The sequence below is a fragment of the Lathyrus oleraceus genome, chromosome 3 (assembly GCF_024323335.1).
Source record: "Lathyrus oleraceus cultivar Zhongwan6 chromosome 3, CAAS_Psat_ZW6_1.0, whole genome shotgun sequence".
Taxonomy (NCBI): Eukaryota; Viridiplantae; Streptophyta; class Magnoliopsida; order Fabales; family Fabaceae; genus Lathyrus; species Lathyrus oleraceus.
Genome location: NC_066581.1, coordinates 156,623,538 through 156,695,626, shown reverse-complemented (window position 1 = coordinate 156,695,626; position 72,089 = coordinate 156,623,538).

Genomic DNA, 72,089 nt, shown 5'->3' with positions numbered 1-72,089 from the left:
GTTATATATTCCAGTTCTTCATTATAAAAATAAAAGTTTAATTACAATTTCAGTTCCCGTATTTTACTTATTCCTGAAATTAATCACCTATTTGAAATTTAAACAATTTTCGTCTTACTTGCATTTTTTGTACTAAAAAACAAGGTGGTGTCCCTTTTTTAACGTATATTCTTTATTTATAAAGTTTCATAAAAGATTTTTATATAATTTTATCAGATTTCACACGTGACACTTCATTTAAAAATGATCACATAATCAATTTTAAGTATAAAAATGTGTGTGAGAGAGAAATCAAAACTATTTAAATTTAAAATAGAGAGATTAATTTTTTGAATCAACTAAAATAAGGGGAATAAAATAGTAATTAAATCTTATAATTTTTTTATTAGAGTATGGTGAAAAACATTTAAATATTTATATTAAAGAGTGTGAGGATATCAGAGTTGTGCGAAATTTAACTGTAGTATTTACGTCGTAAAAGTTTTTAATTCTCTAAAAGCTAGATTTTTGGAATGAATTTGGAGGAGGATTTCATTACAACAACCTCATCTTTTTTGTCTTGTGGTATTGGTTCCCTTACTTTTATGTCTTTAGGAGTGGAAGTGGGAATAAATCCTAGGAAGATTTCAGCTTGGATGAAAACAGTTTGCAAGATTCAAAGTAAATTGACTTCTTGGAAAGGGAGGTTTTTGTCTCAAGGAGGAATAATCACAATAATCAACGCGGTTTTAACTAACATTGCGATTTATCCTTTTTCTTTTTACAGGGATCCCAAAGGTGATTATTCAGAAGATAATCAAGATTCAACAGTCTTTTCTTTGGGGGGAGAGGAAAGACAAAGAAAAGTTTGTTGGGTGAGTTAGGTTTCAATTTGTAGAAGCAAAATGAATGGTGGTTTAGGCATAAAACATTGTGGCTATTTCAACCAATCCCTTCACAGCAAGTGGTTGTGGAGGATTACGACTAATTCATTAGCAATTTGGAAGGATCTTTTGATTTATTGTTATGGTGATTTTCTATCTTCTATTTTTAACTAATCAATCTATTCTTGGAAGAAGAAAGATTTGATTTTGTAGAGGGACTTGATGGGCATTCAAATTATTCCTCCTTATTCTTGCAATTGGTTCGCACATAACGTTTGTTGCAAATTGGGAAATGGGAAATAAACCGGATTTTAAAATTTCATTTGGACGGGTCACAAATCTTTGTCTTCTGCTTTCCCTCTCATTCAAAACATAAGCGATGTCTTAGCATGCCACTACCATGTTTCTTCTTTAAACATATGTACAAAAAACAACAATAGAATCATCCTTTTTTTTGCACCAAAAGATCCTCTCTCTCATAAACCATACACCTTCTTGACATACTTCTAACCTGACTACAACCATAGCCTTCTCTCTACACAACATAAACACATCTTCTTACTACAACCTCCCACCTTCATAATACCTTTCTTATCCATATATTATCACCTTTTCACTTCAAAAAACTACATTACACCATCTTTATTCATTTCTCATAACCACTTTCATTTTCACTTTCCACCTTTCTCATTCTTCACATGTGACTAGAACAACCAATACCACCACCCTGCTTCACCTTGCAACAAGATCGACAAACTCACCCTCACTCACATTCATCAATCTCCAAACACATTCCCTGCATAAACCATATAACAATAACACAATAATCACAACATGGACAACAATTTTAAAGCAAACAAAGAAGAGACTTTCTTCTTCAGTGACGCTGATACCATCCAACAACATGCAACAACACCATCTCCAAACCATAAAGCATCATCCTTCAACACTTCATAAACCCGCGTGACACCTCCATCCGCCTGCTGCATTTTTTGTTTTTCAAACAACATACTCTTCCATGAACAATCTTTCACCATAGCAACAAAACCAAACCGTGCAACACCTTAACTCACCTTGCAACTGATTCGAACCTCCACGCATTTTCGTCACCATGCTACAAAAACCATAAACACCCACTGATCCACTTATCCTTCTGTTTGCAAGAACTACAACATCACAACAACACAACACTAGTGCGTACCGGACAACTACAACACCTTTAGCATAATAGCGATGTCAACCATCTCATCCACTGTCGATCCATCCAAGCTGACCGCCATCACCAATTCAGAGTGGATTTTTTTTCTCATTCTCTCAGTGTTGTTATTTTTATTATTTATACTTGTTTTGTTGGAAAAAAAACAAAGAGAAAGAGAGCATGAGTGAGACATGAGAGTGAGTGAGAGAGAGAGAAGTATCGTGAGAGAGAGGGTTTTGAAAGCGACAATTTTTTTTTGGTCCTCTACTTTTATGTGTTTCACTATGTCAAGCATGAAAGAGAGGAATGATATGATTATTTTTTTGTTTTTTCTTTCCCCTTCCATGTGTCTGCTTATGATTAGTTTTGTTTGAATTTGAAAAAGAAAAAAAAACATGTTGTTGTCTCTATACCAGCCGCCCTTTTTTCCTTTTTTCTTGTGTTTTTTTATTTTATTAATTTATTTAGGTTTTAGTTGGGTTAGACCCAAATGAAACTTGTTGATAACACCCGCATAATCATGCTTACACCCCTTTTCTAACTCATGTTTGTTTACTTATTTATTTCTAACTCATGTTTGTTTATTTATTTTTGTATCTTTTTTATTTTATTTTATTAAATTGATTAGTTTAATTAATTATTTTCTTTTATTTACTAAGTAGATTATTAAGTTAATTGTTGCATCAATTTAATTGCATTGTGAATTCGGAAGTTTAAATACAATTTAGCTTTCAAAAATTTTTTGGGATGTATATATTCAGTTGCTCGACTTCTTATAGAGTGATTCCCATATTAATCTACTTTAAGTTAGCCTTAGAGTTAAATTCGGTGCTTTTGATTTCAGTTGGTTTCTAGTCTCGTGGCTTACTCTTTGACCTTCTTACAATGAGATCTTTTTGGTTGCATTCACTTATTTGATGGGTTTGCGTTTTACTCACTTTCTTATTCCCCAAATAACAAATATATCCCCATTCCCTTTGTTTGTATTTTTCATTTATTTTGTTTGCTTTTATTTTCTTACCTTTAATTAGATTAATTGAACTAATTAAATAATAGACAAAAATAAAATCAACTTTTCAAACAATAAAAAAAAGACTTGGTTAACACGAAGTCTCCGTCATTCAATTTCAAATCCATTTCACCTTAAATTTTTTTAAACCATTTCCATTAATCAACATCATCAACTTTCCATATTCAATCATTTTCAAACTTTCAAACCATTCTTTTCAAACCTTTTTGCAAATGATAATCAAATGTTTGACCCAACGTCAATTCATTTCCCAATTAAAAAAACTTAACTATTACTTAATACTTTTTAATAAATAAGATGAAAAGGAACAAAGTGTAGTCCACAAGCTCCTGGGAGTTGAGATCCGAGATATAGTCCTCGCCAATCTAAACAATTATCATCTTCCAATCAATTCAATAACACTAATAAACCTCGATTATCATCGAGTTCATTTCCTAAATAAAACCAAAATCATCTAAAAATATAAAACTCTTTTCACAAATAAGATGAAAAAGGAATGTGGTGTAGTCCACGAGCTCCCGAGAGTTGCGAAACGAGATGTAGCTCTCTCCCGTGCGAGCTCTCGCCATCACCCAAAAATACATACAACCAATCAAACTTTTATTCTCGCCGTCGCATGATAACTTTCAAACCCTTTTCACAAACAAAAGGTATTTTGTCTCGAGACGATGCAAGAGAACGCTTTGTCCACTTATGTGTGTCAGTAAGCTAACGGCGTTTTCCTGCGAATGCGGATATGTCTATCCATTCGGTCGGATGAAAACATTCCCTTCTCCACTTGTTTTGGGTAGCAAGTATTATTTTTCCGTCAATTATGACAAAATAGATTTCACTAAAATTGACCAACAAAGATACATTTTTTACCCAAAACTACGTAGCCTTGAGTTATCCATCGCATTCGGAGATACATAGGAGCAAGATTCAAAGTTTTGTCAGGCACTCTAATAAAAAATAAACCTTTTTGTCATATTCTTTTCCCTTTTAATAACTTGAGAAACCTAAAAATTTTAAGCAAACACTAACATGCACAATTTACCAAGTGTAAGACCCCAATTTTGTCCCTAAGATCCCTCATGGCATCATATCATAACATTGCATTGCCTCAAGGATCATTGGACACCTTGCTTCCTTCCCTGTGGGTGGGGATCTTTCTTGAGAGTGATTCTTGATCACCAAGCATTCTTTTCATTTGTATATCATTGCTTTTCTTCTTATCACTAACCAAAAAGTACAAAAATATGTCATTAACCCTTTGTCTTGCAGATGAAGCATTAACAGGTCAAGGCAATCAAAGGCATTCATTAAGCAATAGATGGTGGTCATTCTTGAGATTTGGACCCCACAATCATTCACAAGAGTTCATATGAGTTATGATGTCATTTTGAAGCAAAATCCCAAGTGGTAGAGGCTTGAATCTCATCAGAACATTCCCAAGTCATCTGAAGACCTAGAAAGTCAACTGCAAAGTCAACTGTGGATTTGGAGGTGGGAAGTGATTAGAAATACTTCATTCATGTTCAAACAAGTCTCATTTGACATTTCAAACACTCACATTGAAGAATTTGAGGTCCAGTCAAGAATTGCCCAAAATAGCAAGTGACCTATAATTTGAAATTTCCAAAAATGGAAAGGTTTTGGACCAACTTCAACTCAATCTTACATCATCAAGAAAGCTTCAAATGAAATTTTGTCCAACATGAAAGTTGTAGATCTTTCTCTCCCATTTCCAAAAAGTCCAAGATCATGAATTTCTAATGTGTGGTTGAGGAGATATTATCCAATCATGGCAAAGTGTGCTTGAAAATTCAAATGGGCATAACTTTTGAACCAAAGCTCCAAAATGAGTGGTTCTTTTTGCATTTTGTTCATCATGACTTGTAGTTTCCAAACATCTCATTACATGGCATGAAATTCCCTTGCATGGTCATGTTCTCACTCATGAAGTTTTGTGAAGGAAAATTTCTAAAATCATTTTGGTGAATCATATGCATACAAAACCAATTCCAAAGGGTGCATGAACTTATTTTAAGTGATTTTGGGCCTTATTCTGGAACTGTTCACGCATGCATGAAGTGCATGAGGTGAAATTACCAATTGATACATACACCTCATAAGTTGCTAATCTCAATTGCATTTGGCTTAAACATGATTTCAGCATCATTAGCATGGCATATATAAGGATAATCTCAACTGTTTTCATCATGAGCATTCATTTTCAGATCTAGATTCAAGAATCACCAATTTTTTTTCTCTCAAAATATTTTTCAAATTCTTCACACAAGAGCCATTTCTACTGATTGATTCATGATCCTGAAGCATTTTTGAGTGGATTTGAACGTGGAATTGGAAGGAATCGTGCCATATTGAACCATACTCAAAGCTTGAAGCATCCATGGAGTTTGCAAATTGAGTTGGATTCGTGCATACTGGAGCATTCAATTCATCATCAATCACTTCAACAAGCATCATAGAGGAGATCTGAGGCATTGTTGAGCTTCATAGAACCCAATTCCACTTGCTGTTCTTCAAAGAGGTCAGGATTCGACCTCTCTAATTCTCAAATTCTTTGTTATATTTGTATAGATCGTTGATTGGTGAGCATACTGATATGAAATTTGAGTGAATTGGTGCATTGTACACGAAGTTATGCTTGATTCAAGTTTTGGTGTCAAATTTTATTTTCTTCGATCCGGGCTTGTTTTGATGTTTTTGCATGTTTTGATTGTTGATCTTGCATGTACATGAGCCAAGGAATCGATTGATACAGGTTTTGTTGATTTCTGGACACTTTTTGAATTTTCTGGAAATTCACATGAAGATCATCATGATCTTCATCTTCAACCTATGAAGTTCATAGCATTTCCAGAATTGCTATGAGTTTGCTGCAAATTTGCTACAAAACATTCATGCATTAGCTACGAAATCTGGAAACGCGTTGCCAGGCTTAGGGTTAGCCAAAACGCTGTCGTTTTGGTTGGGGCGCCAAATTCAAATGTGCGCCGGGTTCGATACTGAGCGAGCGAGATTTTTCAAAATGCCTTTCCATTTTTTCCTTTTCCCTCCCATTTTTTATGCTATGCTCATTTTTGACTTCATTTTTTTCATGAACTTAGAAAAATCATAACAATTTGAAAATTGATCCAATTTGATCCCAATTTTTTGCATAATGATCCTTATTCTGTCTAGTTTTTTATGAGCATGAATTTACAAGTTGTGCCTGGCTGGAAAAATATTTTGTTCTAGGATGATTGGATACATATGCATGTGTGATCTTGCCTTGCTTATCTCTTTGTGAAATGCTTGTTTCTTATCCAATGAACCTGAAATTTTGCATGCTAATTCTAGACACATTGCTGGACATTTTGGTTTTGGTTTGACATTTTTCTCAATTACCATTTCTGTTTTATGCTTGTGCTAACTTGGTGTGACAATTTGTGTCACACCTTTGAATGTTCAACTTGTACAATGTGATTTCCATGCCAAATGATGTCCAATGTTTCTGACTTTTTTGTATATGGATCATGTTAGATGTCTTGATTCATTTCTGTTTTGATTTGAATTTTTCATTCATGATGATCACATATGAGCTTTTAAATTGCCTTGAACTTCTTTTGATCATGAAATGCATTTGATGATTAATTTTGATGTGAGCCTTTTTAGGATATGTCAATATGTGTTTGAAGTTGCTTTGTGTTAAATTTCAGCTCCTGTTTTGAATTTTTTCTCCATCTTTGACCCTAGGCTTTGACCTAGTGGTTTTTTGCTTACATGTGAGCTTTGATTTCAGGTTGAGCATCCAAGTTCCATAGTTGATGATGCTTCATCATGTGAATGTTGATGTTTGCTTTTGATTACTAACACTTGTGTGTTTTGTAGGTTGATGCTAACTCATTTGAGTTTGCCTTTTGGCTTACACATTTTGTACATTGGGATTGTCTGTTGCTTATTGACTGTTGTCTGTTTGTCTGAGCATTGTACTGATTTGTTTAGTTGTTTCCACAGGTACCTAAGTTGCTTTAAGTTCATTTTGAACTTTGCTTTGCTTGGTTGCTTAACCACTTAGGTATAATCCCTAATCTTCATGTAGTCTGGAAGACCTATTGTTATTGGTAGGCACCTGTCTGAAGCCTTCCTTAAGAGGCAATGTTTGTGCTTGTTTAATTTTGTGCCAAGCAGGTAAAGTCCTCTTATGAGGCAATTGGCAGATAAAAGAGATGTGTAATCCATCTCCTGCTACTCAGTGTGTCATTCACCTTGCTCACACCATGTGTTGATGCATGGTGAATAATAACCCAAGATCTTATAGAGTCAACCATTTGTGGAGAAGAGTTCCAACTTTCTGAACTCCCACACTTTCCATTGATCAAAGCTCTCCCTGCCAATCAATGGACTTACAATTGACTCGATTCTTTGTATGCTTTGCTTTTGATTTAATCAATAAATCACAAAGTGACGAATACACCGCTACAGAAAACTGGCGACTCTGCTGGGGAGCATCTCCTTGGTGGTTTTGCTTACTTTTCACCCTTGTTGTATGATATTGTTTATTTGTTATATGACATATTTTTGTACAATTTGGGATAACTGTATTGATTGTAATGCTTGAATTGCTTGATATACAATTGCTGTTTGCTTGGTGATCTTTGTGAGATGAGTTCTATACCCGAACTCGAGTGCACCTTAGGATAGGAGAATGGCATAGTCTCGTCGACTTGTGTGGAGTATTCCTTAGCAAGTTGACTTGCGAGTCCATTCACTTGGTGGAGGTCATGTTGGATTAATAATGTCACACAAGTCATTTGTGGTTAGGCATTATTCTTTCAATCATGTGCCTTAGAAGCCAAGGACCTTAGTTTACCCAGCCCATCTTGGCCTATTTTTAGGACGTAGTGCGGAGGTCGTTCAGATGTAAGATCTGATGCGATTGTTACGCGATACTACACTCATAAGAGTCTCTCTTGAGAATATTTTTGGAATACGAGTATTCGTTCCTCCGATAATATTCGAAAGATGGGATGATGACTATGGGAACCTCTTGTAGAACATGTTCGACAGGTTTAAACCCTAGTACACTCCCTTTGGGTGGTTCTTAACCGAGACTCCATGCTCGTGACTCTCAACAAACCCGTGATTCATGGTTGAGTCGTTCAGACATCCTTAATATCAATGGAACCTGGGTGTTGATAAGGTGTAAACCATAATCCACCAAAATGGATGATTGATATTAAGGATGATTGAGCCAAGTCATGTATCGTTAATATCAATGGAACTTGGGTGATGATGAGGTGAAAACCATAATCCACCAAAATGGATGATTGATATTAAGGATGCTATGAGCTTTCCCATGACCTTTTTCTGGTGTGCTTTGTTTGATCCTTGAGTGTGATTGCTGCATTCATACATTCATGCATTCATCTGCATTCATGTCATCAGAAAAATGAGAAAATTTTCAAGGAACTTAAAGGGTTTATTTGCAAAATTTTCAGACATGGAAAGACCAAAAAGGCATACAAAGAAGTACAGCTTTCGACAACCCGATATGAAAGAGTTAAGGAATCTGACATCTTATGTATTAGATCCCTTGGGTTTCAAAGCTCGTTATGGGAAGCTTCTGCCTCTGTTGACTACTCAGGTTGATGAAGGGTTGATGAGTACTTTGGCGCAGTTCTATGATCCTCTGTATCATTGCTTCTCTTTTCCAGACTTTCAGTTGTTGCCTACGCTCGAGGAGTATGCTTATCTTGTGGGTATTCCTATTCTGGATCAGGTGCCACTCAGTGGCTTAGAGAGTATTCCGACTTCTCGAGAGATCGCAGACTTGTTGCACATAGATGAATCCCTTATTGAAGCGCATATGACCACCAAAGGTGGAATTCAGGGTCTTCCTTCTGATCTCCTCGTCGCTCAAGCTACCGTTTATGGGAAGGCCATGAGTGAGGATGCCTTTGAGGCCATATTCGTGCTGCTTATCTATGGTTTGGTATTGTTCCCCAACATCGACAAATTTGTGGATGTGAACGCCATTAGGATCTTTTCTGTTCTTAATCCCGTTCCTACTCTGTTGGGTGATACCTATTTCTCTTTGCATCTGAGGAATGCAAAGGGTGGAGGAGCTATTGTGTGCTGTTTTCCTCTGTTGTATAAGTGGTTTATTTCTCACTTACCGCAGACGGTCGCTTTCAAGGAGAACAGGGGATGTCTACGGTGGTCTACGAGACTTATGTCTCTCACTAATGACGATATCTCTTGGTATGATCGCGTGTATGATACAGTTCAGATCATTGATTATTGTGGTGAATTTCCTAATGTGCCTCTTCTTGGTACATGTGGTGGGATCAGCTACAACCCTATCTTAGCACGTCGTCAGCTTGGGTTCCCCCTAAAGGATAAACCTCATAACATTCTGTTAGAAGGCGTATTCTTTCAGGAGGGTAAAGATCCCCAAGGTCTGAAAGCCAGGATGGTCCGCGCTTGGCGCAAGATTCACAAGAAGGGTAGAAATGAGTTGGGTCTGAAGAACTGCATTGCTTTGGAGCCGTATACTTCTTGGGTCAGGCAGAGAGCATCAGAGTATCTTATGCCATATGATTATCCGAGACCTACACCGTTGGATATGGCTGGGCCTTCAACCCTCCCTAACCAAGGCGTAGAGGAGTTGAGAGAAGAAGACCTTTCACGTGCCTGGATCCGTGAAAGAGAAGAGTTGCTTCAACAGCTTAAGGAGAAAGATGATCTGATCGAATTCCTCGAGCATCAGGTGATAGATGATCCGAATGATACCTGGACTTCTCTGCTTCCTCAGTCTTCCAAATTCTGAAAGAGGAAGTATGATCGACTCGCTAAGGAGAAAGCGGATATGGAAGGAGCATATGAGAGAGAGATCAAGAGGCTTTGTATATCTCGTCTTCCAGCATCTCGAGCTTCTAGGGATCCATAGGATGTTTATTTTCCTTTTCCCTTGTAATGATCGACAATGCTGTACTTCTTTGTCTCAAATATATATTTGATGAGATATTTTCCATACGCGATTAAATGCTTTGAATTTCGAAAAATGTGCAAATAGAACCCTAAAAGTTCCTTGAAATAAAAAAAACAAAGCATATGCACGAGCATTGCATGCATCATTTCGCATAAGCAGGTGTTGTTCTGGTCTTCTTGTCTGTGATCTGACTCTGTGCTCTTCATTTATTTTGAAGACAAGCTGACTCATCGGTACTACACCCGAGCTAATTCTGCAAGAGTGATGGATCAACTTGAACAAGATAACCGAGAGCTGAAGGAAGAGGTCGCCAGACTGAGCGCTCTGATGGAGCAATTCTTGGCTGCTCAGAATCAACCGTCTCCACCGCCTGCAACTCCTCCCCAGAGGACTGTTATATTTGAAGTAGTTGCGTCAACTGTGCCAGCTGCCAGTGCCCATTTCATGCCAGCCATGCCAGCCGGGTTTCCGTGGGGTATGCCTCCAGGTTTTATGCCAGATATTCCAGCTCCTACATTTGCTTCCATGCCGGCATCTAGCCCGGTCCTTGCAATGCCTCCTCCTGTCGTGCATACCACTCCTAGGGTAGACGACACCATCTATCATTCTGAGACGTCTGAGGGCCCAGATGTTAATGAAAAGATGGATGCGATGAACGACCAATTCCTTGAACTCCGCAAGGAATTGAAGACCCTTCGAGGGAAATATTTGTTCGGCAAGTCTGCTGCTGAATTATGTTTGGTTCCCGGTGTTAAGATACCCGTCAAATTCAAAGTCCCTGACTTTGAGAAGTATAAGGGGAACACCTGCCCTCTCAGCCACCTGGTTATGTATGCCAGGAAAATGTCTACTCAGACCGATAATGATCAACTGCTGATTCATTATTTTCAGGATAGTTTGTCTGGTGCAGCTCTTCGTTGGTATATGAGCCTTGATAGTGCAAACATTCGTTCCTTCAACGATCTTGGCGAAGCCTTCGTCAAGCAGTACAAATATAATGTGGATATGGCTCCTGACCGTGATCAACTCAGAGCTATGTCCCAAAAGGACAAAGAGACATTCAAAGAGTACGCCTAGAGGTGGCGAGAGCTGGCAGCTCAGATTACTCCTCCGCTGGAAGAGAAGGAGATGACTAAGATCTTTTTGAAAACTCTTAGTTCATTTTATTATGAGCGGATGGTCGCTAGTGCTCCCTCTGATTTCACCGAAATGGTGAACATGGGGATGCGTTTGGAGGAAGGAGTCCGGGAAGGACAATTATCTAAGGATGAAGGCTCTTCTAAACGATATGGGCCGTTCAAGAAGAAAGATGGGGAGGCACATGCTGTGCAATCCCATGCTAAACCAAGAAGACCCTCTGCCAAGAGGAAGCCTGTGCATCATGCCAACAACCAGCATCAGGTGGCTCATATAGCACCTGTCTTCAGAGACAACAATCAGTATAACCAGCAACCTCAACAGCAGTATCAACAGCAACATCGCCCACAGCAACAGGCTTACCAGCCTCGTGGCAAGAGTAATCAGGCTAATTTGAATTATGAGAGGAAGAAGATCACTTTCGATCCTATTCCTATGTCATACGCTGAGTTATATCCCTCTTTATTAGAGCGGAAACTGAATACCCCGAGGGATCCTCCGGTTGTACCTGCTAACCCGCAGTGGTGGTACAAACCCGACCAACATTGTGTTTATCATTCCGGTGCTCCCGGTCACAATATAGAAAACTGCTATCCGTTGAAGACTAAGATTCAAGACCTTATGCGATGCGGCATTCTGAGCTTTGAGGACTCAGGCCCCAATGTTACGAAGAACCCATTGCCCGAGCATGGGAAGTCGGTTAACATGGTCCAGGGTTGCCTTGGCAAATATAAGGTCAAATATGTAAGCCATATTCGACAGTCATTGGTCGAGTTGCATCGTCTGCTGTGTGATTACAGTCATATGGAGCACGACCATGACAAATGCCGTATCTGCTCCGTCAATAGATTGGGTTGCCGCCAAGTGCGTAGAGAGCTTCAAGAGCTGTTGGATGAGGGGACCATTGAGATTCTTCAGAATAGGAATGTTGATGAAGATGAACCAGAAGTAAATGTGATTTCTCCTGTGTTCAAGATTCCTGAGCCTGTTGTCATCCGTTATGATGGTAGCAAGCCGAAGGTCTCTTCTTCTTTGGTGATCAAACCTGCGGGCCCTGTGCCTTATGCCTCAGATAGAGCAATTCCCTTCCGCTATAATCCAGTTGTTGTTGAAGATGGGAAAGAAGTTCCTTTGCCTTCATCCTCCGTTGTTAATATTGCTGATGTGAGCGGGTTGACCCGTAGTGGTCGTGTGTTTTCTGCACCCCCGAAGACTCACGTTGTTTCTGATTCTGCTGAGCGTCCGGTTGGGACTGTGGTGAATGTTCCGAACCCGGCACTTGCTGTTGCTAAACCATCCTCTGTACAAAAGACTCCTGCTTCTTCTGTTGGCCCGAGTGGCATTGTGAATGAAGACTGTGATGAGATGCTGAGGCTCATCAAGAAGAGTGAGTACAATGTTGTAGATCAGCTTCTACAAACGCCATCCAAGATCTCCGTGCTATCTTTGCTTCTGAATTCAGAACCCCATAGGGAGGCTCTGCATAAAGTGTTGGATCTGGCCTATGTTGATCATGATGTCACTATTGAACAGTTTGACAGTATTGTTGCAAACACCACTGCTTATAACACTTTGAGTTTCTGTGACGCTGATCTCCTTGAGGAGGGAAGAGACCACAACATGGCTTTACATATTTCCATGAATTGCAAGACCGACGCCATGTCCAACGTGCTGGTGGACACTGGGTAATCTTTGAATGTATTGCCAAAGACCACTCTTTCGAGATTGTCATATCAGGGGCCTCCCATGAGGCAGAGTGGTGTTGTTGTGAAGGCTTTCGATGGGTCACGTAAGACTGTGATTGGGGAAGTTGATCTCCCAATCAAGATTGGACCAAGTGATTTCCAAGTTACCTTTCAGGTTATGGATATCCACCCATCTTATAGCTGTCTCCTTGGTAGACCATGGATTCACGAGGCTGGCGCCGTGACATCCACCCTACACCAGAAGCTGAAATTCGTCAAGAATAAGAAACTGGTCGTGGTAAGGGGAGAAAAGGCTTTCCTGGTTAGCCACCTGTCTTCTTTCTCATATATTGATGCTGAGGATGAAGTTGGAACGCCTTTCCAAGCTTTGTCTATAGCTGAGCCGATTGAGAAGAAGTCTCCTTCATTTGCTTCCTATCGTGATGCGAAACTGGCCATTGAATGTGGTGCAGTTGCTGGTTTAGGGAAGATGATTGAGCTTGAAGACAACAAATCCCGGGCTGGCATTGGCTATTCTTCTGGGGTCTTTAATGAGAAAGGGTTGTTCAAGAGTGGAGGTTTCATCCATGTTGATCAAGCTGAAGAAACTGCTGCTATTCTGGAAGAGGATGCAGAGGATTTGAGCAACTTCGTCATCCCTGGTGGTGTCTGCCACAATTGGGTCGCTATGGATGTTCCTACGGTCATTCATAAGTCAGCGTAATTTGTTCACTTTGTTCAAAAACCCTTCTCCCATGCCAAAAGGAGAAGCGATGACATTGTTGGCAGCATTTATACGATGATATTTCATTCAATTAATGCATTGTTAAACATTTGTTTTTCCATTTGTTTTCACTTTTTGCTTTTGCATGAAATCGGTGATCACAAAAAACCCTAAAAAACAAGAATAAAAGCAATCTTTTCATCTGCATAATGATTTGTTTGTTTAAATTCTAAAGCTTTTTATTATCCAAAATCATTATGCAGGTTGATTCTAAAACCCATTGAACATAATGATCCAACGCCATCTCCCAATTTTGAATTCCCTGTATTTGAAGTAGAGGAAGATGATGTTGAAGGGATTCCTGACGAGATTACCCGTCTCCTTGAGCACGAGAAGAAGATCATTCAGCCGCATCTCGAAGATCTGGAAACAGTCAACTTGGGGTCTGAAGATTGTGTTCGTATGGTGAAGATTGGGGCACTTCTTGAAGAGTCTGTCAAGAAGGGGTTGATCAGTTTGCTACGAGAATATTCCGATATCTTTGCTTGGTCGTATGAAGACATGCCAGGTCTAGATACAGATATTGTGCAACATTTCCTGCCTTTGAAGCCTGAGTGTGTGCCTGTGAAGCAGAAGCTCAGAAGAACTCATCCAGATATGGCAGTGAAGATCAAAGAGGAAGTTCAGAAGCAAATTGATGTGGGGTTTCTGGTGACTTCTACATATCCTCAATGGGTGGCCAATATTGTGCCTGTGCCTAAGAAGGACGGAAAAGTCCGTATGTGTGTTGATTACAGAGATTTGAATAAAGCTAGTCCGAAAGATGATTTCCCTCTACCACACATTGATATGTTGGTAGACAATACAGCTAAATTCAAAGTCTTTTCCTTTATGGACGGATTTTCCGGATATAACCAGATTAAGATGGCACCCGAGGATATGGAGAAGACAACATTCATCACACCTTGGGGAACATTCTGTTATCGAGTGATGCCCTTCGGTTTGAAGAACGCCGGAGCCACGTATCAACGAGCTATGACTACCTTGTTTCATGATATGATGCACAAGGAGATAGAGAATTATGTTGATGATATGATTGCTAAGTCCCGAACGGAAGTTGAACATGTTGAGCATTTGTTGAAGCTTTTTCAGCGTTTGAGGAAGTATAAGCTTCGTCTGAATCCAAACAAATGTACATTTGGAGTCCGTTCTGGCAAGTTGTTGGGTTTTGTTGTCAGCGAGAGAGGTATTGAGGTTGATCCTGCAAAGGTCAAAGCAATACAAGAGATGCCTGCACCCAAAACTGAGAAGCAAGTCCGAGGTTTTCTTGGCCGCTTGAACTATATTTCCAGATTTATATCCCACATGACTGCCACATGTGCGCCGATATTCAAGCTCCTCCGGAAAGATCAATCTCATGATTGGACCGAGGATTGCCAAAAAGCTTTCGACAGTATCAAAGAATATCTGTCTGAACCTCCGATCTTGTCTCCGCCTGTAGAAGGAAGACCTCTGATCATGTATCTGACTGTTCTTGAAGACTCAATGGGTTGTGTACTCGGTCAGCAAGATGAATCAGGGAAGAAAGAATCTGCTATCTACTACCTCAGTAAGAAGTTTACTGATTGTGAGTCTCGATACTCTATGCTTGAGAAGACGTGTTGTGCTTTGGCTTGGGCTGCTAAGCGTCTACGCCAGTACATGATAAATCATACAACTTGGTTGATATCCCGAATGGATCCAATCAAGTATATTTTTGAGAAGCCTGCTTTAACTGGGAGGATTGCCCGTTGGCAGATGTTGTTATCTGAGTATGATATCGAGTATCGAGCTCAGAAAGCTATCAAAGGTAGTATCTTGGCTGACTATTTAGCGCATCAGCCGATTGAAGATCATCAGTCTGTCCAGTACGACTTCCCAGATGAGGAGATTCTGTATTTGAAAATGAAAGATTATGATGAGCCTACACTTGATGAAGGTCCGGAACCTGGTTCTAGATGGACGATGGTGTTTGATGGCGCTGTAAATCAGTATGGAAATGGAATTGGGGCAGTAATCATTACTCCTCATGGCACACATATTCCGTTTACAGCAAGGCTAACTTTCAAATGCACGAATAACATGGCTGAGTACGAAGGCTGTATTATGGGACTGGAAGAATGTATTGATCTGAGGATCAAACATCTTGATGTGTATGGTGATTCGGCCCTGGTTGTCAATCAGATAAAGGGTGAATGGGAGACGAATCAGTCGGGTCTCATTCCATACAGAGATTATGCGAGGAGGATTTCAACGTTCTTTACTGAAATTGACTTTCATCATATTCCTCGAGAGGATAATCGGATGGCAGATGCGCTTGCTACGCTTGCTTCGATGATTGTGGTGAAGTATTGGAATGAAGTTCCCAATATTGCCGTGATGCGCTTGGATAGACCAGCTCACGTATTTGCAGTTGAAGAAGTGAAAGATGATAAGCCTTGGTATTTCGATATCAAGAATTTCCTCCAGAACCAGGTCTACCCACCTGGGGCATCTGTGAAAGACAGGAAAACTTTAAGAAGGTTGTCAGGTAGTTTCTACCTCAGTGGTGAAGTGCTGTACAAAAGAAATTTTCACATGGTTTTGCTCAGATACGTGGATAGACACGAAGCAAACCTGTTGATGACTGAGGTCCATGAGGGTTCATTTGGTACTCATTCCAATGGACATGCCATGGCTAGAAAGATGCTGAGAGCAGGCTACTATTGGCTGACAATGGAGTCTGACTGTTGCAAATATGTGAAGAAGTGCCACAAGTGTCAGATTTATACGGATAAGATTCATATTCCTCCAACACTTCTGAATGTGATTTCATCACCATGGCCTTTCTCTATGTGGGGAATCGACATGATTGACATGATTGAACCGAAAGCGTCCAACGGACACAGGTTTATTCTCGTAGCAATTGATTACTTCACCAAATGGGTTGAAGCCGCTTCGTATGCGAATGTGACCAGGCAGGTGGTCGTGAAGTTTATCAAGAATCAGCTTATTTGCCGTTATGGTGTGCCAGATAAGATCATTACCGATAATGGATCTACTTTGAACAATAAGATGATGGAAGAGTTGTGCGCTGAGTTCAAGATTGCACACCATAATTCCTCTCCTTACAGACCCAAGATGAATGGGGCTGTTGAAGCGGCTAACAAGAATATCAAGAAGATTATCCAAAAGATGGTTGTTACGTACAAAGATTGGCATGAGATGCTGCCATTTGGTTTGCATGGTTATCGTACATCTGTCCGCACTTCAACAGGGGCAACCCCTTTCTCTCTTGTTTACGACATGGAGGTTGTTCTCCCAGTAGAGATGGAGATCCCATCAATGAGAGTCTTGATGGAAGCCAAGTTGACTGATGCTGAATGGGTTCAGAGTCGTTACGACCAGTTGAATTTGATTGAAGAGAAGCGATTGACTGCCATGTGCCATGGTCAATTATATCAGCAGAGAATGAAGAAAGCATTCGATAAGAAGGTCAAACCTCGTGTGTTCCGAGAAGGTGACCTCGTGCTCAAGAAAGTCTTGTCTTTCGCGCCCGATTCCAGGGGCAAGTGGACTCCAAACTATGAAGGGCCATATGTTGTTAAGAGAGCCTTTTCAGGCGGTGCTTTGATGCTTACAACAATGGATGGGGAGGATTTCACTCGTCCTGTGAATTCAGATGCAGTCAAGAAATACTTTGCCTAAAAAGAAAAACAGAATAGCTCGCTAAGTTGAAAACCCGAAAGGGCGGCTTAGGCAAAAATGAGCGTCTCGGTGGAGAACCCGAAAGGGCGATCCAGGCAAAAGTTAGAGACATGATAAAAAAAGAATATTTGCATCCTGCTAGATTGAGTACCTCACCCTGGGGCAATCTAGGCAAAAATTAGGGATTTGGCAAGTAACTGCATCCTGACAAGACTTTCTGTTCCACAACTGTCTTTTCGTCAGAGATACTCGATTCGTCGTCAACTGAAGCTTCGAATACATCGAAATTCAAATTGGTAGAGAAAGGATCATTATGTTCAATGTAGCCCTCTTCCAACATATATCACTGATTTCAAACTTGTACAGATCTATGGAGTCTTGCCATTTGCAGGCTACCATTCCATCAAATCAATTTGAGCTTTTATCCAATTATTTGCACTCTTATTTGTTTCAATTCAACAAATGTTTGGCATGTTTTAATTGATAAAATGTCATTGTTTTAAACAAGTAAATTTTTCAAATTGTTGTTTTAAACAAAGTGAATATTCACAATGATGAAACGATACTTAAGAATTTCTCAGTGCTCTCCCAAGGGTGGCATGATTTCCAACAGGGTAAGACATTTGTTCATATTCCTGGCATGGTTGTATCCTCTTTCTCCAGATTATTGGTGGGGTTGTTCCCTAAGCAGAGTGTTTGTTGAGAACTTCACAATCCTCTCCAACAATATTCTCTCCCCAGCATGGGTGCTTTCCTTTTGGGAAGATTCGATAGTTGGTGGATTGACATCCCGGTACCTCGTCTATTTCCTTAGTAAAGTCGCCAGCGGAGTTGTTGGCATGATATACTTCAGCTATGCTATATCTCCCCATCAGAGTGCTTGTTGAGGTTTTCACCTCTTATCCCTTCAGCAGAGCAGTGATTATTTCCTTCTCAGCAGTTGGTGGTTTTTTCTTGGAAGGTTCAACATTTGGTGGTTGATCACCAGTTCTCCTTCTCATCCTCAGATAATCCCCCAGTAGATTTGTGGTACGGTGGATTGTGTCTATGATGTTTCCCTGCAGAAGTTTTGTGATTTCCCTGCAGTACCCCCAACAGAGTTGGTATCCTCAACAGAGTTGCTTTTGTGGCAGTTTCTGCCTGTTGTAAACTTCTGTTCCCCACTTGGGTTGGTTGGTGATCTATCATCCATAGATTTGGTTGATTTCCTGATGCTTTTGATCCCCAGTAGAGTGGCTTGTGGCAGAATCTACTTATGTGATCTTTTTCCCCTCAGTGGGTTTATCCCCATTGGAGTGGCTGACAGTATCCCCAGTAGAGTTGCTTGTGCGGTTAGGTTCTACTTGTGCATTCTGTTCTCTTCAGCAGTTCTTGCTTGTGCAGTGAACTCTTGTTTCCCAGTTGATATTGAGGATCCCCTGCAGAAATCTCGGGATTTCTCCATTCCCCAACAGATTTGCTTTTGTGGCAGTTTCTGCCTGTTGTGAACTTCTGTTCCGCAGTTGGGTTGATTGATGATCCATCACTCAGAGATTTTGTGATTTCTTTGATATCTCTGATCTTTTGCTTTCCAGCAGATCTTTGCTTTTTAGCATGTAGATCTCCAGCAGATTGGCTTTCCAGTTGGCTTTTCTTGGATTTTCCTCTGGAAGTGTAGTACCGAGTTTTTGATTCCTGGACCTGTTTGTGTTAGAAATGTCTGTTTTGTCAGCATTCATCAAACATAAATTACGCATATTCATGCATACTTTCAACATTCAGATATTCATGATTGCATTTTTTGCCATATATCTTTTGTTTGTTGTCTCCTACTAATGGTGATATGGATCTCTCCAGTAGATCTTCCCAAGCAGATATCGGGTGTCTAATCTCTCAATATAGAGTCAGCCCCATAAGCAGAAAGTGTCTGTCTTTCCTTCTGCAATTCCCCACTGAGATATATTCTCATGGGTGACGGTTTTTTCCGTTTCCTCCCAACACATATATTGGGATGGATCTTCCTATTGAGTTATATCCTCATTAGGACGAGTCTTGATTCAGTTTGCTTTTTTGGTTTGGTCCTGAATTGGCATTTTTCAACTGTCTCTTGTGCTTCCCTGTGGAATAAATGAATGAATTGCCCAGTAACCGGCAATAATTCTTTTTATCCCCAGCGGAGTATGGGCCTCTACCCAGTAACCGGTAGTTGTAAGTCTTATGTTCCCTTTTTCCTCTTGGCGGAATTTGTGGTTATATACCTTTTATTCCTCAGGAGAGTTGTTGGTTTTCTACCATGTATTCGGTAGTTATAAACCCTACTTTTATCCCCTAGCAGAAGTAACCGTTGTGGTTCATTCTGGTTGATGGTGGATTTTGTGGTCTTCTACCCAGTTTTCGGTAGTTGTAAATCCTATGATTGTTGGTGTCTCCCTAACGGAGTTTGTGCTTTCTTGGGGAATAGTTGGATAATTGCTCAGTATTCGACAATTATTTCACCCTATCCTCAGCCAGAGTTTTTGGTCTTCTACCCCGTATTCGGTAGTTGTAAATCCTAATTTCTCCCTTTTGCAGAGTTAACCTTGTTGTTCATCCTAACCGATGATGGTTACTCTTTGTGGTTATCTTCATCCAGTATTCGATGTTGATATTCCCTTTTCTCTTCTGGGTAATTGTCGTATGCTAGCAATTTTATCCCCAGCAGATCTTTCCTTGTGGATAATTGCCGGATGCTAGCAATTTTATCCTCAGCGGGTCCTTTCACCGTATGCCAGTGATTTGTTCCCTGGATCATTGATGTTTATCAATGCATCCCCGGTGAGTTCTCTTTCATTTACCCGTTTGATTGGTAATGATTGTTGCTCCCTTTGATCGGTCATCTTTATATACCTAGTTTTGGTATCCCGATACCTTTCTTTTCGGTTGATTTATCCTTTATTAACCCAGTAACCGGTTGTGGATAATCTTCCATGCGAGTATGTTATCCACGTTCTGACGGTAATGGATAATATATCTCATGCACTCTTCAGTCGAAGCTTGTTGTGTTTCCCCAGTCGAGTAAGATTTGTATTCCTTTGTGGAATCGAATATTCTTTGTTCTCCTTTTTTGAGTGTATCTCCCAGTGACTGGTGATATGTCTCCTGGATGATTGCCGGATGCTTGCAATTTATCCCCTGTGAGTTATCTTTCGTTTACCCTGTTGGTGTTGGTATCGATTGTCTCTCTTTTTCGGTCGGTCGCCTATTATATACCCAGTAACCGGTATCCCTGGTGTTCCTTCCCTGCGAGTATACTATCTACGTTCTGACGGTAATAGATAATATATCTCATGCGAGTATACTATCCACGTTCTGACAGTAATGGATATTATATCTCATGCGCTCTTTGGGTTTTTTTTCCAGCTGAGTAAGATTCGTTTCCCGTTGCGGATTCGAATGTCCATCTGGTAAGTCGATTTGCTTTTTCAAGCCCTCCTTTCGGATGATGAGTGTTTTGGCATATATACCAATTCACGCTTCGGTTGGTCACCTATTATATACCCAGTAACCGGTATCCCTGGTGTTCCTTCTTTTCTGCTCCCTATTATGACCTTGGTCCCCTGTGGAGTCAGATTTTCCTGAGTTGATGTACCTTTTTCAGGTCTTTCTCAGATGTTTGGTTGATTGATATCTCTCACCCTTATACCGGTCTTAGATATTCATTCTTCCTGAGCTTGTTGTTCTTTCACCCGGTAACCGGTGTTTAGATCATATGTCTCTTTGAGTTTGTTACCCAGTAACCGGTAACACCTCATCTTGCAGATTTTTCTCCAGGAGAGTCTCTTTGTTAGGCATTCCCCAGTGGAGTTTCCGTTGTGATTTTGCCCTTTTGATGTATTGGCGTTTTCCCCAGTATATGCAGTTTTCCCCGGCAGGGAGATTCTGTGTGAGTCTTTGTTCCCAGTCCGAGTCCGGATTTTCATCCGAAGTATCCTTTGTGGATAGTTTGAGTCAGCTTGAGTCTTTCCAATAGGTTTATTCCCTTTGGAAATTTCTTTTTCTTTCTCCGGTTTGAGTCCTTTAATCCCCAGTAAGGTCTCCTGTCCAGTCGTGTCCTACTCGCGCTGCGTCAGTTTCCCCTAATTCAGAGTCGTGTCCTGCTCACGCATTCTTTTTCTTTTTCTTATCCTCATGAGAGTCCGGTTAGAGTCTCTGTTCCTGGTGAGTGTATTACTCCGATGGATCGTCTTTTCTTTGTGGACCAGTATTCCCCACAGAGGTTGTTTCTTTTGCATGTATACATTTGCATCATGAGGTCTCTTAGGGACCAAAATTTGTCTCATTATTGTTATTTAAGCCCATTCTACCGCGTCGAGATGAAGACTTTAACCTTCACTTCTCCGGCTAGAATGACCTTAAATAGGGGCATCTGTAAGACCCCAATTTTGTCCCTAAGATCCCTCATGGCATCATATCATAACATTGCATTGCCTCAAGGGTCATTGGACACCTTGCTTCCTTCCCTGTGGGTGGGGATCTTTCTTGAGAGTGATTCTTGATCACCAAGCATTCTTTGCATTTGTATATCATTACTTGTATATCATTTCATAATCATTGTTCATTACTTTGTAACATTTTGTTTTGTCCATTGAGGAGTCAATTGTAAGTCCAGTTATTGGCAGTTGTTTCCTATGATCTGGTAGGATTTGGAACTAAGACCATTCATTGGCATTCCTTTTCCTTGGAGTCGAGTGTAAGACCATTGATTGGCAACTTGTTTCCTCTTGCTTATTGCATTTGTTATTTGTTTTCTGTGAGGAGTCAATTGTAAGTCCATTGATTGGCAGTTGTTTCCTATGATCATTCCTTGTGAGACTAGTATAAGTCCATAGATTGGCATCTGGTATCCTTGTTTCTTTGTTTTTAGGAGACTAGTATAAGTCCATAGATTGGAATCTGGTATCCTTGTTTCTTTATTTTTAGGAGATTGGTATAAGTCCATAGATTGGCATCTGGTATCCATGTTTATCTTTGTTTTAGGAGATTGGTGTAAGTCCATTGATTGGCATCCGGTATCCATTTTGTTTTGTAAGATTGGAATAAGTCCATTGATTGGCATCCGGTATCCATTTACTTTGTCCATCTTTTATTTGCATTGTTGCCTATTCCAAAGGAATCACTTGAATCATCTATATATGATCTCAAGAGGTGAACATCTAAGAAGTTTTACTTCCTCACCCTCCCACCTTTTGTTTCTTTAAACCTCCATTTTGCATTTTAATCCAAAACTTGAAAACTATTGTGCAAACATTTTCATTTGTTTTCAAATTAGAAACCTAGGCCCTAAGCCTCTGATTTTTCAAACTTCATTTCATAATACTTCTTTCGAATTGAATTCTAATCATACTTTGACCACTTTTGTGAGTAATCCTAATTGATTAATTCCACTCATTCAATTGTTTTGTGGCTCAAGTCCACTTTCCTGATAAGTTTTCAGACATTAGCCATAGGTTTGATTTATCCTAGTTGGTTGATGTTAATCTCACCTTTTGTCCTTAGTGATTGAATTGTAAGACTTCCTTGCTTATTATAGGGTTAACCCCTCACTAGCAAGTTGAAGCCTTTTCTCACATGGTGGACATGTGGTTGTATAGGTTGAGTTTTCTCCCGTGGATAACGAAAGACCTTAGGGCTTTTGTTTTAAAATCAATTCACCCACACTTTTGGAAATCTTTTAGCCGAACTACGGCGTTTTGATCCTTACCTTCCATGGAAAGGTACGTAGGCAACGGGTTCATCCGTTCAAACACAAAAATAATAACTTGTATATTCTTTTCTCATCCCTTCAATCAATGTTTGCACAATAAATATTTCATAAACAAATAACATTTCGTACAACAAGTTGTGAAAAGAGGTTCCCTAGGAGTACCTAGGACGTTTTGGGTGCCTAACACCTTCCCATTGCGTAATTAACCCCCTACCCAGATCTCTGATCTTTTCATTAGTTTTCTATGTGTAAAACCTCTTAGGCTTTTGTTCGCTTTTTAGCCATTCCTTTGGATAAATAAAAGTGCGGTGGCGACTCGATTCTTTGTATGCTTTGCTTTTGATTTAATCAATAAATCATAAAGTGACGAATACACCGCTACAGAAAAATGGCGACTCTGTTGGGGAGCATCTCCTTGGTGGTTTTGCCTACTTTTCACCCTTGTTGTATGATATTGTTTATTTGTTATGTGACATATTTTTGTACAATTTGGGATAACTGTATTGATTATAATGCTTGAATTGCTTGATATACAATTGCTATTTGCTTGGTGATCTCTGTGAGATGAGTTCTATACCCGAACTCGAGTGCACCTTAGGATAGGAGAATGGCATAGTCTCGTCGACTTGTGTGGAGTATTCCTTAGCAAGTTGACTTGCGAGTCCATTCACTTGGTGGAGGTCATGTTGGATTAATAATGTCACACAAGTCATTTGTGGTTAGGCATTATTCTTTCAATCATGTGCCTTAGAAGCCAAGGACCTTAGTTTACCCAGCCCATCTTGGCCTATTTTTAGGGCGTAATGCGGAGGTCGTTCAGATGTAAGATCTGATGCGATTGTTACGCGATACTACACTCATAAGAGTCTCTCTTAAGAATATTTTTGGAATACGAGTATTCGTTCCTCCGATAATATTCGAAAGATGGGATGATGACTATGGGAACCTCTTGTAGAACATGTTCGACAGGTTTAAACCCTAGTACACTCCCTTTGGGTGGTTCTTAACTGAGACTCCATGCTCGTGACTCTCAACAAACCCGTGATTCATGGTTGAGTCGTTCAGACATCCTTAATATCAATGGAACCTGGGTGTTGATAAGGTGTAAACCATAATCCACCAAAATGGATGATTGATATTAAGGATGATTGAGCCGGTTCATGTATCGTTAATATCAATGGAACTTGGGTGATGATGAGGTGAAAACCATAATCCACCAAAATGGATGATTGATATTAAGGATACTATGAGCTTTCCCATGACCTTTGTCTGGTGTGCTTTGTTTGATCCTTGAGTGTGATTGCTGCATTCATACATTCATGCATTCATCTGCATTCATGTCATCAGAAAAATGAGAAAATTTTCAAGGAACTTAAAGCGTTTATTTGCAAAATTTTCAGACATGGAAAGACCAAAAAGGCATACAAAGAAGTACAGCTTTCGACAGCCCGATATGAAAGAGTTAAGGAATCTGACATCTTATGTATTAGATCCCTTGGGTTTCAAAGCTCGTTATGGGAAGCTTCTGCCTCTGTTGACTACTCAGGTTGATGAAGGGTTGATGAGTACTTTGGCGCAGTTCTATGATCCTTTGTATCATTGCTTCTCTTTTCCAGACTTTCAGTTGTTGCCTACGCTCGAGGAGTATGCTCATCTTGTGGGTATTCCTATTCTGGATCAGGTGCCGCTCAGTGGCTTAGAGAGTATTCCGACATCTCGAGAGATCGCAAACTTGTTGCACATAGATGAATCCCTTATTGAAGCGCATATGACCACCAAAGGTGGAATTCAGGGTCTTCCTTCTGATCTCCTCGTCGCTCAAGCTACCGTTTATGGGAAGGCCATGAGTGAGGATGCCTTTGAGGCCATATTCGTGCTGCTTATCTATGGTTTGGTATTGTTCCCCAACATCGACAAATTTGTGGATGTGAACGCCATTAGGATCTTTTCTGTTCTTAATCCCGTTCCTACTCTGTTGGGTGATACCTATTTCTCTTTGCATCTGAGGAATGCAAAGGGTGGAGGAGCTATTGTGTGCTGTTTGCCTCTGTTGTATAAGTGGTTTATTTCTCACTTACCGCAGACGGTCGCTTTCAAGGAGAACAGGGGATATCTACGGTGGTCTACGAGACTTATGTCTCTCACTAATGACGATATCTCTTGGTATGATCGCGTGTATGATACAGTTCAGATCATTGATTATTGTGGTGAATTTCCTAATGTGCCTCTTCTTGGTACATGTGGTGGGATCAGCTACAACCCTATCTTAGCACGTCGTCAGCTTGGGTTCCCCCTAAAGGATAAACCTCATAACATTCTGTTAGAAGGCGTATTCTTTCAGGAGGGTAAAGATCCCCAAGGTATGAAAGCCAGGATGGTCCGCGCTTGGCGCAAGATTCACAAGAAGGGTAGAAATGAGTTGGGTCCGAAGAACTGCATTGCTTTGGAGCCGTATACTTCTTGGGTCAGGCAGAGAGCATCAGAGTATCTTATGCCATATGATTATCCGAGACCTACACCGTTGGATATGGCTGGGCCTTCAACCCTCCCTAACCAAGGCGTAGAGGAGTTGAGAGAAGAAGACCTTTCACGTGCCTGGATCCGTGAAAGAGAAGAGTTGCTTCAACAACTTAAGGAGAAAGATGCTCTGATCGAATTCCTCGAGCATCAGGTGATAGATGATCCGAATGATACCTGGACTTCTCTGCTTCCTCAGTCTTCCAAATTCTGGAAGAGGAAGTATGATCGACTCGCTAAGGAGAAAGCGGATATGGAAGCAGCATATGAGAGAGAGATCAAGAGGCTTTGTGTATCTCTTCTTCCAGCATCTCGAGCTTCTAGGGATCCATAGGATGTTTATTTTCCTTTTCCCTTGTAATGATCGACAATGCTGTACTTCTTTGTCTCAAATATATATTTGATGAGATATTTTCCATACGCGATTAAATTCTTTGAATTTCGAAAAATGTGCAAATAGAACCCTAAAAGTTCCTTGAAATAAAAAAACAAAGCATATGCACGAGCATTGCATGCAGCATTTCGCATAAGCAGGTGTTGTTTTGGTCTTCTTGTCTGTGATCTGACTCTATGCTCTTCATTTATTTTGAAGACAAGCTGACTCATCGGTACTACACCCGAGCTAATTCTGCAAGAGTGATGGATCAACTTGAACAAGAGAACCGAGAGCTGAAGGAAGAGGTCGCCAGACTGAGCGCTCTAATGGAGCAATTCTTGGCTGCTCAGAATCAACCGTCTCCACCGCCTGCAACTCCTCCCCAGAGGACTGTTATATCTGAAGTAGTTGCGTCAACTGTGCCAGCTGCCAGTGCCCATTTCATGCCAGCCATGCCAGCCGGGTTTCCGTGGGGTATGCCTCCAGGTTTTATGCCAGATATTCCAACTCCTACATTTGCTTCCATGCCGGCATCTAGCCCGGTCCTTGCAATGCCTCCTCCTGTCGTGCATACCACTCCTAGGGTAGACGACACCATCTATCATTCTGAGCCGTCTGAGGGCCCAGATGTTAATGAAAAGATGGATGCGATGAATGACCAATTCCTTGAACTCCGCAAGGAATTGAAGACCCTTCGAGGGAAATATTTGTTCGGCAAGTCTGCTGCTGAATTATGTTTGGTTCCCGGTGTTAAGATACCCGTCAAATTCAAAGTCCCTGACTTTGAGAAGTATAAGGGGAACACCTGCCCTCTCAGCCACCTGGTTATGTATGCCAGGAAAATGTCTACTCAGACCGATAATGATCAACTGCTGATTCATTATTTTCAGGATAGTTTGTCTGGTGCAGCTCTTCGTTGGTATATGAGCCTTGATAGTGCAAACATCCGTTCCTTCAACGATCTTGGCGAAGCCTTCGTCAAGCAGTACAAATATAATGTGGATATGGCTCCTGACCGTGATCAACTCAGAGCTATGTCCCAGAAGGACAAGGAGACATTCAAAGAGTATGCCCAGAGGTGGCGAGAGCTGGCAGCTCAGATTACTCCTCCGCTGGAAGAGAAGGAGATGACTAAGATCTTTTTGAAAACTCTTAGTTCATTTTATTATGAGCGGATGGTCGCTAGTGCTCCCTCTGATTTCACCGAAATGGTGAACATGGGGATGCGTTTGGAGGAAGGAGTCCGGGAAGGACGGTTATCTAAGGATGAAGGCTCTTCTAAACGATATGGGGCGTTCAAGAAGAAAGATGGGGAGGCACATGCTGTGCAATCCCATGCTAAACCAAGAAGACCCTCTGCCAAGAGGAAGCCTGTGCATCATGCCAACAACCAGCATCAGGTGGCTCATATAGCACCTGTCTTCAGAGACAACAATCAGTATAACCAGCAACCTCAACAGCAATATCAACAGCAACATCGCCCACAGAAACAGGCTTACCAGCCTCGTGGCAACAGTAATCAGGCTAATTTGAATTATGAGAGGAAGAAGATCACTTTCGATCCTATTCCTATGTCATACGCTGAGCTATATCCCTCTTTATTATAGCGGAAACTGATTACCCCGAGGGATCCTCCGGTTGTACCTGCTAACCCGCAGTGGTGGTACAAACCCGACCAACATTGTGTTTATCATTCCGGTGCTCCCGGTCACAATATAGAAAACTGCTATCCGTTGAAGACTAAGGTTCAAGACCTTATGCGATGCGGCATTCTGAGCTTTGAGGACTCATGCCCCAATGTTACGAAGAACCCATTGCCCGAGCATGGGAAGTCGGTTAACATGGTCCAGGGTTGCCCTGGCAAATATAAGGTCAAATATGTAAGCCATATTCGACAGTCATTGGTCGAGTTGCATCGTCTGCTGTGTGATTACAGTCATATGGAGCACGACCATGACAAATGTCGTATCTGCTCCGTCAATAGATTGGGTTGCCGCAAAGTGCGTAGAGAGCTTCAAGAGCTGTTGGATGAGGGGACCATTGAGATTCTTCAGAATAGGAATGTTGATGAAGATGAACCAGAAGTAAATGTGATTTCTCCTGTGTTCAAGATTCCTGAGCCTGTTGTCATCCGTTATGATGGTAGCAAGCCGAAGGTCTCTTCTTCTTTGGTGATCAAACCTGCGGGACCTGTGCCTTATGCCTCAGATAGAGCAATTCCCTTCCGCTATAATCCAGTTTCTGTTGAAGATGGGAAATAAGTTCCTTTGCCTTCATCCTCCGTTGTTAATATTGCTGATGTGAGCGGGTTGACCCGTAGTGGTCGTGTGTTTTCTGCACCCCCGAAGACTCACGTTGTTTCTGATTCTGCTGAGCGTCCGGTTGGGACTGCGGTGAATGTTCCGAACCCGGCACTTGTTGTTGCTAAACCCTCCTCTGTACAAAAGACTCCTGCTTCTTCTGTTGGCCCGAGTGGCATTGTGAATGAAGACTGTGATGAGATGCTAAGGCTCATCAAGAAGAGTGAGTACAATGTTGTAGATCAGCTTCTACAAACGCCATCCAAGATCTTCGTGCTATCTTTGCTTCTGAATTCAGAACCCCATAGGGAGGCTCTGCAGAAAGTGTTGGATCTGGCCTATGTTGATCATGATGTCCTTATTGAACAGTTTGACAGTATTGTTGCAAACATCACTGCTTGTAACACTTTGAGTTTCTGTGACGCTGATCTCCCTGAGGAGGGAAGAGACCACAACATGGCTTTACATATTTCCATGAATTGCAAGACCGACGCCATGTCCAACGTGCTGGTGGACACTGGGTAATCTTTGAATGTATTGCCAAAGACCACTATTTCAAGATTGTCATATCAGGGGCCTCCCATGAGGCAGAGTGGTGTTGTTGTGAAGGCTTTCGATGGGTCACGTAAGACTGTGATTGGGGAAGTTGATCTCCCAATCAAGATTGGACCAAGTGATTTCCAAGTTACCTTTCAGGTTATGGATATCCACCCATCTTATAGTTGTCTCCTTGGTAGACCATGGATTCACGAGGCTGGCGCCGTGACATCCACCCTACACCAGAAGCTGAAATTCATCAAGAATAAGAAACTGGTCGTGGTAGGGGGAGAAAAGGCTCTCCTGGTTAGCCACCTGTCTTCTTTCTCATATATTGATGTTGAGGATGAAGTTGGAACTCCTTTCCAAGCTTTGTCTATAGCTGAGCCGATTGAGAAGAAGTCTCCTTCATTTGCTTCCTATCGTGATGCGAAACTGGCCATTGAATATGGTGCAGTTGCTGGTTTAGGGAAGATGATTGAGCTTGAAGACAACAAATCCTGGGCTGGCATTGGCTATTATTCTGGGGTCTTTAATGAGAAAGGGTTGTTCAAGAGTGGAGGTTTCATCCATGCTGATCAAGCTGAAGAAACTGCTGCTATTCTGGAAGAGGATGCAGAGGATTTGAGCACCTTCGTCATCCCTGGTGGTGTCTGCCACAATTGGGTCGCTATGGATGTTCCTACGGTCATTCATAAGTCAGCGTAATTTGTTCACTTTGTTCAAAAACCCTTCTCCCATGCCAAAAGGAGAAGCGATGACATTGTTGGCAGCATTTATACGATGATATTTCATTCAATTAATGCATTGTTAAACATTTGTTTAATTCCATTTGTTTTCACTTTTTGCTTTTGCATGAAATCGGTGATCACAAAAAACCCTAAAAAAAAAGAATAAAAGCAATCTTTTCATCTGCATAATGATTTGTTTGTTTAAATTCTAAAGTTTTTATTATCCAAAATCATTATGCAGGTTGATTCTAAAACCCATTGAACATAATGATCCAACGCCATCTCCCAATTTTGAATTCCCTGTATTTGAAGCAGAGGAAGATGATGTTGAAGGGATTCCTGACGAGATTACCCGTCTCCTTGAGCACGAGAAGAAGATCATTCAGCCGCATCTCGAAGATCTGGAAACAGTCAACTTGGGGTCTGAAGATTGTGTTCGTATGGTGAAGATTGGGGCACTTCTTGAAGAGTCTGTCAAGAAGGGGTTGATCAGTTTGCTACGAGAATATTCCGATATCTTTGCTTGGTCGTATGAAGACATGCCAGGTCTAGATACAGATATTGTGCAACATTTCCTGCCTTTGAAGCCTGAGTGCGTGCCTGTGAAGCAGAAGCTCAGAAGAACTCATCCAGATATGGCAGTGAAGATCAAAGAGGAAGTTCAGAAGCAAATTGATGTGGGGTTTCTGGTGACTTCTACATATCCTCAATGGGTGGCCAATATTGTGCCTGTGCCTAAGAAGGACGGAAAAGTCCGTATGTGTGTTGATTACAGAGATTTGAATAAAGCTAGTCCGAAAGATGATTTCCCTCTACCACACATTGATATGTTGGTAGACAATACAGCTAAATTCAAAGTCTTTTCCTTTATGGACGGATTTTCCGGATATAACCAAATCAAGATGGCACCCGAGGATATGGAGAAGACAACATTCATCACACCTTGGGGAACATTCTGTTATCGAGTGATGCCCTTCGGTTTGAAGAACGCCGGAGCCACGTATCAACGAGCTATGACTACCTTGTTTCATGATATGATGCACAAGGAGATAGAGGTCTATGTTGATGATATGATTGCTAAGTCCCGAACGGAAGTTGAACATGTTGAGCATTTGTTGAAGCTTTTTCAGCATTTGAGGAAGTATAAGCTTCGTCTGAATCCGAACAAATGTACATTTGGAGTCCGTTCTGGCAAGTTGTTGGGTTTGTTGTCAGCGAGAGAGGTATTGAGGTTGATCCTGCAAAGGTCAAAGCAATACAAGAGATGCCTGCACCCAAAACTGAGAAGCAAGTCCGAGGTTTTCTTGGCCGCTTGAACTATATTTCCAGATTTATATCCCACATGACTGCCACATGTGCGCCGATATTCAAGCTCCTCCGGAAAGATCAATCTCATGATTGGACCGAGGATTGCCAAAAAGCTTTCGACAGTATCAAAGAATATCTGTCTGAACCTCCGATCTTGTCTCCGCCTGTAGAAGGAAGACCTCTGATCATGTATCTGACTATTCTTGAAGACTCAATGGGTTGTGTACTCGGTCAGCAAGATGAATCAGGGAAGAAAAAATCTGTTATCTACTACCTCAGTAAGAAGTTTACTGATTGTGAGTCTCGATACTCTATGCTTGAGAAGACGTGTTGTGCTTTGGCTTGGGCTGCTAAGCGTTTACGCCAGTACATGATAAATCATACAACTTGGTTGATATCCCGAATGGATCCAATCAAGTATATTTTCGAGAAGCCTGCTTTAACTGGGAGGATTGCCCGTTGGCAGATGTTGTTATCTGAGTATGATATCGAGTATCGAGCTCAGAAAGCTATCAAAGGTAGTATCTTGGCTGACCATTTAGCGCATCAGCCGATTGAAGATCATCAGTCTGTTCAGTACGACTTCCCAGATGAGGAGATTCTGTATTTGAAAATGAAAGATTGTGATGAGCCTACACTTGATGAAGGTCCGGAACCTGGTTCCAGATGGACGATGGTGTTTGATGGCGCTGTAAATCAGTATGGAAATGGAATTGGGGCAGTAATCATTACTCCTCATGGCACACATATTCCGTTTACAGCAAGGCTAACTTTAAAATGCACGAATAACATGGCTGAGTACGAAGCCTGTATTATGGGACTGGAAGAATGTATTGATCTGAGGATCAAACATCTTGATGTGTATGGTGATTCGGCCCTGGTTGTCAATCAGATAAAGGGTGAATGGGAGACGAATCAGCCGGGTCTCATTCCATACAGAGATTATGCGAGGAGGATTTCAACGTTCTTTACTGAAGTTGACTTTCATCATATTCCTCGAGAGGATAATCAGATGGCAGATGCGCTTGCTACGCTTGCTTCGATGATTGTGGTGAAGTATTGGAATGAAGTTCCCAATATTGCCGTGATGCGCTTGGATAGACCAGCTCACGTATTTGCAGTTGAAGAAGTGAAAGATGATAAGCCTTGGTATTTTGATATCAAGAATTTCCTCCAGAACCAGGTCTACCCGCCTGGGGCATCTGTGAAAGACAGGAAAACTTTAAGAAGGTTGTCAGGTAGTTTCTACCTCAGTGGTGAAGTGTTGTACAAAAGAAATTTTGACATGGTTTTGCTCAGATGCGTGGATAGACACGAAGCAAACCTGTTGATGACTGAGGTCCATGAGGGTTCATTTGGTACTCATTCCAATGGACATGCCATGGCTAGAAAGATGCTGAGAGCAGGCTACTATTGGCTGACAATGGAGTCTGACTGTTGCAAATATGTGAAGAAATGCCACAAGTGTCAGATTTATGCGGATAAGATTCATATTCCTCCGACACTTCTGAATGTGATTTCATCACCATGGCCTTTCTCTATGTGGGGAATCGACATGATTGGCATGATTGAACTGAAAGCGTCCAACGGACACAGGTTTATTCTCGTAGCAATTGATTACTTCACCAAATGGGTTGAAGCCGCTTCGTATGCGAATGTGACCAGGCAGGTGGTCGTGAAGTTTATCAAGAATCAGCTTATTTGCCGTTATGGTGTGCCAGATAAGATCATTACCGATAATGGATCTACTTTGAACAATAAGATGATGGAAGAGTTGTGCGCTGAGTTCAAGATTGCACACCATAATTCCTCTCCTTACAGACCCAAGATGAATGGGGCTGTTGAAGCGGCTAACAAGAATATCAAGAAGATTATCCAGAAGATGGTTGTTTCGTACAAAGATTGGCATGAGATGCTGCCATTTGCTTTGCATGGTTATCGTACATCTGTCCGCACTTCAACAGGGGCAACCCCTTTCTCTCTTGTTTACGGCATGGAGGCTGTTCTCCCAGTAGAGGTGGAGATCCCATCAATGAGAGTCTTAATGGAAGCCAAGTTGACTGATGCTGAATGGGTTCAGAGTCGTTACGACCAGTTGAATTTGATTGAAGAGAAGCGATTGACTGCCATGTGCCATGGTCAATTATATCAGCAGAGAATGAAGAAAGCATTCGATAAGAAGGTCAAACCTCGTGTGTTCCGAGAAGGTGACCTCGTGCTCAAGAAAGTCTTGTCTTTCGCGCCCGATTCCAGGGGCAAGTGGACTCCAAACTATGAAGGTCCATATGTTGTTAAGAGAGCCTTTTCAGGCGGTGCTTTGATGCTTACAACAATGGATGGGGAGGATTTCACTCGTCCTGTGAATTCAGATGCAGTCAAGAAATACTTTGCCTAAAAAGAAAAACAGAATAGCTCGCTAAGTTGAAAACCCGAAAGGGCGGCTTAGGCAAAAATGAGCGTCTCGGTGGAGAACCCGAAAGGGCGATCCAGGCAAAAGTTAGAGACATGAAAAAAAGAATATTTGCATCCCGCTAGATTGAGTACCTCACCCTGGGGCAATCTAGGCAAAAATTAGGGATTTGGCAAGTAACTGCATCCTGACAAGACTTTCTGTTCCACAACTGTCTTTTCGTCAGAGATACTCGATTCGTCGTCAACTGAAGCTTCGAATACATCGAAATTCAAATTGGTAGAGAAAGGATCATTATGTTCAATGTAGCCCTCTTCCAATATATATCACTGATTTCAAACTTGTACAGATCTATGGAGTCTTGCCATTTGCAGGCTACCATTCCATCAAATCAATTTGAGCTTTTATCCAATTATTTGCACTCTTATTTGTTTCAATTCAACAAATGTTTGGCATGTTTTAATTGATAAAATGTCATTGTTTTAAACAAGTAAATTTTTCAAATTGTTGTTTTAAACAAAGTGAATATTCACAATGATGAAACGATACTTAAGAATTTCTCAGTGCTCTCCCAAGGGTGGCATGATTTCCAACAGGGTAAGACATCTGTTCATATTCCTGGCATGGTTGTATCCTCTTTCTCCAGATTATTGGTGGGGTTGTTCCCTAAGCAGAGTGTTTGTTGAGAACTTCACAATCCTCTCCAACAATATTCTTTCCCTAGCATGGGTGCTTTCCTTTTGGGAAGATTCGGTAGTTGGTGGATTGACATCCCGGTACCTCGTCTATTTCCTCAGTAAAGTCGCCAGCGGAGTTGTTGGCATGATATACTTCAGCTATGCTATATCTCCCCATCAGAGTGCTTGTTGAGGTTTTCACCTCTTATCCCTTCAGCAGAGCAGTGATTATTTCCTTCTCAGCAGTTGGTGGTTTTTTCTTGGAAGGTTCAACATTTGGTGGTTGATCACCAGTTCTCCTTCTCATCCTCAGATAATCCCCTAGTAGATTTGTGGTAAGGTGGATTGTGTCTGTGATGTTTCCCTGCAGAAGTTTTGTGATTTCCCTGCAGTACCCCCAACAGAGTTGGTATCCTCAACAGAGTTGCTTTTGTGGCAGTTTCTGCCTGTTGTAAACTTCTGTTCCCCACTTGGGTTGGTTGGTGATCTATCATCCATAGATTTGGTTGATTTCCTAATGCTTTTGATCCCCAGTAGAGTGGCTTGTGGCAGAATCTACTTATGTGATCTTTTTCCCCTCAGTGGGTTTATCCCCATTGGAGTGGCTGACAGTATCCCCAGTAGAGTTGCTTGTGCGGTTAGGTTCTACTTGTGTATTCTGTTCTCTTCAGCAGTTCTTGCTTGTGCAGTGAACTCTTGTTTCCCAGTTGATACTGAGGATTCCCTGCAGAAATCTCGGGATTTCTCCATTCCCCAACAGATTTGCTTTTGTGGCAGTTTCTGCCTGTTGTGAACTTCTGTTCCCCAGTTGGGTTGATTGATGATCCATCACTCAGAGATTTTTTGATTTCTTTGATATCTCTGATCTTTTGCTTTCCAGCAGATCTTTGCTTTTTAGCATGTAGATCTCCAGCAGATTGGCTTTCCAGTTGGCTTTCCTTGGATTTTCCTCTGGAAGTGTAGTACCGGGTTTTTGATTCCTGGACCTGTTTGTGTTAGAAATGTCTGTTTTGTCAGCATTCATCAAACATAAATTACGCATATTCATGCATACTTTCAACATTCAGATATTCATGATTGCATTTTTTGCCATATATCTTTTGTTTGTTGTCTCCTACTAATGGTCATATGGATCTCTCCAGTAGATCTTCCCAAGCAGATATCGGGTGTCTAATCTCTCAATATAGAGTCAGCCCCATAAGCAGAAAGTGTCTGTCTTTCCTTCTGCAATTCCCCACTGAGATATATTCTCATGGATGACGGTTTTTTCCGTTTCCTCCCAACACATATATTGGGATGGATCTTCCTATTGAGTTATATCCTCATTAGGACGAGTCTTGATTCAGTTTGCTTTTTTGGTTTGGTCCTGAATTGGCATTTTTCAACTGTCTCTTGTGCTTCCCTGTGGAATAAATGAATGAATTGCCCAGTAACCGACAATAATTCTTTTTATCCCCAGCGGAGTATGGGCCTCTACCCAGTAACCGGTAGTTGTAAGTCCTATGTTCCCTTTTTCCTCTTGGCGGAATTTGTGGTTATATACCTTTTATTCCTCAGGAGAGTTGTTGGTTTTCTACCATGTATTCGGTAGTTATAAACCCTACTTTTATCCCCTAGCAGAAGTAACCGTTGTGGTTCATTCTGGTTGATGGTGGATTTTGTGGTCTTCTACCCAGTTTTCGGTAGTTGTAAATCCTATGATTGTTGGTGTCTCCCTAACGGAGTTTGTGCTTTCTTGGGGAATAGTTGGATAATTGCTCAGTATTCGGCAATTATTTCACCCTATCCTCAGCCAGAGTTTTTGGTCTTCTACCCCGTATTCGGTAGTTGTAAATCCTAATTTCTCCCTTTTGCAGAGTTAACCTTGTTGTTCATCCTAACCGATGATGGTTACTCTTTGTGGTTATCTTCATCCAGTATTCGATGTTGATATTCCCTTTTCTCTTCTGGGTAATTGTCATATGCTAGCAATTTTATCCCCAGCAGATCTTTCCTTGTGGATAATTGCCGGATGCTAGCAATTTTATCCTCAGCGGGTCCTTTCACCGTATGCCAGTGATTTGTTCCCTGGATCATTGATGTTTATCAATGCATCCCCGGTGAGTTCTCTTTCATTTACCCGTTTGATTGGTAATGATTGTTGCTCCCTTTGATCGGTCATCTTTATATACCTAGTTTTGGTATCCCGATACCTTTCTTTTCGGTTGATTTATCCTTTATTAACCCAGTAACCGGTTGTGGATAATCTTCCATGCGAGTATGTTATCCACGTTCTGACGGTAATGGATAATATATCTCATGCACTCTTCAGTCGAAGCTTGTTGTGTTTCCCCAGTCGAGTAAGATTTGTATTCCTTTATGGAATCGAATATTCTTTGTTCTCCTTTTTTGAGTGTATCTCCCAGTGACTGGTGATATGTCTCCTGGATGATTGCCGGATGCTTACAATTTATCCCCTGTGAGTTATCTTTCGTTTACCCTGTTGGTGTTGGTATCGATTGTCTCTCTTTTTCGGTCGGTCACCTATTATATACCCAGTAACTGGTATCCCTGGTGTTCCTTCCCTGCGAGTATACTATCTACGTTCTGACGGTAATAGATAATATATCTCATGCGAGTATACTATCCACGTTTTGACGGTAATGGATATTATATCTCATGCGCTCTTTGGGTTTTTTTTTCCAGCTGAGTAAGATTCGTTTCCCGTTGCGGATTCGAATGTCCATCCGGTAAGTCAATTTGCTTTTTCAAGCCCTCCTTTCGGATGATGAGTGTTTTGGCATATATACCAATTCACGCTTCGGTTGGTCACCTATTATATACCCAGTAACCGGTATCCCTGGTGTTCCTTCTTTTCTGCTCCCTATTATGACCTTGGTCCCCTGTGGAGTCAGATTTTCCTGAGTTGATGTACCTTTTTCAGGTCTTTCTCAGATGTTTGGTTGATTAATATCTCTCACCCTTATACCGGTCTTAGATATTCATTCTTCTTGAGCTTGTTGTTCTTTCACCCGGTAACCGGTGTTTAGATCACATGTCTCTTTGAGTTTGTTACCCAGTAACCGGTAACACCTCATCTTGCAGATTTTTCTCCAGGAGAGTCTCTTTGTTAGACATTCCCCAGTGGAGTTTCCGTTGTGATTTTGCCCTTTTGCTGTACTGGCGTTTTCCCCAATATATGCAGTTTTCCCCGGCAGGGAGATTTTGTGTGAGTCTTTGTTCCCAGTCCGAGTCCGGATTTTCATCTGAAGTATCCTTTGTGGATAGTTTGAGTCAGCTTGAGTCTTTCCAATAGGTTTATTCCCTTTGGAAATTTCTTTTTCTTTCTCCGGTTTGAGTCCTTTACTCCCCAGTAAGGTCTCCTGTCCAGTCGTGTCCTGCTCGCGCTGCGTCAGTTTCCCCTAATTCAGAGTCGTGTCCTGCTCACGCATTCTTTTTCTTTTTCTTAGCCTCATGAGAGTCCGGTTAGAGTCTCTGTTCCTGGTGAGTGTATTACTCCGATGGATCATCTTTTCTTTGTGGACCAGTATTCCCCACAGAGGTTGTTTCTTTTGCATGTATACATTTGCATCATGAGGTCTCTTAGGGACCAAAATTTGTCTCATTATTGTTATTTAAGCCCATTCTACCGTGTCGAGATGAAGACTTTAACGTTCACTTCTCCGGCTAGAATGACCTTAAATAGGGGCATCTGTAAGACCCCAATTTTGTCCCTAAGATCCCTCATGGCATCATATCATAACATTGCATTGCCTCAAGGGTCATTGGACACCTTGCTTCCTTCCCTGTGGGTGGGGATCTTTCTTGAGAGTGATTCTTGATCACCAAGCATTCTTTGCATTTGTATATCATTGCTTTTCTTCTTATCACTAACCAAAAAGTACAAAAATATGTCATTAACCCTTTGTCTTGCAGATGAAGCATTAACAGGTCAAGGCAATCAAAGGCATTCATTGAGCAATAGATGGTGGTCATTCTTGAGATTTGGACCCCACAATCATTCACAAGAGTTCATATGAGTTGTAATGTCATTTTGAAGCACAATCCCAAGTGGTAGAGGCTTGAATCTCATCAGAACATTCCCAAGTCATCTAAAGACCTAGAAAGTCAACTGCAAAGTCAACTGTGGATTTGGAGGTGGGAAGTGATTAGAAATACTTCATTCATGTTCAAACAAGTCTCATTTGACATTTCAAACACTCACATTGAAGAATTTGAGGTCCAGTCAAGAATTTCCCAAAATAGCAAGTGACCTATAATTTGAAATTTCCCAAAATGGAAAGGTTTTGGACCAACTTCAACTCAATCTTACATCATCAAGAAAGCATCAAATGAAATTTTGTCCAACATGAAAGTTGTAGATCGTTATCTCCCATTTCCAAAAAGTCCAAGATCATGAATTTATAATGTGTGGTTGAGGAGATATGATCCAATCATTGCAAAGTGTGCTTGAAAATTCAAATGGGCATAACTTTTGAACCAAAGCTCCAAAATGAGTGGTTCTTTTTGCATTTTGTTCATCATGACATGTAGTTTCCAAACATCTCATTACATGGCATGAAATTCCCTTGCATGGTCATGTGCTCACTCATGAAGTTTTGTGAAGGAAAATTTCTAAAATCATTTTAGTGAATCATATGCATACAAAACCAATTCCAAAGGGTGCATGAACTTATTTTAAGTGATTTTGGGCCTTATTCTGGCACTGTTCACGCATGCATGAAGTGCATGAGGTGAAAATACCAATTGATACATACACCTCGTAAGTTGCTAATCTCAATTGCATTTGGCTTAAACATGATTTCAGCATCATTAGCATGGCATATATAAGGATAATCTCAACTGTTTTCATCATGAGCATTCATTTTCAGATCTAGATTCAAGAATCACCAATTTTTTTTCTCTCAAAATATTTTTCAAATTCTTCACACAAGAGCCATTTCTACTGATTGATTCATGATCCTGAAGCATTTTTGAGTGGATTTGAACGTGGAATTGGAAGGAATCGTGCCATATTGAACCATACTCAAAGCTTGAAGCATCCATGGAGTTTGCAAATTGAGCTAGATTCGTGCATACTGGAGCATTAAATTCATCATCAATCACTTCAACAAGCATCATAGAGGAGATCTGAGGCATTGCTGAGCTTCATAGAACCCGATTCCACTTGCTGTTCTTCAAAGAGGTCAGGATTCGACCTCTCTAATTCTCAAATTCTTTGTTATATTTGTATAGATCGTTGATTGGTGAGCATACTGATATGAAATTTGAGTGAATTGGTGCATTGTACATGAAGTTATGCTTGATTCAAGTTTCGGTGTCAAATTTTATTTTCTTCGATCCGAGCTTGTTTTGATGTTTTTGCATGTTTTGATTGTTGATTTTGCATGTACATGAGCCAAGGAATCGATTGATATAGGTTTTGTTGATTTCTGGACACTTTTTGAATTTTCTGGAAATTCACATGAAGATCATCATGATCTTCATCTTCAACCTATGAAGTTCATAGCATTTCCAGAATTGCTATGAGTTTGCTGCAAATTTGCTACGAAACATTCATGCATTAGCTACGAAATCTGGAAACGCGTTGCCAGGCTTAGGGTTAGCCAAAACGCTGTCGTTTTGGTTGGGGCGCCAAATTCAAATGTGCGCCGGGTTCGATACTGAGCGAGCGAGATTTTTCAAAATGCCTTGCCATTTTTTCCTTTTCCCTCCCATTTTTTATTCTATGCTCATTTTTGACTTCATTTTTTTCATGAACTTAGAAAAATCATAACAATTTGAAAATTGATCCAATTTGATCCCAATTTTTTGCATAATGCTCCTTATTCTGTCTAGTTTTTTATGAGCATGAATTTACAAGTTGTGCCTTGCTGGAAATATATTTTGTTCTAGGATGATTGGATACATATGCATGTGTGACCTTGCCTTGCTTATCTCTTTGTGAAATGCTTGTTTCTTATCCAATGAACCTGAAATTTTGCATGTTAATTCTAGACACATTGCTGGACATTTTGGTTTTGGTTTGACATTTTTCTCAATTACCATTTCTGTTTAATGCTTGTGCTAACTTGGTGTGACAATTTGTGTCACACCTTTGAATGTTCAACTTGTACAATGTGATTTCCATGCCAAATGATGTCCAATGTTTCTGATTTTTTTGTATGTGGATCATGTTAGATGTCTTGATTGCTCATGATTTTTTCCAGATTTATTTGAATCATTTCTGTTTTGATTTGAATTTTTCATTCATGATGATCACATATGAGCTTTGAAATTGCCTTGAACTTCTTTTGATCATGAAATGCATTTGATGATTGATTTTGATGTGAGCCTTTTTAAGATATGTCAATATGTGTTTGAAGTTGCTTTGTGTTAAATTTCAGCTCCTGTTTTGAAGTTTTTCTCCATCTTTGACCCTAGGCTTTGACCTAGTGGTTTGTTGCTTACATGTGAGCTTTGATTTCAGGTTGAGCATCCAAGTTCCATAGTTGATGATGCTTCATCATGTGAATGTTGATGTTTGCTTTTGATTACTAACACTTGTGTGTTTTGTAGGTTGATGCTAACTCATTTGAGTTTGCCTTTTGGCTTACACATTTTGTACATTGGGATTGTCTGTTGCTTATTGACTGTTGTCTATTTGTCTGAGCATTGTACTGATTTGTTTAGTTGTTTCCACAGGTACCTAAGTTGCTTTAAGTTCATTTTGAACTTTGCTTTGCTTGGTTGCTTAACCACTTAGGTATAATCCCTAATCTTCATGTAGTCTGGAAGACCTACTGTTATTGGTAGGCACCTGTCTGAAGCCCTCCTTAAGAGGCAATGTTTGTGCTTGTTTAATTTTGTGCCAAGCAGGTAAAGTCCTCTTATGAGGCAATTGGCAGATAAAAGAGATGTGTAATCCATCTCCTGCTACTCAGTGTGTCATTCACCTTGCTCACACCATGTGTTGATGCATGGTGAATAATAACCCAAGATCTTATAGAGTCAACCATTTGTGGAGAAGAGTTCCAACTTTCTGAACTCCCACACTTTCCATTGATCAAAGCTCTCCCTGACCAGGGATAAGAGCTATGAGGTACACCCCTCATCTCCTTTTCATCTGCTTCACCCTAACTCTCAATGTTAGGGTTAAGAGCTCAAAATACCCCATTCCAGTTGGCTGTAAAGCCTAACCTTGCTTGAGCCTATTTGATTGTATATAGTGTGTGCTAATTGACTTGTTTGTTTGCTTACTTGATCCATCTGTGCATATTTGCTTATGTGTGCCTTGGTGCATTTATCATCATTACTTGTATATCATTTCATAATCATTGTTCATTACTTTGTAACATTTTGTTTTGTCCATTGAGGAGTCAATTGTAAGTCCAGTTATTGGCAGTTGTTTCCTATGATCTGGTAGGATTTGGAACTAAGACCATTCATTGGCATTCCTTTTCCTTGGAGTCGAGTGTAAGACCATTGATTGGCAACTTGTTTCCTCTTGCTTATTGCATTTGTTATTTGTTTTCTGTGAGGAGTCAATTGTAAGTCCATTAATTGGCAGTTGTTTCCTATGATCATTCCTTGTGAGACTAGTATAAGTCCATAGATTGGCATCTGGTATCCTTGTTTCTTTGTTTTTAGGAGACTACTATAAGTCCATAGATTGTCATCTGGTATCCTTGTTTCTTTGTTTTTAGGAGATTGGTATAAGTCCATAGATTGGCATCTGGTATCCATGTTTATCTTTGTTTTAGGAGATTGGTGTAAGTCCATTGATTGGCATTCGGTATCCATTTTGTTTTGTGAGATTGGAATAAGTCCATTGATTGGCATCCGATATCCATTTACTTTGTCCATCTGTTATTTGCATTGTTGCCTATTCCAAAGGAATCACTTGAATCATCTATATATGATCTCAAGAGGTGAACATCTAAGAAGTTTTACTTCCTCACCCTCCCACCTTTTGTTTCTTTAAACCTCCATTTTGCATTTTAATCCAAAACTTGAAAACTATTGTGCAAACATTTTCATTTGTTTTCAAATTAGAAACCTAGGCCCTAAGCCTCTGATTTTTCAAACTTCATTTCATAATACTTCTTTCGAATTGAATTCTAATCATACTTTGACCACTTTTGTGAATAATCCTAATTGATTAATTCCACTCATTCAATTGTTTTGTGGCTCAAGTCCACTTTCCTGATAAGTTTTCAGACCTTAGCCATAGGTTTGATTTATCCTAGTTGGTTGATGTTAATCTCACCTTTTGTCCTTAGTGATTGAATTGTAAGACTTCCTTGCTTATTATAGGGTTAACCCCTCACTAGCAAGTTGAAGCCTTTTCTCACATGGTGGACCTGTGGTTGTATAGGTTGAGTTTTCTCCCGTGGATAACGAAAGACCTTAGGGCTTTTGTTTTAAAATCAATTCACCCACACTTTTGGAAATCTTTTAGCCGAACTACGGCGTTTTGATCCTTACCTTCCATGGAAAGGTACGTAGGCAACGGGTTCATCCGTTCAAACACAAAAATAATAACTTGTATATTCTTTTCTCATCCCTTCAATCAATGTTTGCACAATAAATATTTCATAAACAAATAACATTTCGTACAACAAGTTGTGAAAAGAGGTTCCCTAGGAGTACCTAGGACGTTTTGGGTGCCTAACACCTTCCCATTGCGTAATTAACCCCTTACCCAGATCTCTGATCTTTTCATTAGTTTTCTATGTGTAAAACTTCTTAGGCATTTGTTCGCTTTTTAGCCATTCCTTTGGATAAATAAAAGTGCGGTGGCGACTCGATTCTTTGTATGCTTTGCTTTTGATTTAATCAATAAATCATAAAGTGACGAATACACCGCTACACCAAGTGGTTCCCGTTGAGTACAACACATGTGAGGGGTGTTAATACCTTCCCCTTGCGTAAGCGACTCTCGAAGCCTGATTTGGTTGTGACGACCATAATCAGTGTTGTTCTTTTAGATATTTTATCGATATTTTCCATTTCCCTCTTTGGGAATAAATAAAGTTCGGTGTCAACTCTGTTAAGTCCATCTCGCGAGCGTGCGATTGTGCATCGCGAGGTCGTGTTCTCATTTTCTGAGGTACGACTGATGGCGACTCTGTTGGGGATAACTTCCCTAAGTGAGTCAAGCCTAGTTTGGTTTGTTTATGTTTTTATTTATTTACTTGTGTGGCTTTTCTTTATCTTATTATTTTATTTTTATTGTGTTATTGTATCTTACAATCTGTTATATGGCTCTATTGTGACGCAATATTAGATTGATACTCTGATTGCAAACAACCTTATGAGAAAGACTCTCTACTCGAGTTTATATTGAAAACATGAGATAGGACGAGGTTAAGTAGTGCGGGTCCCCAAGATGTAGTTCTAATAAGGGTCGACATGAGAACCTCACTTAGAGTAGATCCTATGAAAATGTTGTTTCCCGACATGTAGTGACTCTAAGGACCTTTGTAGAACCTTTAACCCTTTGGCCAACTAAGTCGATAGTCGTGTAGTACGGGTCCCTGAGACGTAGTTCTCACAAGGGTCGGTACAAACACCTCGCTCATAGTAGATTCTCTTGAAGTAGTTGATGCCCGACATGTAGTTTCCGTAAGCAAAAAACATTATTGCGAATCCGTGACTCTGAGAACCACGTTTAGGAGCGAAGTCGATGGCTGCGTAATGCGGGTCCCTGAGATTTAGCTCTCGTTAGGGTCGACGCGAAGACCTTGCCTTGATTAGATTCACTTGAAGGAGTTGACAAAACAACATGTAGTTGCCGTAACCGACAAATATTCTTGTAGATCCATGACTTTAGGAACCTTTTACAAACCTTATATCATACCCAGTGAGAACCTTGTTTTGTGAAAAGCAATCTGGTTCATCCGTACCTCGGACCTTTGAACCCATATGTCTAAAAAACAACAAAAAAATAGATGGAATCACATTGCATCCATTCACATACCATTGCATTTGCATTCACCAGCATGCATGGCTTATCATTAAAAAAACAAAAAAAAAAACTCATCCATCTATGTCCATAACCAACAAGGTGATTCCCGACACACTACTAGATTAAAGAACCATGTCTTTGGAGATGATGGACGAGCTAAGGAAAGGTCAAGAAGCATTGAAATAGGAACTCAATCTTTTGAAGAGCCAAATGGGATGGTTCTTGGAAACCGTACAAGCCTTGTTGAGAAAAGAGAGTTACCCCGTACCCATTGTTGTAGCAAAGGGAGCTATTGTTCCATATCCATCCAGTGTTACCCAAAGTCAAGGGAAATTCCATATGGAAACTCCTCTTTTTCCAACATATGGCCCTCCCTTAGGATTTCATCTTCATCCTTTGGCTTCCAAATCGGCACCTCAACATCCTTTGGCTATTCCTCTTCAAAATCACCGGAATCGGAGTCGGAACAAGAATTAGAATTAAAACAAGGGGAATAAAGATCACGATAACCTGATTCCTGTGCCATATAGTAAGCTCTACCCATAGCTAATCCATAACTCTTTGGTGACTCCTCGTGATCTCACGCCTACACCCATACCCTACTCATCATGGTACAACCCAAATGTAACATATGAATTCTATAAAGGGCCAATGGGACACGATCTGGATACTTGTTTTGTGCTAAAAGCACATGGTGCAAGATCTGATCAACAACAAGAGCCTAGTCTTTAAAGAAGACCATCAGAGGGTCAAGTGCAAATTTCGTACCGAAGTAGTGGGGAACTCCATCGAGGAATGCAAGAGTTTTAAGCTAAAGTTGCAAAAGTCGATTGACATAAAGTCACTAACACTCAAGGAAGAAGGCTCAGGTGCAGATGTTTTGATTTCCAAGCCAAATAGTGAGAAAGGCAAGGGACCTCTGAAACTCCTTAAGGTTTTGTACCACAAGGAAAAGTTCGAGGATGTTGCTAACGAGATACCATTATTTCCTTGCGAGAGCATTGAGATACCACCATGGATTTCCAATGTCATAACTGATGCCAGCAGAAGCAAGGGAGAAGTGGGACATGGATAAAAAAGGTATATGACCAGCGATAAGGTTGAAGGAAAATAACTTGAAGACCGTCATGCTAATGTCGAAAAGCTTGCTGACCCCAATCTTCAAATGGCTAAAAATGAGCAACCCGTAGTGCCCTATCAGCAACCACTACTTCTCATGCCTTAGTACCAGTGACAGTTGCCAAGACCCCAAGATCAACTAGCTAAAGCTCTGAAGCAGCATCAATAACAGATGTCACAACAACATCCACACTAATGTTATCATGCTCCACAATAGCAACGACAGTACACTAAAAGGTCAAAGAGACAATTTGATCCTTTTCCGAAGACATGTTGTCATATACTATCATACTTGATCAACTATGGACTGATAATGCCAAAGAAATTAAACCCAATTCCTTTTCTATACCCACATGACTTTTACGCCAATGCGCAATGTGTTTTCCACACCGGTGCACCAAGACATTCAACCGAGGACTTCAAATAACTCAAGAGTAAGGTACAAGATTTTATTGATTCCAAAGTGATTTCATTTACGCCTTAAGGCCTTTAAATCAACAACAATAATCCTTCACATGGTCATGTGGGTCCGTCAATCTATGCTATGGAAGAAATAGTCGAGAATAGGGGTGAAGATAATTACTATACTGGCCTTAGTGAACATGAAAACCTCCAACTCTGAAGAGAGCTAACACAACAAGATCAAGACAAGGAAGTTCATCCTCTGTGCTAACAATCATTTGGTTGTTTCATTTTTTTATCTTTATTTTCTTTGCATGTTAAATGTTGTTTTCTTTTAAGCATTGTTATTTGTTTAATGGTAATATTAATGAAATGATCATGCACTTTTTGAATAAATCCATCCGTATTCACTCTTGTAATTTTTCCTTCATTTATGCAAAAAAATCAATACTTCTCCCACTCACTTTCTTTATCAAACTTTTGTTTAAGCAAAGATTGGAGGGAGGATGATGAAAACCACCCGAAATTATTGTGGTATGCTTTCAATTAGAACTTTGTTGATGATGTAAGGCATTATTTCAAATCCCCAAACACTGAAGTGAAAAATACTTAATACCTAGTCAACCATTGAGCATATAAGTTGGTGTTTCTTTTGAATTTAAAACCCTTAATCTTAACCAGAGGTAGGGTAGTTTGTTTAGTTAATCTGACTTTGAATTCAAATTGCAAGAGGAAACATCCCACTAGAGGATAAAATAAATGTTCTCTTAGAACACATCTTGAAGTTCCAAAGAAGTTGATAAAAGCCAAAAAAATTAAAATGGTTGTTCCTAAAAAAAGCAATAGCAAGGCCGTCATAATCCTTTCAAATAAAATGAAAAAGCCCTCTAAGTCTAATACCACACAAGATGGCTTAGGAAAAAATTAGGGCATCCTGGTGGACTAAAAGCTTCAAAGAAGCGGTCCAAGAAAAATTAGGGATAAAAAAATAAATTAAAATAGGTCATCAAATCCTCAATAGAAACAAAGAAAACAAAATAATGTGACTGTCATTTCAAGAAAATATCATCTTGAATCCTCATCTTTACCATTACACCTTTGAATCCTCTTAGACATTGAATGTGTGTGTCAATTAACTGAACGTAGGATTGGAGATAACCGTGATCAAGAAGAATGGATAAAACTAAATTTTGAGCCTTATATCCTTTTATTTCGATAACCGCGAATCAGACCATGTTACAACCCTTAAAAGACCTAGTTGAGGCAAGGTTTATTTTGAAATCATACTACAGTAAGATTGCATTAACCTGACTCTAAACGATCTTTGTTGATCATTTGTATTGATCATACCACCTTACACACGGTGAAAGGCTAGATGAGAATTATGTTCTAATCATTGACTCGTTCACTGTATATCACCATCATTTCAATAATGACTGATTTTAAAATTTTCCATAAGCACTGCATTAAAATTACCATTTCTGAATGAACCATTTTAATTGCAAGTCAACATTTAGCATCAAATGAGTCCCAACAATACATCTAGTTGAGGAACTTGATCAGGTGAAAGAAGTCTAGGAAGGGGAAAATCACTTTGAGCATCAGTCAATCCAAGCCAATCACCTAAAGAGACGGGTAATCGAGAAGCAAATATTCCAGACTCATACTAGGGCGAGTTACCATAAAGAGCTAAATGGGTCTAACCCTCCAAAGGATAGTTAATTAGAGGTCTCCCATTATAAAAATTATTTAATCAGGGGCATACCATTATTATATTCAAGCATTAGAGTGAGCCATCTCGAGGTCGTCTCATGGCAAGCTGCTTCCAAGCTCCTTTAGAGGAGAAATTCTTCAAAGACCCAACATAAGGGGTAAGATGATCCATATATGGGCAAGTCCTCTCTATACTTTCAAGTTGCTCAAGAAACTTTTCCATACGTCATTACCGTTAAGTTCAAGATGAGTTTCGGAAAACCATGATATCACCCTATCAAATAACCTTTTCCTTTTGACAAAAATTCTTTGTTGCAAAAGAATCTTCCATCGATTACCCACCACATGGGCATCATTTTGGAAACCTTCAAGTCATTACATAAATCATTCTTATGCATTAATCATGTCACTTAACTCCAGAGTTAGCCATGCATATCACCTCATTCATCGAGCATATGGCCATAGCATGAAAAATCAAACATCAAAAATTAGCTCTCGTATGGTAGACGATTTGATAGTTAGTTCTCGTCTGACAGTCAATTTCTTAAAACCAGTTCCCGTATGGTAGTCCATTTTCTTAAAACTAGTTCTCGGCGAGTGGTCGATGGTGAAACCTAGGAGTGTACACGGGTTGGGTTGGACTGGGTTTGACCTAACCCGTTACCCAACCTAAAGCTAGCAGAAATATACCCGAACATATCACACGTTCGAACATACAACAGAGTCATCACCGAACTTTATTTATACCCAAAGAGAAGGGAAAACACCTATAAAACCCAGGGGAAAGAGATAACTGGGTAAGGAAGTAGGTTATGCAAGGGGAAGGTGACATATGTTGTACTCAACGGGAACCATTTTGATTTTTCTTGCTCGGATAAGTGTTATATCTAAGGATTACTCACAAAAGGGATAAAGGGAAAAGAAAAGAATAGATAGAGTGCTCGGTGAGGATTGGGGCCCTCATGCCTACGTATCCTTATAGTGCAATAAGGAATTCAGAGCTCCCTAGTTCATAGAACTAATGGTGGGAGGTGAAAAGAGAGTGATAAAGGTATGGTCTAAACTAGAGGATTATATGATTTGAACTCCAAAAAGGGATAAAACTGAACCCAAGAGTAAAATTGGCATTGACCAATATGTGGATAGTCGGAAGCGTCTGCCAATATATGGTATAGCCTAAAATAAAGAGATTTAAGTGTTTTGTTTCATAGCACAAATAACTCTTAGTTCACAAGCTGGCACAAGATGGAGCTCAAAGAGATAGTGTATTTGGCTCAAAGATAACAGTATATCACATGAAGTAAATGAAGGTATAAGATTATGAATGGATCATGGAGATGAATGGAATGAATAGAGAAAAGTGACCAAGGTCAAAGAACTGAAGTATTTGGTAAAAGTGACCGAAAAGGTATAGTTTGGAACCAAAGGTAATGGTATATTGGAATCCATATAAGGAATAAAACTTGTATCATAGAGGGAAACATGCTTATTGGCCAAAAAAGAAGGAATAAAATGTTTGTATACGAGACAAACAACTCTAGGTACAAATGCGGATTGTCGTTATATCGTCCTAAAAGGGTATATATGGAATTCCAAAGAAAACTATATTTGGTTTCAAAGAAAAAGTATGTTACTGAGGTGAACGGTTCAATGATTGAAGGTCGATAATGGTTCATGAAAGATATGAATGGTGCCCTAAGGAAGAAGGAATAATTATGATTGTGCTTGCCAAGGATTCACATCCTCGTGCCTACATATTCTCATCGTGCACTGAGAAAGTCAGAGCATTCGTAGTTCGTGGAACTACGATAACAAAGAGAGAGATAAGTGATGAAAAGTATAACTTGTACTAACCGAATGGTAGAAACAAAGAGATGTTTGTCTAAGCAACCCTAAACTCACAAGATAAACATAAATTCAAGAGTTAACTGCAGTTTTGTTTAGTATAGGGAATAATGTATCACTGTAAGGAACAAAGAATTTGAAATCAAAGAAGAATGGTATCTTGGATCCATGAAGGAATAAACTCTGAACCAAAGAGGACACATGCATTTTAGCCAAAAAAGAAGGAATAAAGTGTTTGTGTACGAGACAAACAACTCTTGGTTTAGAAGGTGGGATGCTGCTATATCGTCCTAAAAGGATGTGCATGGAATCCAAGGAAAAGTGATATTTGATCTCAAAAAGATGGTATTGATTGGTGAACGGGGAATTGGTAAATAAGGTAGAAATAAAAAAGGTAGCTCGCGGAAGATCTGAATCCTCGTGCCTATGTATTCTCATCGTGCAATGATAAAGTCAGAGCTTTCATGGTTTAGCCCACTACGACTGAACACAACAAGAGACTGAAGAGGCAAGATAAGTGGTGTGATAATATAAGGAGACTTGGCAGTTATTTGATATGAACCACACTTAAGTCTATGAGTAAAGGTGATTACAATGAGCAACTGGGTCATTTTTCCCGTACCCAAAGATATTCAAAATGAGTTAATAGGATTTTCCACTCTCATTCATTCTTTACTACTTAAGGCTCATTGATAACGAGTAATCGTATCATGTTTTCAAGCTTATGTCACATGTTATTCGTATTTATTTCAATATGTTTTATCACCTTTTAGTTCATTTTTATTCATTTTGTAGTTGTCAGCTAGATTCAGTGCAGATTTGAAATCAAATTGGAAAAAGAGCAAAAGAGAACCAAAAGAGAACCAAAAGAACAAGATTTTTCCCATTCGGTTAATATGGCATTCTCCGTGTGCGTATGGAATTCGCCATTGTCCAGGAATGCGACGTCATTTAATGACCAAGGCAATAGAGTTTTCCATTGCCCTAATGGCGTCGCTATTATCATGGAGAAGTAATTTTTTGCGTGAGAGCAGTTTCTCAACTATTTTTCCCACTTTCTTTTCCCTCCACTTTGTTGGCACAACCATAGGAAGTTACAAGGGGAAAGCTCTATAAATAGGACTCCTCGGGATGTTTCAAAGGCATCCAAGTTGTACGGAAGCTCTTCCGAATTTGCTTCATAGTCTTAGGCATAATTTACCTTTAAAAGTGACAATAACTCATATCGAGGGATTGTCACACGTGTTTTCATTTTATTTGTATTGTACTCTTGGATCAAGAACAATCGTGCTAGCATTTTCATTTCAATTCAAGTTTCTGTTTTCTTTAATTTCAGGTTTTTACTACTTTATTGCTTATACTTGTTATTGTCTTTACTAAATTACATGCCATGATGTTTTTAAGTTTAGTTGCTTTGATCATGTTGTTTTTAATTAAAATAATGTCTTACTAAATATCCTTGAGTTTGGCGTATGAGAACCATCGTTACCGTTGGGATTCGGTAGAAATAATAGACGCGAATTGTGATTAAATTATGTTTTAGTTTTAGTTTCCAATTGTATGTTTCATTGTTTTGACACGAGAGTGAAGAACAAACTAAGGTTTAAGCCGATAGAGCGAGAGTGTGAGGAAGGAACCAGATAGTAGAAACTAGGCATCGATCCTTAAAATAGCGAGAGCGCTTTAGGCATCATTTAGGATCTCATTGGTTTTCAAAATATTCTTTCTAATTGAAACGGACGAGCGAGAGCAAAATCCTATGGTTAGGAAGTGTGGTTTTAGTCAATAGCATGAGAGTGTGAGACGGAGTCTTTAAATCAATATTTTCTACGGTACTTAATCTAATCGTAATTAGCACCTGAATTCTACAAAGTCCTTTAGGAACACGGAATCCATATTTCGAGCTCGTTTTGTCATCATTTTCAAACCTCTAACAATTAGCGTTTATATTTACATTTGTATCCTTTTAATATTTAGCCTTAGCTTTGCATTGCAATGATAGATAACATTAGTTTGATTATTAGTCTCTGTGGGTTCAACAGTCTTTTAAAACTACACGATAAACTGTATACTTGAAGTTATTATTCGACAGACACGTTAGTCACGATCAAGTTTTGGGCGTCATTTCCGGGGAATAATTTAGTCAATATTGTTATTCTGTTGTTGCGCAGTATAGACTAAGACAACTTTTATTTTATTTACCCTTCTAAAGCGTCAATTGTATGCCAAGCACTTGTTCACAAGACGAAAAGCTAGAACAACCAGTTAACAAAGTCGAGCGTTTTATAAACTTACAACGCCAAATTCACAATTTCCATATTAAGTATAATCTTCCTTTTCCAAAGCAAAAATCAAAATCTAAACCTGTAATGGCTGAAGGACCACAAAATCGTCCTCTTAAGTATTATGATGTTACTTCACAGGAGGAACCACACAACAACACTGCTGCCCCTGCCATCAACCAAAACGATTTCGAGTTGAAACCTTCACAGTTATCAGCAGTTCAACAAAACCAATTTTCAGGTAGTCCTACAGACGATCCAAAATTACGTTTGTCAGTGTTTGTGTAGTACGCAGACACAGTGAAAGCAAATGGTGTCTGTCCCGAAGCGATTAGACTATGTCTTTTACTTTTTTCCTTAATAGATAGAGCTAGAGCTTGGCTCCAATCTCTACCTTCGAACTCTATAACCACATGAGACGAGTTGAAAAAAGTCTTCTCAGCTCAATATTTCCCACCAAGCAAGACGGCTATTCTAAGAGCTCAAATCAACGAATTTAAGCAAAAAGACAACAGATCTCTTTTCGACGCTTGAGAAAGATACAAGGACATGATGATACTTTGTCCACACCATGGAATTAAGCAATGGCTGATTATCCATACTTTCTACAATGGTCTTTTGTACAACACTAAAATGAATTTGAGCGTTGTAGTTGGCGGTGCTTTAATGGACAAACCATATGATGAAGCCTATGAACTCATCGAGAACATGGCTGAAAATCATTTCTTATGGGGAGGTGAACGCGCTACTATCGAAAAACCAACTCCGAAAGGTGGAATGTATGAAGTTAATAGCATAGACCGCGTCAATGCTAAAGTGGATGCACTTACTCAAAACATCGAAAGCTTAGCCATAACACCAGCAACTATCGTAGTTGCAGTAGCACCAAACTGTTAATTTTATGGAACCCCTGGGCACACTAATGCTGATTGTCAGTTATTGGCTGGTATTCCTACCGACCAAGTAAATTACGCTCAAGGAAACCCATATTCCAACACTTACAATCCCGGATGGAGAAATCATCCGAACTTTTCTTATAAAAATAACATTGCTTTGTTTCCTCCAAACCCAACGCCTGATATTCCACCTGGTTATCAGAAAGGAGCCCATGTTGCTCCACAAGCACCTAGAAAGTCAAATTTGGAAATCATGATGGAGAACTTTATGAATGCTCAAGCTCAATAAAACAAATATTTCACAAATCAAAATGCTCATACTAGCGAACTGATGAAGCAAATGTCAAGTAAGCTTGATGCTATGGATACCCTAATAAAATATTAGAAATTCAGATTTCCCAAGTAGCCCAACAACAAGCAACAATAGCAGCCCCAACTGGAGCATTTCCTAGTCAACCACAACCAAACCCGAAAGGTCATGATAATGCTATCACATTGCGAAGTAGGACAAAATTAGATGAACCAGTTGACTCAAGACTCCAAAATCCAGCCATGTCTTAAAAATCTGGTAAAGGAATTGAAAAGGTAAACGAACCAACTGAAAATGGAAAGGAAGACAAAAACGGAGAGGCCGAAAATAAAGAAACACCTTATGTGCCTCTACCACCATACAAACCACCTATACCTTATCCTCAAAGACTTGCTAAGTCCAAAAATGAAGGATAATTTAAGAAATTCATAGAACTTCTGAAGCAGCTTAATATCAATATACCATTCATAGAAGCCATTACGCAAATGCCTTCATATTCTAAATTCCTTAAAGATGTCTTATCTAATAAGAAAAAGCTTGAGGATGATGAAATTTTTATGCTTACTGCTGAGTGTAGCGCTATTATTCAAAACAACATGGCTCATAAGCTGAAAGACAAAGGCAGTTTTTCCATACCATGTGTAATCGGAAAGTTTATCATAGACAAAGCTCTGTGCGATTTAGGAGCCAATGTTAGTTTAATGCCTTTATCCACATGCAAGAAACTCAATTTAGGAGAACTAAGACCAACGAAGATGTCTCTATAACTAGTTGATCATTCTATTAAATTTCCAATAGGTATGCTAGAGAACGTTCCCGTTCGTATATGTCAATTCTATATTCCTACCGACTATGTAATAATGGATATAAAGGAGGATTCCAACATCCCTATTATATTAGGAAGACCATTTTTAGCCACAGCTAGAGCCATCATAGATGTCAAGAAAGGAAAGCTAACTTTTGAAGCTGGTAAAGAAAAAGTAAAATTTATTTTAGCTCAATTCTTAAAGGCGTCAACTATAGAAGATTCATGTTGTCTCTTAGACGTCATCGACGAATGTGTGAAAGAAAGGGAGAGGTAACCATCTAATAATACTGAAGTACTAAAGATTCCAGCCCTTCCTACATTCGAAGACGATAATTGGCGTGAGCCATACGTAGATGACAATCTGAGGGAATGTCTAGCACTAACACTCAATCCAATGCCATGCCCAAAGAAACCTGCTTTAGAAATTAAAACACCATCCAAGGACCTAAGGTATGAATTCCTAGACACTGAACTTGAACGACCAATAATAGTCAACGTTGACTTAGGACAGATAAAAACTGAAAAATTACTTCATGTCTTAAGAAAGTATCCAACAACTTTAGGCTATAACATCTCAGACCTAAAAGGAATAAGTACTTCTATATGTATGCATCACATTATGCTAGAGGAGGACTGTAAAACCTCTAGAGAACATCAGAGAAGAATAAATCCTATCTTGAGCGATCTAGTAAAAAAGGAGGTAAAAAAGCTATTAGAAGCGGGAATTATATACCCGATATCCGACAGTAACTAGGTTATCCCAATACATGTCGTACCAAAGAAGGGAGGTGTTATAGTTGTCAGTAACGAAAAGGGTGAATCCATAGCAAAATGAATTCAAACCGGATAGAGGATGTGCATAGACTATAGAAAACTGAATAAAGCCACTCGTAAAGATCATTTTCCATTACCTTTCATCGATCAAATTCTTGAATGAATGGCTCAACATTCTCATTTCTGTTATTTAGACGGATACTCAAGATTCTTGCAAATTCCCATTCATCCTGATAACCAAGAAAAGACTACCTTCACTTGTCCTTATGGTACATTTGCTTATCGACGAATGTTGTTTGGACTGTGTAACGCTCCTGCAACATTTCAGAGATGTATGATGTCGATCTTTGTTGATTTTATAGACGACATAATGGAAGTGTTTATGGACGACTTCTCTGTTTATGGGTAAAGTTTTGAAGGATGTCTTTCGAACCTAAAAAAGGTACTTGGAAGATGCATTAAAGTCAATCTCGCATTAAACTGGGAAAAATGCCATTTCATGGTTCGACAAAGAATCATACTTGGACATGTTGTATCTGACCAAGGAATTTAAGTGTATAAAACAAATATAGGAGTTATATAAAATCTTCAACCTCCGAAAACCGTTAGAGAAATTCACAGTTTCTTAGGACACACCAGTTTCTACCGATGATTCATTAAAGATTTCACTAAAATAACCAAACCACTAACGGGCTTACTAATGAAAGATGTTGAATTCATATTTGATGAAGACTGCTTAAAAGTGTTCGAACATCTAAAAATGCTCTTATTACCGCACCTATTATGCAACCACCTGTTTGGAGTAAGCCATTTGAAATAATGTGTGATGCTAATGATTATGTCGTTGGGGTTGTCTTAGGACAAAGAAAGGATAAAAAGATTCATGTGATTTACTATGCAAGTAGAACCTTAGACAACACGCAGATGAACTACGCCGCCACAGAAAAGGAACTCCTAGTTGTTGTGTTCGCTTTGGATGAATTTCGTTCCTACTTAGTAGGAGCCAAAATAACTGTCTATACCGACCACACCGCAATTAGGTATCTGTTAAGTAAGAAGGATGCTAAACCAAGACTTTTAAGAAGGATTATGCTTTTACAAGAATTTAATTTAAATATTAAGGATAAGAAAGGCACTGAAAACATGGTAGTAGATCATCTCTCTAGGATTGAGGACCTAAAACCCGAACAAGTGCCCATCAATGACGATTTCCCCTACGATCGACTTGTAGCCTAGTTAGAAAGTGAAAGTGAAACAGTCAAATGTTCTTTGATGTATAATGACATAGAAACTAATGAAGTTGTGGAATCAATTTGCACCAAAACCATGTTGCCATGGTATGTTGACTTTGTCAACTACTTAGCAGCTGGATTACTTCCACCAGACTTAACTTACCAGCAAAAGAAGAAATTCTTTCATGATCTTAAACATTACTATTGGGATGAACCCCTATTCTTCAAGAGAGGCGTCAGTGGTATTTTCCGTTAATGCATCCCTGAATGGAAAGTAAATGATATCATATCTCATTGCCACTCTGCACCCTATGGAGTGCATGCAAGCACCTCAAAGACTTGTGCGAAGATCTTACAATCTGGTCTCTTTTGGCCTAATCTTTGGAAAGATGTCAACACCACGGATATAAATTGCGACCGGTGTCAACGCACTGGCAATATCTCTAGACATGATGAGATGCCCTTGAAAGGTATCTTAGAAGTAGAAGTATTTGATTTTTGGGGTATAGATTTCATGGGCCCTTTCCCATCTTCTTTTGGTAACAAATACATACTCATTGCAGTTGATTACATATCGAAATGGATCGAGGCAGTAACCTTTCCTACTAATGATGCATGAGTAGTCATCAAACTTTTCAAGAATGTGATTTTTCCTAGATTCAGTGTACCGAGGATTGTCATTAGCGATGGTGGCTCCCATTTCATTTAAAATATCTTTGAAAGTCTATTGCTCAAATATGGAGTCTGACACCGAGTAGCAACACCTTACCACCCTCAAACAAGTGGGCAAGTTGAGGTTTCCAATAGAGAAATTAAGAAAATATTAGAGAAAACCGTTGCAACTTCTAGGAAATATTGGTCATCAAAACTTCATGAAGCTTTGTTGGTTTATTGGACAACTTATAAAACTCTGATAGGAACCACTCCATTTAAGCTAGTTTATGGTAAATCATGTCACCTGCCTGTAGAACTCGAGCATAAAGCTTATTGGGCCGTTAAGACCCTAAACATGAATTACACAGCCTCGGGAGAGAAAAGAATCTTAGATATCCATGAACTAGAAGAACTTAGTTTAGATGCCTATGAAAATGTCCGGATTTACAAGGAAAGAACCAAACAGTGGCATGCTAAACGAATAACAAGGCGAGAATTCAACGAGGGTGACATAGTCCTTCTCTTTAATTCTCGACTTAAATTATTTACAGGCAAACTTAGTTCTAGATAGTCTGGCCCTTTTGAGGTCATAAGAGTTTTCCAAAGTGGAGCAGTAGAAATAAGAGGTAAATCCAGTGAGACATTCGTCGTAAATGGGCAATGACTTAAGCATTACCAAAGACTAGAAAACAAGGATTTCTGCATGAGTTACAAATTAGAAGAGTTGCCCGCTCTTTTGAAAGAATAGCCCCATTCTGAATTAATGTCAAGCTCCCAGCAGTAAACGAAGCACTACGTGGGAGGCAACCCACGATCTTAAGTTTTTATTTTCACTTACTATAGTTGTTACTTCTATATTTTATTTTATTTTTTATTTTTTTTACTTTTATTCTTCTTCTTCTTCTTATTATTATTATTATTATTATTATTATTATTATTATTATTATTATTATTATTACTATTATTATCTCTTTTAGCACTACATGCGATTCAATTAACTAATAACATAATCTTCGTGTACTTTCAGGCTAACGTAGGTTAAGATAACTCAATAATAACTAAGGAGAATGCAACATGTTGATGACATGGAGGTTGTCTTTAGGAATGAAGCTCAGATGATACGTTTAGAAGTTTTAGCTCAGAGAGATATGACATTATCTATTTATCTTGATGGACTCACCATGACCACCTTAGGAATCCGAGACAGTGTGATGTACCTTCTTAACCAGATAGGTTGGGATAACTTTATTGTGAGGAAGAGGTTTATCCCGTATCGTAGGCTTACCCTTGAGTTTTTGAGTTCCCTTTACTAGATCCTAATAGAGGATTTGGATTTAGCAGAGGTCTGGCTACCTTTAGACTTTTGGGGACTAATTTTTATTTCACCCACCATGAGATGGCTAGCCTTTTAGAATTTCCTAATGGCCCAGATGCTTTTACCATAACTCCAGATGATGCCTTTACCAACATTGACCTTGACTATTTATGGGGAACTATAACCTGAAACTACCACCCTGAGCCACACACTATGTTTTCTGAAAACATTCACAACCCTGTTATCCACTACTTCCACAAAATCCTAGCCCACACTCTATTTAGTAAGGAAGAAAACATTATCTCTGTTTCTAGAGATGAGTTGTTAATCATGTATTATGCCTCCCATGGTAGACCCGTAAATGCTGCTAATTTTATGTTAGTGAACTTAGACAGAATTACCCGAGAGATCCAAGGTACTATTCTCATTGGAGGGTTAGTCATTATGATTATTGATGCCATTGGCCTAAGATACCCATTTAATCGCATACATGCCTTTGGAGGTATCTGTTCCATGCACCTGAACTTTTTATTTAACCGTAGCATCATATCTAATTTAGGACCGATAGAATTTGAGCTATTAATTAATAACCAGGTGGTCCTTAAATTTACAGTACCTAACCATGAGAAGATAAATGTTCACAACCGGGATAATTGGCTTTATAATTTGGAGGGTCAAAGTGAGTCTCCCACATCACCTGATAGTCCTCAGCCTTATGAAAACCGAAATTCCAATCTCCTTGATGTTGCTTCATACGTCTCTGGTGCTCATCATATTAATCCTCCCATTAATTTCGACACTGATATCCATGCTTTGCAGTCTGAAGTTGATTTTCTTAGAGGATGACTAACTTCTCTTCGAGTTGATCTCCTCGTATTTATGGACGTTGCTAACGAGCAGTTCGACCATATGTTCCAGCAAGTTTATTCCTTGTGACATTCCTTCGAGCCTAATATTAGACGTCGTGATGGCTAGTATTGTTGTTTGTGTCGTTGTTTCCCTGCTTTCTAGTTTATAATGTTTATTTTTCATCAGTATTTTCCCTTTGTTGTTGTTTTTCAGTTTATGTTTACTTTACCATTGAAATATCGATGAGGACATATGTTATTGTTATTTCAATTAATATGATTTCGGTTTCAGTTGTTTATTTTTATTTTTTATCGTAAATTCCTTTAGTTTCGTGCATTTTTATGTTTCCGATTAAGGTCTTCTGTAACAATTATTTCAACTAGCAGTATCATGGCCTTAAGAACATATAACTTCACTATTTTTAGGCTTAAAGTTAAAAAATATGCATTTTAGGCACTTGGCGTTCGCCATTATGCTAATGGCGTTTGCCATTATGCTAATGGCGTTCGCCATTAGCCTCTTTTTGAAATCCCTACGTTCCAGGAAATTGGTGTTCGTCATTGCCCTAATGGCATTCACCATATCAGGAAAACAAAAGGTTTTCCATTTTTTCGTTTCCATCTTATGCGTTTTCCAAAAATCCCTCATTCAAATCTCTTAACTTCCTACTCTAACCACCATTTATTCCTATTCTTCAACCCATAACCATCCAATTTCCTTCCAATCATTATAAAACCTACAACCACCCATCTTTTCAAGATCCATCCTTTCTCATTCTTACCTTTTCACAATCTCCATACCCCTTTCTTTCCAATTTTCTCATTCTCATTCATTTACCATGCCTCCTAGGGTAGCAAGGCCAATTTTCTCATTCTCATTCATTTACCATTCACATTCGCATAGGGTATCATAGGCAAAAATCAAAGGAGCAGTTATCATAAGCTTTTTAAGAGGAATGTCTTGGCAATAAGGTATCCCGATAACGCTACCCTTCGTGATTTAGGCCTATCCTACAGTGTTAATTGGATGCTTAATAACCTAGGTATGTCTCACTTTTATTCTTTAACTTTCCCTACATACATTAGGCTTACCTATGAGTTTTTAAGTTCTTTTAGATATGCCACCCTTGTAGGAGGATCGCGCAACATATGCACTTTTTATTTTAGAATGCTTAATAGAGATTACACGTTTAGCCAAAACCATATGGCCAATATATTTTCATTCCCTCATGGAGATGAATATACATGCCAAACCCCTCTAGAGAGTGAATGAGAATCCAGTGCTCTTGACTTTTGGCGGAAACTCACAGGAAAAACCACCACTGACTGGGAAGTTCTTAAAGCCACTGCTATCCAGAACCCATCCATTAGGTGCTTGCACCGCATTTTGGCCAACACTATCTTTGGCCGGGAAAACACTAGGAACGTAAATTCTATGGATCTTTTATTCATTTATTATGCATTATCTTCGACAAAAGTTAACCTAACACCTTTCTTATTAGCACATCTCCAGTCTACTAGTGTTAGGGTAGGAGGTCTTATTTGTGTTGGAGGGTTGATTACATCTATAGCCCTTGTGTTAGACTTAAGCACAAAGTTGGCTACCCTTGAGCCATTAGAGACTCCTTTTACAGATCTTGATTACTTCCGTAACATGCGCCTTATTAAGAATAAACCTAGCGACAAGTATTATTTGATGATTAGTAATAGAGAGGTGACGGGAGTTACTTTGCCTTGCGTCGCACGCGTTAATGTGCGATTGAGCACTAACTGGATTTTTGATGCTATTGCCCCTGACCATGATGATAATGTCAGACCTGATCGCATGGAGCAAGAGGCTCCCCAGAATGGCACCCATGCACACACCACACATGCTTTTCCTGACTCTTTTGTGGGTACCTCATCTAGATATCAACCCCGCGATGAGTACGACTACACCGCTATGAGGACAACTCTTGATGACATCCTGATTGAGATTAGACATCAAAATGATATTAATGCAGAGTGTGACATGCTACTTAGGAGTATACAAAGGCAGCAGGAGGAGATGAGAGTCACCATTGATCAGATCAGAGAGAATCAGCTTGACTTTATTGAAAGGACCGAGCTCAACATGGGTGACCTCACCATGCAGATGAATGAAGTCCGCATGGAAGTATCATATATGAGGGAGTATATACAACACGTGTCATACCCTGTGTGTGGTAGAGGAGGTATTGGATGTCACAGAGGCTGCTGCCGACATCACAGAGCCACCCACTAGGTTTTATCTACCCCTTTTTCCACCTTGCACTAAAACATTGGGTACAATTGTTGTACCCAAAAGTTTACCCTATTCTTTTCAACCATAATCGGCTTATGTTTTATCATCATATACACTCATGCATATCATTGGTCCTATGGTTATGGGATTAGGGTATCTCTCTTATGAACTTCTTTAGGCTTTAGAAGAGAGAGAGGTCACAATCAGTGCAAGGAGGGTGATATATCCTCAACTTCATGATTACTCAAGCTACAAGGGGTTTCTTATTCCCTAAGACATCTCAAATGGTCCATTACTTCATCAGTTGATTGAGAATTGCAAGAGGATGGAAGTTGATCACACTCTCCTATCTTTTGATCCCTCAGCTAGGAGTGTTGATTATCTCATTGTGTGGCATACCCATAGACCAAATTTTTAATAATATCATCATTCAATACATATTTGTTCAAAAGTTTCTCCACTTTCACCAGAAGAATCTGGGTTTTAATGTTGAGCACCCATCTCCTATCTTTGGACTGAAATTAGGGTTTGTGATAAAATTAGTTTATTTCTGATTTTCTGAGCAAGACTTGATTCCATGGTATTCTATGTATCCCTAAGTGTATATGTGTGATAAATTGGCCATCAATTTTAATCAGAAGAGGTTCAATTGCTTAGATGATCAATAATTTGATTAAATGGGGGAAAAGTCAACTAAGCATATCAGAAAGTCAACTCTTGATTTTTTACTCGAAATTGTGTTCTACAAGTTAAATATGGTTTATGGTTAAAATTTGAGCAAGAAAAGTCAAGATATTCATAAAAAATCAAAGATTATGAAAAGTTGCCAAAAATGGAAATTATGGTTTTGAAGAAAGGTTACTATTTTTGGCTAATTTACAACTAATTTCAGTCAACTTCATGGCCATTTTTCACCCAGATTCAAGATCCTTTTCAAGACAACTTCCACATGAAAATTGTAGTACAAGTCTTCCTCTTTCCAATGGTTCCAAGAACTCCTCATTTGGTTTAATACAACTCAAGTTATTCTCTTTCAAAGTCAAGACCTTAACGTTGTAATTGGGTTTGTACTTAGTAAAATTTTTGCCAAGTGTTTAATCAGTTTCAAGTAACCACTTTTGAGGCCACTTTTGAGATGCTTCTTAGTTTCATTTCAAAACGAATTCAACATGAGAGTTGTAGATCAAATTCCCCTCCCTCATTTTAGCTTCAGAAAGTTTCTCATTTGGTGTTTTAGTGAGCAAGTTATATATCTATAAAGTTGGATCCTCAAAATTGTCAAAGGGCCTAGAATTTACATGCATACATGCAGTTTCAAGTTGTTGCTTTCGTGGCCATTTTTAATGGACTTCTAGGCCTTGTCTCAAATTTCCTCAACCATGAAATTTCTAGGCCATTTTTATTGCACAAGTCACAAATCCCTTGATGTCATGTGTGTTCTTTCTTTGTTTGATTGCTTCTTGCTTAAGCTTCTTTGGACTTGTGTGATTGTTTTCCTATCTTTTGGCCTATCTCTGACCATAGTTTGTGTGATTCATTCATGATACTTGAGTGACTTGTATGTTGAGTTTAATATGTCATCTACTTATGACTTATGTGGTTTGATACCATTTTTCCATAATTCTACTTCATCTATATTTGCTTGAAGTTCATTTGCCTTTAGGAGCATGACTAGGGTATGATTTTGATCATTACTTGTCTCAGTCTTTGAGTGTGTTTTGATATGATGCCTTTGTGATGTCTTGAGTTTCTTATGTGTATTGATACATTGTCTATACTTATGATCTCATTCATTTTTTATGTACTTTGCCATGTTTAATTGCTCACACACTTGTCTTCATTTCCCTTTACAACTTTGAATAATGATTGTGTACTTTGGTGCTTATACCATGGATTCAATGCCTATTTGAACTTCTTCTTGATCTTGAGAGTTTTGTTAATTTAATAGCATATCTATGTTTGTCTTTCCTTTCTTCCACAAATCCCTTCTCTTTACTTGTCTTGCTTGTTAGCATTGCATGAGGACTTATGTCCATTTATGATTATGTGGTTTCCTTTTCTTGTATGATTTGATTGAGAATCTTTCTCAAGTATGCTTAGATGGTGATGATAGGTCCTTGATATGTTTGTTACTTCCTTGTATGACTCCTCGTCTATTTCCCTTCACTTCACTCTTCTCATGCCATATTTGTTTAGATACTTGACACATTAGGACTATTGCTTGCTAGTATGCCTATTAATGTGTTTTCATTAAACCCTTTAATGCTTAAACCATGTATGCATGACCTTTATGAGCTAGAAAACATGTTCTTATGCTTACCTCGATGTTATGCTACTGCCCATTTTGGTTTGATAACTTGTTGTTTGCTTTAGTTGTATTCACAACCTGTTTGAGGTCTTCCTCTTTCATGACTAGTTTGATTGAGTAGTTGCTATTTGTTAACATGTGATATTTTGGTGATAATTTGTGATGTCCTAAAGCATTTTTAAACTTAACAGTTCACCTTTTATCTCCTTCTATCTTGATTTTTTTCCATCTTCTCTCCCATGACTTGATATGGATTGTTATTGCTATTATTTTCTTCCATGACTTGATATGGATTGTTGTTACTTTATCTGTTCCATGACTTGATATGGATTGTTTTTGCTTTTATTTTTTTCCATGACTTGATATGGATTTCTTTGTCCTTTGATTCTTTCATCTTTTCTTCCATTACTTGATATGGATTGTTTATCTTTTATCTGCTCTTCCATGACTTGATATGATATTGATTTTCTTTTCATCCATGTCTTAATATGGTATTGTTTATTTATTTGTCCCATGACTAGATATGGATTGTCATCTTCTTCTATCTCTTTTCCTTGTGTGGATAACATGTTCCCCATAGGACTTCTTTGGTTCATTCTTGGTTAAGATTGAACTAAAGTAGACTTTAGTTTTGTTAACCAAGCATGACAACATTAGGTAGACCCCTTGATCCTTAATCATAGGTCAATCTTTGCATGCTAACTTAGGTACATGTTTTTCTTTTATTCTAACTTTAGGACCATTATTGCATGCCAATATTAGGGTTCTTTTTTGAATTCCCTTAGATTTTCCTTTCTCTTTTACATTCATTCTAAAAAAAATCTTTTTCCTAATCAAAATTCAAAAACATTCTAAGACCACTTGAACTTTTTCAGCAATAAGAGAGAAGTACTCAGATACCTCCTGCTTTGGGTGGATCATTTGATGTATTCTTTCAACAAAATACTCAACCAATCAAACTTCTTTTGCCGCTTAACTTTTCTTATGAAAATTTTCAATAAGGGTGGTTACCCATAAAAAGCACCAACAAACCAAGTTTTTTGAGAAGAACTACGGTGCTCTTATTCTTTCGAGATACATAGGCATTGGGTTGCAAAGCCTAAGCGAGCGCAATAATAAAAAAATCTTTTTGTTTGCAAATAATTCAATCTTTCTACATGCATTCCCTTTATAGTTTGTAAGCTTTAGAATAAACACACCCTTTTTATTAGAACAACAAGAGTGGATCCTATAGGTTACTACAGACGTGAGGGGTGCTAATACCTTCCCCTCGCGTAATCGACTCCCTTACCCATCTACTTGGTTGCAAGACCATTAGATTCATCCTTTGCAGGTTTACTCAGTGTTTCCTTTCCCTCTCTTAGGATAAATAACATTGATGGAGACTTTGTTTTGTGTGCGGGTTTTTTGAGATGCGACCATAATGTTTGGTTCAAGTATGGGGGAGGAGCTTTCCCGATTTATTTTTCATTTTTTTTTTACTATTTTTCTAGTTAGTTTCTTTTAGTTTAAGTTGTTTTTCTTTGGTGTTGAGTCATATTGCATGATATTCTTTTATCTTGTTGGAAAATTCCCTTAGATTTGACCCCCAATAAAAAAAATCTGATTCAATGGTATGACACCTCGAGAGTATAGGTTATTTTTCATTCTTAGGATTTATTAAATAGACTTAGGAAAGTTTCAATAATATCGATACCATTCTAACACCCTAAACTCCCTATGTATGTGACGTCGATTTGAATAACCATTATGCCGAGACCTTAAATTCTAAGTTTTTGAAGTATCCTCTTGAGTAGTTTATTTAAGCAGTCAGCACCATCTTAATTACACATTGAGCAAGGAAGTCGATACAAATAAGTGTATGATCTCAGGCTTAAAACGAAAAAAAATATGTGATAAGATATGTCCCTTCTAAGTTAGGTGATCCTCACCCAATCATTTAGCCCAATGGTACAAACTCTTAAAAATTCAAATGATACTTAAGAAAATTTGCTAAGTAAGTGCGATTTTTTTTTAAAAACAAGACCATAGTCACTAACAGGTTCGCTTGCCATGAATGTGTATAGATAACGGGCTTAATGTGGTTGCACTAGAATGCAAAAGAGGTGAAAAAGAAAAAAGAGTGTAGGTCGAGTTCTAACAGCATGATTCAATTGGTTTTGCATACGGGGGAGTTTTTATCTATGTAATGCGAATATGTGTCATTACAGTATCCTTATTATTGATATCTAGTACCTATCTATTTAGCACTAGCCTAGCAGCCTCCTACTTTTTAGATTTTTGTCGTGCCTATGTCTCAGGCGTTGTACTTAATTGTTTATCATTTGCGTTGAGTGATTTCTTAAGGACAAGCAACGGTCTAAGTGTGAGGGAGTTTGATAACGATAAATCTTATCATGTTTTTAGTCTTATGGCGCACATTATTCGTATTTATTTCAATATGTGTTATCAACTTTTAGTTCATTTTTATTCATTTTGCAATTGTCAGCTAGATTCAGTGCGGATTCGAAAGCAAATTAGAAAAGGAGCAAAAGAACAAGATTTTGCCCATTCTGCTCATATGGCGTTCACCATGTGCACATGACGTTCACCATTATCCAGGCATGCCACGTCATTTAATGACCAAGGCAATGGTGTTTACTATTGCCCTAATGTCGTTCGCCATTATCATGCAGAAGCAGTTTTCTACGTGGGAGCAGTTTCTCAAATGTTTTTCCCACTTTCTTTTTCCTCCAATTTATTGGCACAACCAAAGGAAAAGTGACAATAACTCACATCAAGGGATTGTTACACTTGTTTTCATTTTATTTGTATTATACTCTTGGATCAAGCACATACGTGCCAACATTTTCATTTCAATTCAAGTTCTTGTTTTCTTTAATTTCAGTTTTTTACTGCTTTATTATTTATACTTGTTATTGCCTTTACTATATTATATGTCATTCTATTTTTAAGTTTAGTTGCTTTGATCATGTTGTTTTTAATTAAAATAATGTCTTTCTAAATATCCTTGAGTCTGGCGTATGAGGACCGTCGTTACCAACGGGACTCGGAAGAAACAATAGGGACGAAATTGTGATTAAATTATACTTTGGTTTTAGTTTCCAATTGTATGTTTCATTGTTTTGACACAAGAGTGAAGAACAAACTAAGGCTCAAGCCGATAGCGCGAGAGTGTGAGAAAGGAATCGGATAAAGGAAACTAGGAATCTATCCTAAAAACAGTGAGAGTGCTTTAGGCATCATTTAGGATCTCATTGGTTTTCAAAATATGCTTTCTAATTGAAACAGATGGGTGAGAGAAAAATCATGTGGTTATGGGGTGTGGTTTTAGTCAATAGTGTGAGAGTGTGAGACAGAGTCTTTAAATCAATATTTTTTATGGAACTTAATCTAATCGTAATTAGCACCTGAGTTCTACAAAGCCCCTTAGGAAAACAGAATCCATATTTCAGGCTCATTTTATCATCATTTTCAAACCTCTAGCAATTAACGTTTATATTTTCGTTCTTATCCTTTTAACCTTTAGCCTTAGCTTTGCATTACAACGATAGATAACATTAGTTTGATTATTAGTCCCCGTGGTGTAGTGGTAAATTCATTACCATTAAGCTAGGGATAAACTTAACGTCAATAAAACCAGAGTCGCCACCGCGCTTTTATTGTTTCCAAGAGAAAAGGGAAAGTAGGAACAAAACTCAAAGATAAGAAGTTTTCAAATCAAAACTAATAAAATGCCAAAGATTACAGGTAAGGGGGTCAGTTACACAAAGGGAAGGTGTTAGCACCCAAAGTGTCTTAGGTACTCCTAGGGAGCCCTTTTTTGTGTGTACATGTATTTTGGTATTAAATAATATTTGGAATAAATAGAGTGTGGGGATGTGAAAATATGCACAAAAACAACTAAATCATGAAAAATATTAATGTTGATCCAAAAATAATTTTAATTCAGAAAATGAAAGAGAAAAATATTTGAAATTTTTTGGTGAAAGTCCCATATTTTTTGGATCAATATTAAAATTAATATGAATTAATGAAAATAAGTCAATTAAAATGAAAATCAGAAATTACGAAAAAACGTGGACCACTTGATCTCCCTCATTAATTGAGGTGGCAGATTAAGTGGATCTGAGCGCGCGTTCCACCATACTCCAAGTCAAATGTTCCACACACGTGGTAATCACTTTGGACGCCCCAGATTAAAACAAAATAGAAGGATCATGTGGTTTAGAAGCGTGCCAACACATCGCCGGAGTCAGAGCTCCGGTCTTCTTCTCCGGTGGACCTCACCAGACTGTTCCACCTTCAACCATCACCAAAATAAAAAAGGAGGACATGAGTTTAAAGTAAAAATGCTCAGGAGCTAGAATCTGGTCTCAATTTTACCTAACTCCGAGTATATAGAAAGATACAGGGAGTTGAATTTTGAGGATCATGATCTGAGTTGCTTCGATTTGACCTCTAAGCAACTCAATCTTGTTTCCTACATTGGTAGGACTTCAGACAACCAAAAATCAACAAGAATAGTGGAGAATTGAGTGAGAATCAAAGAGATGAAAAATTCAGAAATTCACCTTCACTGCAGGTTCAGATTGGCACGATCTTGCTCTCAATTGTGCTTGGCCTTGCTTCAAATGCTTGATGGAGTGGAAATGGATCAAGAAAAATGATGGACTCTTGGAGTTTCAATCTCAAAACAGTTGAGAGATTCAAACTCAATTTTCAATGAAAATCACCAAGCTTATCCTTTGAATGTGAGGGTTTAGGGTTACTGATGCAAAGCTTGCGCGCCAGGGTCCTTAATTCTGAGCAAGAGGGGCTCTATTTATAGGCCAGGTGATTGATAATTGCACACTTCTTTCAAAATTCAAAAAATAGCAATATTCTTTGTATGGATGCATGGGTGTGTGATAGGCCCATGTAATGATGCATTTAGGTCCAAAAATTTGTGTAAGCAATGCTGAAGTCATGTGGAAAGGCCATGCATTCGTGTATGGAAAGTGGAACTTCAAATCTTCCAAATGGTCCTTCAACTTTAATTCATGTGCAAGTCATTAACTATTTATCCAAATCGGATGAATATGGAATTTTGAGGTGGAAGTTTGGAAAATCAAACATATCAAAATATTTTCTAAGTACCAAGCCATATGTTCACTTCTTCCACCTTGAGTAACTTTTTCTATGAACTTTAAATGAGAAAAGATCCTTCATAAAAATTGTATCTCTATCAAAGTCCTTCAAGTTGGGCACAAACTTGACCTAATTTTGATTTTAAATGAAGGAGTTATGCATTTTAGGAGTTGAGGAAAATCACTTGTTCAATGGTATTGGCCCAAAGTGACCTATAATGTTTCCTCATATCACTTGCATTTAAAAGTTGAATTAGCACTTCCTCTAAACATCAAAGTTGAAGTAGACATATTGAATTTGATCATGTAACTTGAATAGATTTCATCTTATAAAAAATGAGCAAGTTATGGTCTTGGGAAGTTGACCTCCAAATTAGGGTTTAGACAAAATGACCTATAATCTTTCACCATAAAAAATAACTTTCCAAGCAAAATTAGCTCTTGATCTCAACATGAAAGTTGTTTTGAATGTCATTTAGAGTAACTTGTCTCTTGGAATCATTTTCATATGACAAATATTGTAGGAGATAGGGTCTAGGGAACCCTAGTTTTGACCAGTTGAATTCCTCTGGTCAACCACCATGGACCAACTTGCTAGCTTGATATTATCTTGACTTTTGGGAACCATGGAGGATCATATATGCATAAGATGATGTAATATGAAGTATCCCTTGAAATATTTGATCAATTGTTGAAGAAAATTGTTGAAGAAACTTGTTGAAGAAGTTACATAAGATACCCAGATGAATTAGGGTTTCCAAGGCAAACCAATTCCAAACTCTTGATGATTTCTTGATCAAAATAACATGTGAAGATCATGGGGATTCATATATGATACTTAGAGCCATAGTAAACTAATTCTTGATTGAGCTCCTTGTAATGAGGGTCTTAAACCCTAGATGTGAGCTTAATAGAGCATAGATGAGCATGTGCACTACCTACAAAATAGTTAAGCTATAAAATGACATATTTTTGGTATTTTGGTTAGTAAATAAAGAAAAATGAAGTATGATACAATCAAATGGTGCTTGGTGATCTCTCCCAATGCAAACCCAATGAATAAGGGGTAAGGAGGATGCCAAGGTGGGATCCCAATGCTAGTGTATATGATGAGAATAGCATGAGGGATCTTAGGGTAAAAATTGGGGTCTTTCAGCTGCCCCTATTTAAGGATGTTCTAGCTAAGGAGACGAAGGTTAAAATCTTTGTATCGACTTTGTAGAAAGGACTTAAATAACAACATATAAAAACAAATTTTGGCCCCTATGAGACCTCATGATGCATATGATATGAATGCAAAAATAATCTCTATGGGGAAAATGTTGCCACAAAGGAAAAGAATCCTAAGAGACTGAAAATACGCAGGAGTGTAATGCATTCCATAAGGAAAACTCACTAGGGAGACAGAGACTATGGGGGATAAAAAGTTATGCGTAGGTTAAGCTATGACTTAAAACTGTTGGGGGACACGAGGGATTCCATGAGAATAAATCAATGGAAAGACCCAGCCGGAGAAAAAAAGGAACATCTGCAGTGGAAACGGGTAGATCAGAATAAAACTTAAATACTTGACCCAAGCAGGAAACGGTGATTTCACTGAGGAAATACGCACTCAAAGTCAATTGGGGAAGAAATTATCTTCAACACAAGAGTAACAGAAATATATTATCCATTACCGGTTACTAGATCAGGAGATAACATACTTTGGCAAAGAGGACATCCGTTACCGGTTAGGGTAAACATATCAAGGATAACTCGCTGAGGGCAACCAGGAGGTGTATTCATTACCAGTTACTGGGTAAAGAATAACCTTTTGGGGGAAAAGCCAAATAGGATTTACAACTACCGGTTACTGGGCAGAAGACCGTAAAGGAAGAGAGTATTCGTCACTGATTAAAGTGAACATATCAAGGATAAACTCAAAGGGGAAGAAATATGTTACCTGTTAAGATGAACATATCAAGGATAGACTCATCTGGGGACATTAGGAAGGATATCCGTCACCGGTTAAGATGAACATATCAAGGATAAACTACCTGAAAAAGTAGGAATTATATCTATCGAATACTGGATAGAAGACCAAAAAAAGAGAATATCCGTCATCAATTAGGATGAACATATCAAGGATAAACTCTGCGGGGAGGAGTAGGGATTACATCTATCAGTTACTAGATAGAATACCAAAAAGAGAATATCCGTCATCGGTTAAGATGAACATATCAAGGATAAACTCCGAGGGGAAGCAGGATTTACAACTACCGGTTACTGGGCAGAAGACCGCAAAGATGAGGAAATCCGTCATCAGTTAGGATGAACATATCAAGGATTAACTCTCTGGGGAAAGAAAATAGGGATTACAACTACCTTTTTACTGGGTAGAATACCAAAAAGAGAATATCTGTCACCGGTTAGGATGAACATATCAAGGATAAACTCAAAGCAGGGAAGAAAATATCTGTCACCGGTTAGGATGAACATGTCAAGGATAAACTTCCTGGGGAAATGTGAGAAACAAATTCGTTGGGGAGAAAAGGGGTACTTTGGCCAGGTATTGGGCAAAAAAGTGAAATACTTGCAAATTGAGAAGAATATTACTAGTTACTGGGTAGTAAACTCTCAGGGGACCAAACACATCTATCTAGGTAAGATCTAGAAAGAAACGGTCAATCAAAGACTTAAACCGAGAATTTAACTCAAGGGGAGTGGTTCCATCCAGACTATCAACTAGGGAGGAAGTTGAAATAATAATCATCCACGAGGAAGTAACTCAGTGGGGAATGAGAAATGTTAAATTCTTTCTGCTTAATGGGCTGACACTCTACAATTGAAAGGGGACAGACAAACCAAATCTGTGTGGGTAAAAAGTATACCACCGTAGCAGAGGATCAGAGAAACAGTGAATCTCAGAGTGTATTATTAATGCAATAATGAAACGAATGTATATGTATATGTGTATGTATATTTATATGTATATGTATATGTATATGATGATTATGTTGACAAAACGATCACAAAGGATACAAATGTCACTAGACTGCATCATCAATAGAGTACTCCGCCAATCCTCACAGGAGGGAAACAACTACTGGAGAGAATCGTCCACCTCAAAGGCTCAACCCTGGATGGGGAAAAGAGGAGTGGATCTACTGAGGAAACTGCATTATCAATTCTGCAGGGATATTTTGGTCAACACCATATCAAATGGGAGACAACCTTGCAGAGGGTCAAAAATACTGCTCAAGAGTTAGGGATAACTCTGATGGAGACTTACGGGGGAACAAAATTTGTAGAATCTATGCAAACTGCTGCGATGACGCGCCTGCAACTTGAGGGAGGCAATCACAAACTTAGTTGGGGAAACCAACGAAACCCGGTTGGAGATGCTGAAATGCTGCTGGGGAATGAATAGAGATCACGCCAACTGCTTGGGGAAAACAAACAATGCTTCACATTTAGGGCTTATCGTTTTCAAACCGTTGTTGATATTCCTTTAATTGCTTTTTTTTAAAGTAATTGCTTTTATTATTTAAAAAACATGCTTTTTATTTTAAAACTTTAATTTTAAAATGATCATAATAAAATTTAATTCTATTTGGCTAAATAAATAAGAGTGGAAACAATTGGATAAAAAGCTCAACTTTATTTAATAGAATGGTAGTCTGTAAATGACAAGACTCCATAGATCTTTACAAAAGTTGAAAAATGGTAATTTACATGGAAAAGGGCTACATCGAATACAATGATCACTAATCTTATACCGCCTTTAATATCCACTATGTTATTGGCTTTGGCTGAAGATGAATCAAAACCAAACGTTGTGCTCAAGAAAGTCTTCAAGACTGAAGATCAACAAGATGCAGTTACTTGCCATGATCCCTAATTTTTGTATAAATTGCCCCAAGGTGGGGTACTCAATTTATCGAGATAAATTTTCTGTTTTATGTCTCTAACTTTTGTCTGGATCGCCCTTTCAGGTTTTCAATCCACCGAGATGCTCATTTTTTCCTAAGCCGCCCTTTAGGGTTTTCAACTTAGCGAGTTGTTCTTTTCTTTTTAGGCAAAGTATTTCTTGACTGCATCAGCATTCACAGGACGAGTGAACTCTTCACCTCCATAGTTGCAAGAATCAAAGCACCTCCTGAAAATGCTCTCTTAACAACATATGGGCCTTCATAATTAGGAGTCCATTTGCCCATAGAATCTGGTTTGAAAGATAGAATTTTCTTGAGCACAATATCACCTTCTCTGAATGCAAGAGGTCTGACCTTCTTATCAAAAGCTTTCTTCATTCTCTGCTGATATAGCTGACCATGAAACATGGT